General features: G+C 53.6%; 1 protein-coding gene across 1 annotated transcript; it reads left to right on the top strand.

Moving 5' to 3' along the window:
- The first annotated feature begins 17,132 nt into the window (after positions 1 to 17,132).
- Positions 17,133 to 70,274, top strand: FAM222A (family with sequence similarity 222 member A). Its single transcript, XM_032310471.1, has 3 exons — positions 17,133 to 17,230; positions 46,341 to 46,468; positions 67,682 to 70,274. Exons 2-3 carry the CDS (start codon positions 46,387 to 46,389, stop codon positions 68,959 to 68,961), a joined length of 1,362 nt encoding a protein of 453 aa, XP_032166362.1. The 5' UTR covers positions 17,133 to 17,230; positions 46,341 to 46,386; the 3' UTR covers positions 68,962 to 70,274.
- The last annotated feature ends 232 nt before the right edge of the window (positions 70,275 to 70,506 follow it).

The following is a 70,506-nucleotide window of genomic DNA, read 5'->3' as shown; positions in this document are numbered from 1 at the left end:
CTCCTCGCATACCTGTTCACTTCCCTGCCCACGTGGCCCCGCCTTCAGTGCTCTGGTTTCCCACAGTGCTCTGGTTTCCCCTCTCCCGGCTCCCTTACCGTACGCACTTGACCCCCTGCCCTGCACTTACCCACAGCCACGGTGTTGCCTTTCCCTCACAGATGGAAGAACAATATTCCTCCTCTATGAGCTTTAAAATCTATTAAGTCAAGGTGATGGCAGTGAGGCCAGCCCCATGGAGGGTCATGGCCAGCCACCTCCTCCACCAGCTGAGGCCGGAACTTGGGTCTGGGAGAAAGCTGTGCAGAGAGCCAGACAGAGGGCCTTCGCTGAGGATTCTCTTCATTGGGGCCCCAGCTTTGCCTTCTCTGAGTCTGGAGAAGGAAGCCAGGGCCGGTTCCTTCCAGGGCTACCAAGCATCCCCCATGCTCCTGCAAATGACCTTGTTTAATCCCCATACTCTCTTATCTGGTATGAGGTCCCCCACTTTGGAAATAGGGCAAGGGCAGCTCAGAGAGGACGAGGGCTTGGCTGAGATCACACAGCTCAGAGCAGGGACAGGCTGGGATTTCACCTCCTTGCCAGCTCACTACCAAGGTGCTTGGAGGTCCTAAAAGATCCAGAGAGAGAAGGAGAGAGAAATGTCCTAAACACATTCAGGCCACTGGGAATGTTTGAATGGACCCAGGCCAGGTCATCCGGTTCCTCCTTTAGGGAACCAGGCAGGGAGCAGGGAAAAACACTGCTTCTTCTCTAGACTGGCTACTTGGGTCCCTCTCTCCATCACCCCCCCTACAGTGAACTAGCCTAAACCATTCCAGCTGTCACCTGACTAAAGAGAAGGGAAGAAAGAAATGAGGGGCCCTCTCGAGCAGGCAGGGGAGAAGGTCCCACCCCAGGGCTAGGAGGCCTCATTGAGAGTTGTTCTTTCTACCCCACCTGCCTATTAACATTCCCTGTACCCCTCCCTCCTAATAAGCCAGTAGTAATAATCCATTTTTTTAAACCCCCACAGTCCCTACTTCTGGGCTCAAGAATGCAAGATAGCAGCCTCTGACTGTCCATAAACGTGAGAGACAGATGTTGCCAACATCTGGAGATCAGGAAGGCTCAGTCCTGACTGGAACTGGGAACAGTGCCCAGTTGGGTGGAGTGCTCCGGGGGGAGGGGACCTCCTACCTGTCAGTCATCCAGACATGGGGGCCACTTCCACCCCAAAGGAGGGCCCCCAGGCCCTGGCCAGGGCTCCCAGGCTGAGAGACCCTTTGGAGGGAAAGCTGGGCGGGTGCTGACTGCAGGGAGGGGACTTCAAAGGCTCCCTAATCCCTGGTGACATTTGCAGACACAGGAGTTTGCTTTTTTTATGCTGCGGATCAAAGCCCAGAGCTTTATAAATAACCCTCATAAAAGCCAAGGAGCTTGTAAAGTTAAACAGTAAGTCACAAACAGTGTGAGCATTCAGGGGCAAGATGGAGGCTGCGGGAGTTGGGCCCCTACCCCTGCCTTGCCACCGGCTGGCCACGCACCTCTGCCCTGTAGGAGGCAAGGCCCCACTGAAGGTCAGGAGGGGCTTGGGTTGGATTTGGAGTTTCTACCTCAGCCTCTGCCAGTGCCCCCAGTTGGCATCCTAGAGCTGGCCATTCAGTCATTAAATCATTCCTTCCTTCAGTCCATCAGTCAGTCAATCAACAAATGTTTCCTGATCATTTCCAGACAAGACTCCTGGCCAAGGAGCATAAACTTGGACATTCCTGGGATTCTAATCATGGCACTGTTACTTCCAAGCTGGGTGCCTTCCCAAAACACCACCTCGACTTCTTGAGCCTCACTTTCCCTATCTATAAAATGGAGGTACATTTTGAACCCATCCTAAGAGTTGGGAGGCCTTGGTGGGCTCAAAACCTTTCCTGGGCGATTATTATTGCTAATCAGACTGCAATAATCCTAGTCAGTGGTCTCCACAAGGAGCTGCATTGCTTTGTCTGGTTCCCACTCCCCCCAAATTAACCCCCCTTCTGCTCTCGTACCCCAGTTGGGATGGGGGTTTTGATATATGTTTTCTCTGATGTCAGAGGGGCCACAGAACCATCACTCAAAGCGAGGCTGTTTCCAGAGGTGGGGTGGGGTATAAGTTCAAGTCCAGGGTCCAGTACTTCTCAGCTGTATGTTTGGGGGCCTCTGTTCTCCCTCCCTGAGTCTCCATTTCCTGAATTGTCAAACAGGGTGGGGTGGGGCAGTGGGAAGGATCCCATGAGGGCAGAAAGAGCCAGTGCCCGGCACATAGTAGGTGTTCAGGAAATGAATGTGGATAGTTGCAGCTCTTCTCCCAGTGGCAATTTCCATGTGGAGAGCAGAACCTCCGTGTAGAAGAGGAAGGAGGGATGGGATTGGCAGATGGTCAGGGTCCCTTGAGCTGATGCCTGGGCGCTCCCTCGGGTGAGGAGGTACAGCTATGGAACAGAATATGCCTGCAGGCATCCCCCTGCCCGATCCCAGTGTCCTCTCTAAGTATGAACCGCAGCTTCAGGATGCCAAGTCCATTTCCTAGATGAGGACCTTTTGGCCCCAGGAGGTGAAAGCATTTGCCTGGGGTCCCCAGCTCAGTTGTGCCAAGACTGGAATTTGAACCCAGACCCTGCATGATTCCAGTCTTTTCTTTGCTCCCAAGCTGTACCAAGGTACCCAAGCGGAACAGCCCAAAGCTGGCTTCCCTCCAGCAGCATCTAGCCAGCGCGGCCGTTCTGGAGAAAACCAGTGAACTCCCAGAGCAAAGAACCTGGCTTTACACCCGTGGGGCCTCTGAGACAGGGATCCACACTGTGGCCACCCCAGCTGTCGGCTTCCTGATTCGCTGCGAAGAGGGATGACGGTTGACCCAGAAGAGGGGGGCGTGTGTTTTACTCTGTTCAGGCTGCTGTTAGCCAAATACGCAGAGTTTCAGGGGCTTATAAACTACAGAAACTTGTTTCTCACAGTTTTGGAGTCTTGATGTCTGACGTCAGGGAACCAGCACAGTTGGGCAACGGTCCTCTTTCGGGTTGCAGACTTCCTCATTATGTCCTCCTGTGGCTAAAGGGATTAGGGGAGCTCTTGGGCCTTTTTTCTGAGGGCACAGATCTCATTCCTGAGAGCTCTCTCCTCAGGACCTTGTCATCTCCCAAAGGCCCCACCTCCCATTACTACCATGACCTTGGGCATCAGGTTTTTAATGTATGAATTTTAGGGGGACACATTCAAGACCACAGAGGCATACCAGTGAATCCTATTAATTGGTTCCATCATTCACTCATTTAGAGAGTGAGTCAGTCACTAAACAAATGTTTACTGGCACCCACCGGGCGCCAGGACCCACGCTGGGCACCAGGGCTGCAGTATAAACCAGATAATTGGGGTCCCTGCCCTCGCCCCAGAACCGACTGCAAGGAAGCAGGTGACACAGTTCGATGTGATCAAGGGGAGACCAGGGAGTACATACGTGAAACTCCTCCCATATGTGGAGGAAGAGCGATAAGAGAGATTCCTGGTGGAGGGGACAGTTGGGCGGGACCCAAACAATGAAAAGTTAGAGAAGGGCATTTTAGGAACAGCCTGAAAAAAAGTGAGAAGGAACAGGGTATAGACACAGAAGTGACCACCCCCCAAAACTCCTTTGTTCTGTTTCAAGATCAGAATCCTTGGAGCAGCAGGGTGCTGCTCACACCTATCATGCCCCCATGCCCCTCCCCAGGTAGGTAGTATTCCCTTTATGGTGCCTGAGGCCAGGGAGGCTCAGAGAGGTTGAGTATCTTGCCTAAGGCCACACAGCAAAGATGCTTTGGCTCTGGAGCAAAATGGATGGATGTGGCCATCAGGAAACCTTGTATCAGGAGCCCTCCCACAGCCTCCAGGGTTTACAGCCTGTGCCCCACCCAGCAAGTCACCTGTCTGCTGAGTCTCAATTTCCTCATCTACAAAACAAGACCCAGGTGCACGCTCCCCTCTCCCCACACCTGTACAGCCACATCTCTCACTGACCTCGTTAAGGCAGTTGGCCTGAAAGCAGCTGTCCCTGGCGGAAGCCCGGCCACAAAACCCGTCCCAACTAGGCCAGCCACAACGGGATCCCCCTGTGGGCATTTGGCCTAATTGGCATCGCCCCCCCCACCCCACCCCCGGGAGGTGTGCCAGCTTTGCTGTGATCATTTTACACACCCGGGAAACACTTGCCTGGAGCACCTCTGAGCCAGCCCCAGGACTCAGCTCATCTGTGGCCGGAATACGAGCTACACACCCCCGATGGGGCTTCTCTCCTTGCCAGGCCTACACTGGGTGCCCCCCGCAGATGCCTTCACTTGATTCCCAAAACACCCAGCAAGGTCAGTACCTCTGTCCCCACCTTCTGGAAGAGTCCAGGGCAAAGCAGGGGTGGGGACCATCCACAGAGCCCTCACCATGCTGGATGCAGACCTTGGGGCGTCCCTGGTGTTCCAGACCCTGCCCCCCCCCAACCCTGCTGAAAAATGAGGATGACAAGAGCCATCTCGTGGGTCAGGCACTGGCTACTGGCCTCGGTTTTCTCATCTGTAAAATGGTGTGAACCTGGCTTGTCAGGTTAGTGTAATAATCACCAGGTAATAACAAGAGTGAACAATAACTGAGTACCTACTGTGTGTTGGATACTTCTTAAGGGCTTTGAGTGTATTAACTCTTAACCTTCACAGCAATCACAGGAAGTAGTTCCCACTGTTATCCCCATTTTATGGTTGAGCAAACACAGGCATCAAGAGGTTAAGAAACTCATCCAAACACACATAAAGACCTTAACACAGGAGGCCAAATCAATAAAGGCAAGCTTTTATTTCTGTTCCAATCCCTTGAGCACCCAAAGAACCCCTGTCCACACTCCCTATCCTTTCTCTATCTTCTGCCTCCTTCTAGATAGCAACAGAGGGGGGCATTTATGGGATCATCTAGGGGACCACATTGCAGATTCTTTTACCTTGACTCAAGTTAGACAGCAGAAGGAATTTCTGAGTCATGGGGGCTGCAAGGAGAAGAGTGTGTTCCTCACTGTCAAGGCCAAGAGATGCCAAGGTAAAAATGGGAACCAAGACAACAATAGGGACAGGTGGCTCTTCCAATTTCCTTCCAGCCCTGGGACCCCAGAAGCAGGACAGTGGTGGGGCATGCATAGTGTTGTCTCTCTTGGCTGTTTCTTTCTGAGGATGGGGATGCCAGGTTATGGTCTGGCACTGGGGGTGGAGAAGGTCCTCGGTGACAGGATCCTGGGACTGGTGAGAACACCCCTTCCTCCCCGACGCACGCCACCCCCCAGAGCAGCTGGGCAACATTGCGGCTGTCTGCGGGCTCATTTATCATTTCGAGGGGGGCATTGCTGCCGTGAGGTCCCCCGGGACTGCTCTGCCACGGCCCCATCTGATTGAAATCCAGGCCCAGTGCACACTGGGACCAGGGAAGTGGCTGCCCAGAAGCTGAAATAAATAATACCACAGGCAGGAGGCACAAATCTGCCGCTAATTACGGCATATCCTGATTAAATGGGGTGCATGAATAAATATTCCAGCTTGGACGATGAATCAGCCAGGATGACCGCCATACCAGCCCTATTCTGAGCCTCTCTTGTTCTGCTGATTCCCCACAGGGGCAGATGAAGACGGAGTCTTGGCCGCACTTGCCATGTGGCTCAGGATCCATTACCACCTGCCCCCAACTTGGCCTCGATTTCCTTATCCATCCAGTGGCGTGTCAATGATCACCCCTCAACCAAGCCCATGGGTCTGGAGGGAGAATCTGAAAGGGCATGTAGGGTGACTGAGTTTCGACAGAGCAAAGGAGGCAGTGATTAGAGAGAGGAGAGAACAAAGAATTCGGGGCTAGGCAGTCTTCGGTTTGAATCCCAGTTCTGGGACCATCCCGGTGCCTCCATTCCCCTGTCTGTAAATTAGGCAGATGTGACCAGCCACGTACTCTGAGCCACACCTAGCACACAGCATAAGCAGGAGCTGGTTGAGGAAAAAGAACACCACATACTCGGGTCCTGGCAGTTACTGTCATTAACTCTGGAGGTCCCCAGAAGACCCAGCTTCAGGGAAGGTCCACACTCTTCACACCCACTTAGAGGCCCTGCCTAGAGACTTTTGTGCCTGTCCTCACAGATGCCACCTACTCATTTCCGAGAGGCAGAGCGGTAATAGAATTGGGGGCCCAGGGGAGGGGTGGAGGAGGGAGAATCATCCTGGAAAAGTTTAAATCAATTAACTCCCTTCCAGAAAACAGGCTGAGAAATGTAATGGAGAAATAATGACTTTTCTCCACAGGATTAAATGACATAGACCAGGGCCCAGTGAGGAATCAGGAAGGCGGGCACAGGAACCATGTCTGTGATTGTTTGTGTGGCCCTGAGCAAGTCTTATTTTCTTCTCTGAGCCTTAGTTTCCCCATCTGTACAAGGGGAGGGCTTGAGAATGGCTAATAGAAGGCATGCCTCTCATCAGTCTCCCCATCCTTGCCCATGGCAGGCATTGCTAATCTATTGTGGTATTGTTCTCACTGAGCCTGGAGAGGCTGGTAAAGCCAGTCCAAACCAGAGCTCTAGGCATTCCCCCAGATGGGTCAGAGTTGGCATTTGGACACCAGGCTAGGTTTAGACTGTCAGCAAGGTCTCCCCTAGCACTAGGCTGATATTCACCAATAGTCCAATAGTGTTATTATTGCTGTAATAGACCAGAGTCTCTCTCTCTCTCTCTCTTTCTCTCTCTGTATACATATATATGTTTATATGTATATAATATATATTACATATATTATATAAAATATATTTTATATATAAATATAAATTTATATAAATATATAATAAATACAAATATATTTTATATAAATATATCTTACATTTTATATATTTATAAAATATACATTTTATATATATATGTATTTTTTTTAAGTAGGCTCCACGCCCATGTGGTCGAACTCACAACCACAGGATCAAGAGGCGCACATTCTGCTGACTGAGCCAGCCAGGTGACCCTATGCTTTCATATGCTAACTCATTGAAACCTCACAACCATCAGATAAAGAAGTTACTGTTAATACTATGCTTCTTTTACAGAGGAGAAAACCAAGGTCCAGAGAAGGGAAGTGATTTGGCCCAAGGTCACACAGCTACTATGTGGAGTTAAAATTTGAATCCATGGGCACCTGGGTGGCTCAGTGGGTTAAAGCCTCTGCCTTCAGCTCAGGTCATGATCCCAGGGTCCTGGGATCGAGCCCTGCATCGGGCTCTCTGCTCCTCAAGAGCCTGCTTCCTCCTCTCTCTCTGCCTGCCTCTCTGCCTACTTGTAATTTCTGTCTGTCAAATAAATAAATAAAATCTTAAAAAAAAAAAAAAAAAAGATTTGAATCCATGCCCATGATTCCTGGAAACAGTCCATATGGGCAAGGTTGACACTTCTCTTCTGATCGGCAGCCTGGGGAGGAGGGTCACCATTTCTCTGCACCGAGCTCTGTACCCCCTGCATCACAGGCTCTCTGTTTGGACTTACAACTATCCTCATTCTCTAGAGGGGGAACTGATGCTCTGAGGGCTGATGGGACCTGCCCAGGGACATGTGACTGATCATTCGCTAGGGCAGGGTGAGGCTGTACTGTTCATTGCCTTGCTGCCCTTCTCCCTGCAGGAATGGTGCCCATTTATCCTGGAATTCCAGTGCCCCGCCTAAGCCTGGCATGCTGTAATAGTAGAATGAATGAATGAATGAATGAATGAATGAATGAATGAATATGACAGCTGGTACTAGAAGAGTTCCGGGATTAGGGTATACCCCACTCCTTCCATTATTAGCCCTCAAACCCCCAAGCTGACTCCCTGGCCCTTACTGACCCACCTGCCCCTCGCTGGCTGAACTCTCACCTCTGCCCATGGCCCCAGATGACCCTGGGAGCTTCTGGTCAGGGCCCAAATCCATCATTCCTGAGTGGTCTGTCCCAGCCCTGACTCTCCCCATCCATCTCACCACAGCTAGAGAGAAGGGGGTGGTGCAGGGATCGAAGGGGAGGATTCCAATCCAGGAAACTCTTGGCCCCACTGAAGTCTTCTTCAGTGTCCCCCTCCATTACCTCCCAAGTGGTCACTCCCCACCTGCAGAACACTTAGGTCAAATACCTAGGACCCCAACATAGAACATAGCCAAAGGCAGAGGGCTCTAGCTGGAGGGTACAGGATATGAAGGAGTCCTGTCCAGAGTGCCACACCTGCCCTCTTTGCCTCCAAGCAGTCCCCAGGGTTGGAATCCCCATAGAATTTCCAGAAAGCCTTGGAGAATGATGTCCTGGGGACCAAAAGACCTGGGTGTGAATTTCTACACAGCCACCGGCTAACTGTGCAATCTGGTATAAGTCTCTTCCCGCTCTGAACCTGATTTCCCCATCAATCACCCCAGAGGATTGAACTCAGTGGCTTTCAGGCTTCTATTGTCGGAACAGTGGAAACCTTTCCTTGAATGAAAATCACACGCAGAACTCCAATATGAAAAAGAGAAGAAATGGACCGAGCTCTAGTTGAAGTGAGTGAGGCAGAGGATGATAGCGGGGACCCTGGGGCTCTCCCTTTTCCAGCTTCCTCTGCCCTCCCCCACCATAACCAGTGGTCCCTGACACATCTTCCTAAAGCCCTAAGGTTCCTAGGAAAATTTTGAAACTATCGGAATAGATATTTTTTTTAATCATTTTATGATGAAACATTTCGAACATACAGCAAAGTTGAAAGATGTTTACCACAAACACTTCAATATCCACTACCTGGATTCTTCCATTCATGCACTTGCTTTATTAAATAAGGGTCCCCCTCTCAGCTCTGTAACATTTCATGGCTTGGAGAGGACTGTGCTGGTGTGTTTGTATTGGGGGCGGCAGGGAGAGGGGGGCAGTGTTCCTAGTCCCTTTTGGGAAGTCCTGTGAGTTTGTAACAGCAACACTACCGCTGTAACAAACAAGCCCCTGACATCTTACTGGTGCAAATGAACAGATGTTTGTGCCATACCCAGTGTGGCAAGAAGCACTCCAAACCCATCCTAAACCATCCTAGCCATCCTGCTGTCTCTATGCTATCCCATGCCAGATAAAGAAGGCCTAGTCAGCTCTTGGGACAAGCTTAACTTTGTTCAACAAACACGCACAGATATCTTACTATAGACCTGGGCTTTGCACCGAGCACTGACCACGGAAAGATGAACAAGGATTGGCTCCTGCCCTTAAGAACATTCCAGTAAATGGGACAGATAACTCTTTCCTCTGGAACCCTCCCATTCCTGAGAGAAATTTCCATGAGAGCTTCCGTTCTCTGAGGGTGGGTAGATCTGACATTGGAATACTGGAGGAAGGACCTGATTTGATGACGCTTTACTGGTCACCTCTGCCTGCCCAGAACAGTGAGCTTATTTTGTTCTTCACTCTTGCAAAGGCACCTTTGCCATACTACATAAGGGAATGAATGCCCAGGCTCAGAGTGCTCAAGTGACTTGCCTAAGGTCACACAGCTAGCAGAGGAGCTGGGACTGGAGCTCAAATATCACTTCCTAGTTCCCTGGTTCTTTCTACCCCATTTACGTACCTGCTGGAATGCATAGTAGAAGAGAGACACAGCGGGTTAGCTTCCTGACACGGGCCCTAAGCGAGGGGCTTCACACGTGTCCCCTCATTTCTTCCTCTCTACCCCCATGAAGTTGGTGCTGTTACTCTTAGAAAACAGGAAGCCAAGGCTCAGAGAGGTCAAGTGACTTATCCCAGGTCACCCAGCCAGTTTGGTTTCATATCCTGATCTATTTGACCTGATTGGGGCACATCTTGACATATGGCTGGTTTTTTACGGTTAAACACAGGGACAATGGGATTGTCCTTTGTCTCAAGGAGGGCTCAAAAGGCAGAGATGCTTTTCCTATTAACAATGGGGTGAACTTATTTTAAGGCAACGGAATGGCATCTTTGAGCCATAGAATAGTTTATGAAACAGCTGCAGACAGCTTAACAGATCCCCTCCCTGCTGGATCCCAGCCAGAAAGGGGCTCTAGGGCCAGGGCGGAGGCACCTTTCTGGAGCTCTCTGGCCCTGAGCCAGGGGCTGGGGCCTCAGGAGAGAGCCCAAAGCGACTGGGCAGGAAGCAGAGACCTGGTGTATCGACAGCGACAGCACAGGGCCCAATCAATGCTATCTCCCCAGGCCATGCCTGGCCAGACATTGATTTCTGCGGCTGTTGTTAACTCCCTGTTTATGTAACGCCTGAACTTTGCACAACTGAACCGTTTCATGTGCAGAAGAGAGCCTGTTGCCATGAAAACCAGGCCGCGCGTGACAGCCGGGATGCAGCCGTATCCCTGTTTTATTGGCCTGCGCTGAATGTATTTTAACCTTGATAAGTCAATAACTTTTTATACAAAAGAAGAGCTGCTGGGCAGTCTTGGGAGGGCCTATTGGCCTTTCCAGGCTGAGGTGGGGTGGGGAGGCAGGATAGGCTGGGTTTAATCCTCTGGAAATCTCCCTGCCACCTAGAGCCTGGGAGAACCCGGCCCAGCGGGGCCAGAAGAGCAGAGATCGACCTTGTGGGGGGACATGGGGACCACCCCCACATCCAGTCACTGTTTCTTGCATGTTAAGGCCTTCAACTAAGTCAGAAAGCTATCACAAAGACCCATCAGGGTTCAGATCTCGGTGCCGCCCACCCAGGAGCTCCATGCCACCTCCAGCAAGGCCACTGATGCCAGCCTCAAGGTCCACATCCGTAACATGGGCCAGAGGTTCACTTTCATGGACTTGCTGCAAGGTTTACAGATCCCAGATGAGAAGCACCTGGGGTGGTGCCTGGTCCGTAGCGGGGCCTCACTAGATGCATATCCCGGTTACTGTGGCCTTTTTTTTTTTACACTAATCATCACTGATGACCTTTTGCAGAGCCCATACGATGCTTCTGGTCCTTCCTTGAAATAAGCAGGGTTAAGTAGTCCCAACTTTCAGTTGAGAAAACTGAGACCTAGGGAAGCTGCCTGGCTTGTCCCAAGGGGTCCCATGACAAGCTAGTGGTGCTGATTGAAGGAAAGAAATCCTGGACTCCCAGTCCAGTGCTCTTTCCAAACCCCCGACAGCCAACCCCAGACTCGGCTGACATCACTAACTGATGGCAGCACAGCACTCATTCCCTTCTGGGCCTGGTAAGGCCTCAGAATTCCCTTCGACTTGAGACTCAGATGAAACTGGATGCCCCAAGAGGACTCTGGGCTCAAGGCCCACCTCTGGTCCAAACTTACCGCATGATTTTGTGCAACTTCCTTCCCCTCTCTGGGCTTCCTGATCCCCAGGGGTGAAATAAGAGGGATTTAACAATTCCTAGATTCTCTTGGGTTTTCCTAGTGGAAGGGACCCCACCACCTTCTGGTGGCTATCCCAACTCCCCAGGCATCTTGAACCTTCTCCAATTCCATCCACAAATATCGACCCAGAACCTAGTGTGTGCAAGGTAGTGGCAGTACAGCACCAAAGATGATGCCCAGCAGTCCTCCCCACCCCCTGCAGAGCTGACCATGGAGACCAGGAGACAAAAAATAAACAAGTCAACCCACAAGTGCCCAGGGAGTTGCCGACAATAATAAGCACTGCAGAGGGAAAGCAAAGGAAGGGACTCTGGGGAGAATAACTGTAGATGGGGTGGTCAGGAAGGGCTTCTCAGAGGAGGTGACATTTGAGCTGAGACTAAGGTCGTGCAAAGAGCGGAAGGAAGAGTATTCCTGGTAGAGTTTAGGCAAAGGCCTCAGGGAAAGAGTTTGGCACCTGCCAGCGATCGAGAGGGGGTCAAATTGGCTAGAGGTAAGTGTGGCAGGGGCTGGTCCCTGAGGCTCTGTGGGCCTCCTCGTCCCCCATCTCCTGGGCTTCTGGCACCATCTCCCTGGGCCTGCCCTAGGGAGAGGTTCCAGGTACTGGGGGGCAGGGCTGGGTGAATAACAAGGTTACACGTGCTTCTTCTTTCCCCTTTTCTCCAGAAGGAGCATAAAGCGCTCTTTCTTTTCTGCTTATTAATAGCTCTGATTAAATTATCTCTGAAAAACCTACGTGGTATGCACCAATGGGGGCTCGGCTCCCTCCAGGCTCTGGCCTAGATAATGGCAACAAGGGCAGGTGAGGCAGGTGGGGGCTGGAGAGGGAGGCTAGGGCACGCCTGCTCCCCCAACCAGGACAAAAATCAGTCTCTGCCTCCCCACCTTCCTCCCCAGGCCAGCTCAGAATCTGACCATCTCCACTCTTGGGGCATTCATATCCCCCTCACTTGGGACACTAGGCCTTTGTGTTGGTGATTCTCTCTGCCAGGACCACTCTTCCCCTCATCCTTCCCCTTGGCTACCTTCTATTCATTTCTCACAGGGCTACTGATCAGCGTTTCCACCATCCCCAACCCACCAGCTGGGGCAGGTGGCTGCTCCAGGCTTTTCCTCCTCCTGTTACCTGAGATGATAACTGCTAGTTGTCTTATCTGTCCCCCCATGAAACTTGAGTCCCACAAGGTCAAGGACTGTGTTTGGATCACTGCTGAATCCCTAGTGGCTAGCACGGAGCAGGCACTTAGGAAATGCTGAAAGAATGAATGAATGAATGAATGAGCAGAGTTAAAGAGGAAATGGGCATGACTAACCTTACGTACATGGGAGGGTGGGAGCAAAAGTTTCAGGTTCCAGACCCCTTGAGGGTCTTGCCTATGTGACAATTAACCCCATTTCACAGATGGGGAAAATCAAGGCACAGAACAAATGAGTCACATGGCTGGAGTCAGGATTCAAACCCAGTTGGTCTGATTCCACCCCCTCCTCCTCTCCCTGCTTCTCCACTACAAAGAAAACCTGAGCCATATTTATTCACTGATTCAGAGATTAATTCAATAAAACTTAATATCGAGTGCTGACTGTATACCAGGCTTGTGGTAGGGCTAACACAGTTCAAATGCAGCCCCTGCCCTCTCAGAGTCCTCTGATTGGTGAGGAAGACTGTCCAATAAGTGGACCCTTATATGAAGGGGGAAGTGCCCCAGCCTGGAGGGCGGTAGTCAGGGAAAGCTTCCCGGAGGAAGTGGTACCCTAGCTAAAATCTGAAGGAGGAGCAAGAGTTGACTAACTGGGGGGAGTCAACTAGTTGAAATGGACAGAATGGGTAAAGGACTGGAAGTCAGAGAGACACCTGGGAAGATGTGCAGGCATTTCAGCAAGACAGGAACATAGGAGGTATACAGGGTCAGTGAGGACTGAGGTGTTCTCTGTCACCCAACCCCCTCAGGGCCTCTTGAACCCCTGGCCAGAGCCAACATTCAAGCGCTGGCCTGCCTAGTGGTTCCGTGGACCATGGCAAATCTATCTTGACACTGTCTCCATTTACATAATGCAGAGTTATTGCACATGACCACAGCAAGGGGAGGCTGGATCAAGGCTGGGAACTGGGCAGCCAGGGGGCATGGATAGGAAGGCCTGAACTCAGGAAGATGGGCACTGTATGAGTGTGGGAGGCTATATGTGAAGGCCTGCAGCTGAGCATCTCTGAGACCCTTCACCTGCCTGGACGGGTGTGAGAGGCACCTGCAAGATGGAGCTGTCCACCTGCGGAGCTACGTTCCAGCCTGTTCTGCCTGAAATTCCACCACTAGCTCATCATGGCCTCACAGACCTTTGGAGGTAGAGGGGACTTTGAGACCTTCTAAACCCCTGGCTGGACACTGGAACCACAGTTGAACCTTTGGAAGCCACTGAGTCAGGGAGGGGCGCCAGCTCGCAACAGCCTGATTGGTAGGGCTGGGTCATATGTCCCACACTCCATTTTACAACAGAGGAAACTGAGGTCCAAAGACGAGAGGAATCCTGCCTTCAAGGCCACACCCTGTCAATTAGTGGCTGACACAGGGTGCAATAAATCAAGATCAGGGGCTCGGGCATTTGGGACCTGGTTCTGTCATTGTGTGACCTTGTGCAAGTCACATGGCCTTCCTTGGCTGTAAGATGTGGACTGTAATTGAATAGACCTTCCAGGGGTGCTGTGAAGGTAAAAGGAGGTAGAAATACGTGATATAAACAGCACTGAGCATGTGCCCTGCACATAGTAGGTGTCCAAGCCAACTTATGATGGAAAAAGGCCCAAACTTAGGAAAATAGATGGTTTGGCCCCACAGTCTTCTTCTCCACTTCCCGCCCTTTCTTCACAGGGTTTTGGTTGTTACCGTGTTGTCCCTGCACCTGGCTTGAGTCCTGCCCCATATTCTCTCCACCTGTCCACACCCTGGGTCCACCCAGTGCGTTGCCCTAGCAACTTGCCCTGACGTCACTAACAGGTCTGGTGGCTGGCCCCTGGAGCAGTGAGAGAGGAAGCAGCCGGGGATGGGATCAAGTTCACAGGTAAATCCCCACCCCCACCCCAACTCCAAGAGGGTTGGGTGGGACAGCCCAGGAGAACTAGAGCAGGACCCTAAAACCAGGAGCTGCTGGGAATGGCACTTGTGGCAGCCGCTCGAGGGCCTGAAACAGGGCCAGCTCCTGCCCTAGATAAGACAGGGGGTGGCCTACTTGGTCAGCCCTGGAGCTCCCCCACGGGCGCCTCTCAGGCTGTGGATAGGGGGAGGTTGGCTGGCATAAAGTAGGCTAGCCAACCCGCGCCCGCCGCCCCCATCCCCACCAGCCTGTATAAGCAGCCCATCTCACTGGGTACACTCACAAGGGTCTTCAAAGCCTTCCAGGTCTAGATGACTACAGTTGGCATTTACTGTGCACTTACTGTGTTCTGAATCCGTTCCAGCAATAACTTTTTGTCCACACAACAACCCCCTCCGATAGGCATTATGATACACAGACACGAGACAAGGCACAAAGCCATGAAGGTACATGTCCAAAGCCAATAGCTAGCAAGGACAAGGATGGAATCCCACCCAAGTTCCATGGGATTCCATGGGGTCACATGGACATAGCTTGACCGTGCTCAGAAGAGTTCTGGCTGCGGCTTTGCATTACTGTAGGGATCCTGAAGTCTCTCCTGGAAAGCTGGCTCCCCAACTTGCTGTGGAATGGACACATGGCAACTGAGAGAACTATCCCTCCCAGGATTCAATTTCTCCAGCTATAAAATGGGACTGCTAAGCAAGCCACCCATGGGCTGTCAGACAGACTTGTTGAGAACCTATGAAACTGCTTAGAAAGTAAAAGGCAAAAAAAAAAAAAAAAAGGAAAGAAAGAAAGAAAGAAAAAGGCCAGGTGCAGTACAGTTTGATGGAGTCAAAATTTGGGTACCAGGTGATGCTGTGCCTCAGTTTCCCTGTTTGTTAAATGGAGGAGAATACCAGGACCTGCCGTCCATATCTGTGGTGTGGATACCATGAGGTGGACTTTGTGAAGAGCTCAGCACAGTGCCGGGGTATATAGTTCGTGGTGCATGATCTCAACTGTGATGCCAAAAATCGTTCAATGCCAAAAATATGCCTTGGGGCAAAGCACTCCGGACAGTGTCTCACTTCATATATCTTAGCCTCAATTTCCTCTATAAGCTGGGAGAATAGTACCTACCATATCGGTTTTCTCATCTGTAAAATAGAGGTGATAATACCTATCTTACCAGCTTGTGAACATTAGAGTACTTTGTTACATAAGTTCTAGTTTATTATCTTTAACAAATTCCTCATAGGATTGTTTTCAAAATTAAAAGAAACAATGCAGATAATGCTCTTACCAGAGTGTCTTGCCTCAAATATGTGCTCAATAAAAAATACCGGTTTTTCCAACTCGGGGTCCCGACAAAGGGAATACAAATACCAGCATGCTCTGCGCCCCAAGTCGGGGCCCCTCCGCCCGGCGTCTGCGTGCCGCATGCCGGGAGTTGCAGTCCTCGAGAGGCAGGTCCCGCCTCGCCCCAGCCTGGGGGAGGAGGTTGGAGAGCCGCCCTGCCGGCCTTTGAATTTTGCCGCGAAAAGCGCGCGTGGCGGCGCCCGGCCCCGCCCCCCGCAGGACGCGGCGCCGCGTCACCCTGGTAACCGCCTCTCGGCCGCCGCTGATTGGGCTCGACCTCAGGGGGCGGGCGGGGGGCGAGACGCCGCGACCGCTGCCGGCGCTCGCGCCTGTCAGTCGGGCCGGAGCGGAGCAACTGGCAGCACTGCTGAGCCGGCGGCTCTGCGGAGAGGCTGCGTGCTCTAGTCGAGGGAGGTGAAGAGCCGAGCCCGCTACCTGCGGGACGCGGCGTGCGGCACCTGGGCCTGAGGCGAGGCGAGGCGAGGCGAGGCGAGGCGAGGCGAGGCGAGGCGAAGCGAAGCGAAGCGAAGCGAAGCGCCGGCGCGCGTCAGGCGGCGCGAGGCTGAGCCCCGGGAGCCCCTGCGCGCCGCCAGGGGCCATGGGCGCGTGAGAGCCCGGCGCGCGCCGCCCCTGCTGCAGCTCGCGAGCTCGCACGCCCGGTGTACCGTGCTCTGGGCCGTTCCTACGTCCGCCCTGCGCCACCCGGACCGGTTATTTCGCGGCGCCGAGGCCCCCTGGGCTGCCATCCGAGCCTCCGCCGCCCGCTGCCGCTGCCGCCACTCTCCAGCTTCCCCTCCCCCCACACCCGGGGCTCGGAGTAGGAGGAGGAGGGGCCAGTACGTTCTCGTCGCCGCTCTTTGCAACCTGCGGGGGTCGGTGCATTGCCCGGCGAGGAACCGGGGCCGCTGCAGGTGGTGCAACCCCGGAGGAGACGACCCCCCTCACACCCCCAGGCGGACCGGGGCACTGCGAGCCTCTGGCGGGCGGTCGAGCGAGAGGAAGCAACAAAGACAGGCTGCAGCTGGGGCCGGCGAGAGGGGCCGTGGCCGCCGGGCTCCTGGCGCGAGCAGAGAGGGCGCCCCGGGAGCGGCGCGGGCAGAGCTGCAGCCCCGAGCGGGACCCCGAGGAGAGGCGCAGCGCCGCCCGCCGGACGTGGTGAGCACAGGCCCCGGCGAGGATGCGCCACCTGAGCGCCCGAACGGCCAAGGTCCTGGGCGGGTACGACCCACGCTGAGCGGAGAGACCGGCCACCCCTGACTTCGGACGGCGCGAGTCGGTGCCTGGATCACCCTCACGGACAGCGTCCCTTTGCACCCGGAGAAAGGTATCGGCCCCCAAGGGGGTCTCCCTCAGGCAGTCTCTGCCGCCTCTGCATGGCTGCGACCCGGCGAGCGAAGAGTCGTCGCCGCTGAGACCTGGTGCCCTTCAACGGCCTGGCTGATCTGGTGAGTTCCGCGGGGCGGGGTTCCGGGCTGGAGCCGGGGGCACTCCCTGGCGTCGGGGCGGCCGGATCAGAAATAAAGGGGCCCTGAGCTGTTGGGAATCCTGAAGCAGCGATGCTCCTTCTCTTGCCCCCGCCCTTTCCCGCTCACACACAACTTGTCTAGACCGGCCAAGCGGCCGGCATGGAGCTTGGGAGCCTGTTGGGGGACTTCACGGAGCCTCGGGTGAGGCGTATGCCAGAGAGGAAAGGTCACCCCACCCCTAAAGCCAACAGACAAAGGTAGTAGCTCCATCTTGCGAAAATTCCCAGGGAACTCCCGCGTCTTGGAGGGCCAAGGAGGAGGGTATCCAGGATGGAACCCTTGGGGTGCTCCCGAGCAGCCTCTTAGGTCCTCAGGGGACATCCGCTTAGCGGTGGTTGTGGAGTCCCAGCCATGCAGGTGGTTGCGTTTGAGGATTGTGCCCTCCAATGCTAGATCATAGCAGGGTCTCCCGTACAGCCCTCATTCCTCCAAAAATCTCACGGGGATGGTGGGTTTCCCAGTGGGGCCACAGCCTGACGTCACTGCCAGGCATCTGACCTCACTGGGGTTGCCGTAGCGACAGGACTTGCATTGACCTAGGGTCGGAGGGGGCGGGGTCATGGTAACCAGGGGCAGACTGGATGCCTTTGGGTAATGGGGGGATGAAGGCAGATCCTACCCCCGCCCCCAGCCTCAACTGCGGTCCTCTGACCTAAATCCCCAGCTCTTCATGAGGTGGGGGAGGGAAGCAGTGCCAGCTGTCCCTGCTGATGCTCCTCCCCCCAAGGACAGGTGTTCAGTTTTGCCCATATAGCCTGGCACTGCCTGGGGGCTCAGGACTGCCAAATAGAGCAACTTTGTGCTTTCAAAAGGGATGCTACAGAGAAGACTTCCTCGAACCCCATTATAAACCCAGCCAGCAGGTTGAAGTTCCCAGGGTCCCTAGAGAGACCCTGGAGACCTAGAGGTCCCCCCCAAAAGAGGCCACTTCCGCTCAGGAAAAAGGTGCAGGGAAGGTGCAGAGGAGCTGCTGCCTGCTACCCCTCAAGTCCAGGGGTTCCCCCTGCTGCACGACACCAAGGTGAAGGGCCTTGGCCAAGCCTGGACTCCTGTCTTCCCCGCTCTCCTTTTGCTGTTTAAGATGATTCTGACAAGCACAGTATGGTGCTCATTAAATGAATGGAGGGCAAGTCAGTCCCGTCAGTGCCAAGGTCTGAAAAAAGTGTGTCCCTGCCAGGGGCTAGCTTTGATGGGAGTCAGGCACTGGCCCTCTCTGCCGCACACTCCCCCGCCCCTCACAATGCCCTAGCCCTGGCCCTGTGCCTTGTGAAGGCCCAGAAAACCCCCAGCCAGTATCCTGCTGCTGGGTTCTTCGATTCGTCTTGAGTTCCTTCCAGCAATTGCTATTATTGTCGGATGTGGGTGAAAGTGGTGTGATCGCATTTGGAGGTAAAGGTTAGAGAACCGTGGTACTGCTTCGTTGTGGGGCGGGGTGAGAGCAGAGGGAAGTGTGTGTGGGGTCATTATGAGAGCCAGGCCCCAGTCTGGATGCAGGTAGCATTTTTTCTCTTCTACTCCCAGGCTCTCTAGCTAGATTAACAGGTCAATAAATATCAGTGGAGCTGCTTTGAGGGGCTTGGCAGGGAGATGATATTTCCAGCTGAAATGGTGTCATTAAACAGGCTTCCAAGGACAGAGCAACAGCAGATGGGGGCGGGGGGAGAAGTGGGAGAGGTGGGCAGAAGGGCTGTTTGCGCTGCCTCTCGAAGCTTCCCAGTTTAGAAACAAACCCGGAGTGTGCGCCAGAGCTCCACAAACACAGGCGGTTGGAGGTCCTCCTCGGAGTATTTACACTTCCGCAGCCAAAGCGGAGGGAAAGGCTGTCAGAATTGGGCAATTCCTTCTGTTCCCTTCCCTGGGCTTGGCAGTAGTACCCGGCGACGAGCAGGAGGGGATGCCAGCTTACCCGGCGTCTCCCCGCTTGCCAGGCACTGCATAGGGGGAGCTCAGTTACCACTCAGAGTGGCTCACACGTGGTGGCCCATTTTACAGATGAGGAAAACAGTCTCAGGTGCACAGCCCCGCAGTTCTGAAGTGCCTCGGCACCAGCACCAAAGTCCCCAGGTCTTCCCACCCTTCCCTGTGGGGAGAGGAAGCCTTACACCACTTGTTGGACAGGGTCCCCACAAGAGTGGTGAGCTGTCAGCTATAGAGGGAGTCTGGCCATGAAGAGGACTTCCCACACTGAAACCTGAGTTTGAATCCTTGCTTACAGGATACTCTTGAGCTGAGTAGTAACTTGTGTGCTGGCCTTGCGGACAGCCTGCTCTCCTCACCCCTGGCACCCCCTTTCTCCTGCACTGGGGGAAGTAAGGTGGGCCATGAAACCTGCCCATGGTTTCATGGGGAGGCATTGAGAGATATGCCCCTTCTAGCTCCCCACCGGGAGGGTTGAGACTGCACTCTGTCACCTCAGGGACCCTCCAGGTACACACTCCCCTGTTAGAGAAGTCAAGGATGTCGATGGGTCAACAGCAACATTGGTAGATGTGGCTCCTGACCAGTCTGAGGGTTGGCAAGGGCCCTCTGGGAGGGGTGCACTGGGACTCTTGGGACCAAACAGAATCCACCAGACAGAGTGCAGAGCATGTACTGGGCATTGGGTGTGGTCTATGAGTGCTAGGGTGTGCTGGATGAGGGGAAGCAGGGACCCTGGAGACTTAGGTGGGATGGGAGAGATCGAAGCAGGGGACAGGATCCAGTTAGGGCTCCTTAACAGGGATGGTAACCCTGACCAGTCTGGATGAGGGGAAGCAGGGACCCTGGAGACTTAGGTGGGATGGGAGAGATTGAAGCAGGGGACAGGATCCAGTTAGGGCTCTTTAACAGGGATGGTAACCCTGACCAGTCTCCTCTTTCAAGGTTAGCTCCCACTCACCCCAGTAATCCTTATCTCACTTGTCTAATTCCGCCTAAGCTCGTAAGTTCCCCCATCCCGTGTCTCTTCTGAGCCTCACAGTTGTTCTGGCCAGGGCCTGGGCTGGGTTGCTTAAACCCCATTGGTGGGCAGTGGCTCATGGTTAAGAGCCACGCGATGGAATGGGTCCACCCTTGTTGGCTGTGTGACCTTGGGTGAGCAGCTTTGCCTCTCTGAGCCTCATCCTCAGAACAATGCCTCGAATGACTCAGCCCAGAGCCAAAGATCAAAGACTGCAGGGTAGGCAGAGACCCTTACAGCCACCCTCCACTTGGTCTCCCACCCACCTACCCAGGGCACCCCACGTGGTGAGCACACGTGGCTCCCTCCTACCTGAGTTCCTACAGGGCTGGGCCCTGGCCAGCGCCCTCCTGCCGCCCCCCAAAACCTCTCCCGCCCCCCTCCATCTTCTAGTCCTTCACAAACCGGAGGAAGCAATAGGAGCAGCTCATATTCATGAACCGTAATTCAATCAGGCGGCGATTCCTCTGGGCTCGGGGCGGGGGTGAGAACGAGGAGGCGCGCACAAAAGGGCCGCTTTATTACCTCCCGCGGGCCGGGAATTGCTGCTCTCCCCCAGCAGCGGCCGGAGCCGCCTTTATTGTGTTAACCCATTTGCGTGTCAAGAGCTATTGTGCGCTTTCTCCTCCTGTGCCCGGCAAACTGCGGGCGGAGGGCTGCGCGCCGGGCCGGTCACCTCCGCGGGCACCGCCCACCGCCCTGATTGGTTGCTAAGTGATTTGCATCCAAGGTAATCACTTTTATCTCAGAAGGATGTCGACTATAATTATAAGCTACTGACATCTTTTGAAATCTGCCTAATGACTACTTTAGTCTGCACGCGCTGGGGGTGGGGAAGGGAATTCTGGAGGCTGGGGTGGGCGGGGAGGAGGCTGGTAGGGGGATGGATTCCTTACACCTGGACCACTGATTCGTTACTTGAGAAATACCGGAGTGCCTCCTTCGTGCCTCGAACAAAAGAGAGGTTCCGATCGGGCTTGCGGTTGCTCGTGTGGGCGGAGTTAGTACCATTTCAGAGATGGGGAAATAGAGGCCTGGAGGAATGAGCTACCAGCTCAGAGTCATATATGCAATAAGTGGTTGGAACTGCAGGTCTCTCTGTCCCCCCCCCCCCCAAATTCATGTGCTGGTCCCCGGATGAGGTGTAGACAGAAATAATAGCGGTGAGCCTTCCTGGGTTGGAGGTCACCTGTCTGGTACCTCCTGGGATGTATGTCATCGCCTTAAGGAATGCAGGCGCTGTTACTACATTTTACTGGGAAGGAAACAAGCACAGGGAGGTTAACTTCCCTGCCCAAGGTCACAGATCCAGGAAGGCGCACAAGCAAGAAGTCCGTTGGTGGCCAGAAGTGGCAGTGCGGAAGGCAACATGGCCAGTGAGAAGCCGATGAAAGAGTGAGCCTGGGGCTCCAGCTACCCGCCCCCCCCACCTCCTGGGTCCGCTTGGGATCAGGCATTGAGCTGGGCAAGGGCACCCTGCTGGCCACTGTCTGTGTGGCAGGGCTCTAAGCCATCAGATGGCCCACAGCCTCCATGGGGAGGAAGAGGAGCCTGCAGTTAACTCGAATTCTGGTCAGAGCCAGAGGAAGGGCTGGTGGATGGAAAAACTGCAGCTGGTCATGGAGGGCTTCCTTACAGAGGGGGCTTTTGCTCTTGGGCTTGAGGACTGGGTGGATATGCCCCATGTGGAGTAAATGATGATGATGTTGGCAGAGGGACTTTGAGATTCCAGGACATGACCGGGAAGGGCAGTGGGAGCTTATAATAGGGAAGAGGTAAAGGGAGAAAAACTAAAAGAGTGTGCTGGGCCTCAAGTACTGAGCTAAGTAAGTACTTGATGTGTCTAGGGAAGAACAACCTGAAGCCAGCAAATCTGGGTGCAGAGAGGTCAGTCTGGCAACCTTTGCAGGGCCTTCGGAGTTGCGCCTGAACCCTGGGTTCCTGCACTTTCACGGCTTTGTGCCCTCAGACAAGTCACTTTGCCTCTCTGGGCCTCACTTTTCTCATTCGTTCAAGGAAGTACTGGCAGTTTGCCCCCAGGCTTGTGGGTGGGATGCGTTTAAGTGTGCAGAGTTCCCGGGTGAGTCGGAGCCCTTCAGAAGTGGGTGGGCTCAGGCACAGGCCCCAACCAGTCACCCCAGCCCCACAGCAAACCAGCATCCCAGCCACAGCAGCTGTTTGGGGCCCTGGGAAGCCCCTGCCATTGTGCAGAGGGCACAGGGGACAAAGGCCTGGGAGGTCAGGGAGTAAGGCCAAGGCTGGCTTTGAACAGGCTCCTGGGGATGGGGACTTAATGATGCAGAACTTAATGACCCGGAGTCTGTGGGGAGGAGGGGCCTCCCTTGGAGGAAGAGGAGGAGGAGGGCAGTCCAGCAGCCAGCTGTCTGCTCCAGGATCCCCTGCCAAGGCAGGGGCAGCTTCCCCACAGGGGCCAGGTCTGAGCTTGGCATTGCGAGAGGTGGAGGGGCATAGCTTTCCAGCCTGCAGTCCCTGGGCCCTGAACTGGGAGCCTGGCCCTGTCCCTCAGCGTCTGTGTGACCTCCCTCTCCTCATCTGTTCCATGGGCCAGGGGTCCATGTCGGAGGGCAGCTGTGAGGCTTGGCAGGAGCCCATAGTGAGCGGGCAGTAAACAGGACCTGCTATTTTTACTCTTTATTCACCCGTTCATTCAGAGAGCTCACTGCTCTGTGCCAGGCTCCCTGCCAGGTGCTGGGGACGCAGAAGTGAGCATGCCCAGTTGCCTTAAAAGGTGGTGAGGCCTCAGACCCCCCATCACAGTGCAGCGGGTCGGTCACCACAGTACAAGAATTCACAGTGTGCAGGCACCATGCCAGGGGTAGGGGGACTGCAGTGGACAGGCTTCATATGGCCCCTGCCCTTCGGGGCTCCAGTTTCTCAAAGCAGGCTAGGAAATCAGAGGCAGAAGCCATTACTACCAGCTGGGAGAACCAGGGAGGGCTCCCTGGAGGAGGAGAAGGAGGAAGAGGAGGGATTTTCAATGGCCAGCCTTGGAGATTTCTGTCTAAACCCTTTTTGCCTATTATGGGGCTCACAGGACACTGCCAGCCTCTGCTGTGCCCCAGACTAAGCTTCCTGCTTTGACACTTTGTTCTCTCATTTAATCCTCCTATGATTGTGGGAAGGGTATTTTTATCCCTGTAGTGTAAATGAAGAAACTGAGGCTTAGCAAGGTAAAATGACAGCCCGGGGCACCCTGGCAGATCAGCAGAATCCCCTTGGCTATCCGTGCTAGCTTCTGCCTGTCTTCCTCCTGGGAAGGAAGGCAGGCGGAGAGTATCCTAGGATCCTAGGGCAGGGGCCTAGGGGACCCAGTTCTAGGCCAGCTGTTTTCCTTAGGAGATGCATGACCTTGAGCTCAAGTTACCTCCCATCCCAGCCCAGCCTCAGCTGTGTCCTCTGTAAAATGTCAAGGATGGCAAATCTGTGGCAGGCCTGGCTTGCCTTCTACCGCTGTGCCCTTGGCAGACATCGCCAATCAATTGCCGCCCTTTTCCCCTGCTGAGTTCTTCCCCTGACCTTGGGTTCTTTCCAGGGCTCTGGGTAGGCAGCTCCAATCAATCAGTGGGGCCTGTGAGCTGAAGCCTGCTTGCCTGCCTGGCCTTGATGAGCTCAGAGGTCTCTCCCGGCCCATCTCCATATGGTAGCAGAATGAGGGACACTGGGGGGTCTTCTCCGTGGATGTAGGTGGTTCTGCGGTCGAAGGAGCTGTTGAAGTGTAAGAGTCCCGTTACCTTCCTCCAGCTCCCGGAGAGACCTATGTCTGTGTGGCCCAGTGCATGCTCATTTCAAGTGCTCTGGGGGGATTCCTAAAGCATTCCACCTGCATAATAATAACAGCCTTTACTGAGCTCTTCCTGAGAGCTTGGTGCTTCACAAATACCCTCTCATTCATCATTCTGCAGAGCACTGCATTGTGCCTCTTGGCTCCTCTAGGAAGACATCTTAACCCATTTTAGAGATGAGGAAATTGAGGCTCAGAGCCATTAAACAGAATAGGGTAATGTACTTTGATGAGCAGCTATGCTGACATTCACACTCAGATCTCAAGGTCCACAGCCTAAAGCTGGCTCAAGTGTGGCAGGCAGCCAAGGCAGGCTTCCTGGAGGAGGTGTCGTTAAAGCCCTGGTAGGCTTCTGACAGGCAGAGCTGGTCCTTCTAAGAAAGGGGTGGAGCCCCTTCTGGGTGAAGCGAACAGCGTGAGAAGCAGCTCAGAGATAGGCAGGCAGGAGTGACCTACTGTGGGTTGAGGGTCCTATAATGTGGCTGGACATGGCTGGAATATGGAGACATGGGGGACTATGACAGGACTCAGGGCTGGTCTTGGCTTCTGGACTCCATGGTAGGGAACTGTGGCAGCTCTTTAGGCAGAGGAATGCTCCTGGCCCATCTCGGTATATTCATTCAGTGTTTCCTCAAACCCAGGGCGGGTTAGCTGGTGCTTGGGGCTACCTCTGGTCTACCGGAAGCTTTAGCCCGAAGCAGTGTTGAATGAATAAGCGAATGGATGCTCCCTGGGCTGACATGCTCCCGACTTCCCAGGAGGCCCAGCTGCGTGGAGGAGAGAGACCAGAGGCCTGGGGTGGTGGTGGAGTGAGGCAGCCAGCCAGGCCGATACCCGGGGCCCTGGCTTCACTGTCGGCACTCCACACCTTGCCACCCATCCCCACAGCCCCACCTCAGCCTCCCCCGGCGAGCTGTTCACGCCTGGTGGGCAGCCTGGACCCGGTGCTTGGGGGGATAAAAGATGAGGGTTCGTGACCATTTTTTAACTCCGTAAAGGGAGAGACGAGCTGCGGGCTGCAGGCCGGAGATATAATTAGTGCGCAGCGGTGGCGCTTTCTTGATTTAGCTTCTGAGAGAACAAGACAAGGATGTTATACCCAATTAGCAGTAACATCCAGTCGGAGCCTCAATAGGTGAGATAACAAGCTATTTTTATGACTTTTCTTTCCCAGCTTGGAAGGGGCGGGGGAAGGGGGTATCGGGGCCTTATTGCTTTTCATCGGGGAACAATTATTAGTGATCTCAGGATTTCCCAAAGCCAAATGATGCATTTTTGAACCCAAACAAGCAAGCATCCCTGGGCGGCAGCTGGGGGGGTAGGAAGGGGCAGGGTAGGCTGGCATTTTGAGGCCAAGAGTAGTAGAAGGTGTGCAGGCCCCTTGCCCTCATTCTAGAATCTTTCCGAAAAAGCTCCCAAAAGCAGAGCCTATTGCTTCGGCAAGGGCAGCCTGGGCCCCTGAGATATTCTCAGTGTCTGCCTTGATTTCCCTGCCTGCTTCCCAGAGACCTAGGGAGACTGGACCAGTTCCCCTGGGGACGAGGAAGGAGCCAGTTCTGCTGGCTCCTGGCAGTTCTTCCTGGCACCATCCTAGACATTTCTGCCAACTGGGCCAGTGGTTCTGGCTTCTCAGCCTCAAACCTGCCATTGCACTCTGCTTGCTGAACCCCCCCCCACACCCCCCGTGATGGCTCATACTGCCTCGACCACCCTCCTGCCTGTCCTCGTCCCAGACCCATGCTCTGGCAGGGCTGAGGGGTGATTAGCTCCTCTCTCTCCCCCTTCTTTACCCCCGCAGCCGGGGCACCCAGCACCGGCCAAGTCTCCACCGGGCTGGGAAACCCTGCCAAGCCCCACCCCAGCTGCCTGGCCACACTCCGAGTCCTGGCGAGGGCTGGGGGATACCCAGAGAGGGAGCTGGTGGGGCTGTCATGATACCCCATCAGCTTGGGCCCCACGCCCAGAGCAGGTTCCTGGGCCTCCGCCCATCCTGCAGAATCCAGCCCCACCCTGCCCTGAATCCCATCTCCCCGTCTGTGTGGAACCCCACACTCGAGGTTCAAACAACTGACAAATCCAGCCATGCAAAGTGGGAGTTTAATTGCAAACAGTTTTTATGGATCATGGGCCCATCTGTGCCACCATATGCAAAAGGGAAAAAAAAAATTCCCATTAAAAAAAAAAATTCTCCCTGCCCCACACCCCAAACTGACTCCAAATGGAGTGGTTGCCAAGGTTTTGGTGGCTGGAGCCAAGCACAGAGCAGGGATGCATCCGGGGGGCTTCCTGCTGAGTGGGCCTGGCAAAGTCAGGGGGCTGGTGGGGGGACAAGGGGGACTGCTGATCATCACTCAGTTTGCCTCTGCAAACTGTCAGCGTTTTGAATCCCCAGGGGTCTTCCACAGCTCCGGGCCTTTGCACATGCCGTGTAGCTATCCAAGGACCCGCTGTCCTTTCACAGCCACCTCACTGATGCTCTTTGGCTGGTCTCTACAGCAGGACTTGTCATGGAATGCGGCTCTGCCCCACATTGATGGAGATGTGGGAAAGAGTGGTGTTGTGGGGCCCACAGATGAGGGATACCCCCTTTTATTTCCAGCCCATCAGGATGGGGCTGTCCAGGCCCTACAGATTCCCTTCCTCTGGGTGGTCTGGGCCTCCTGCCAGCCTGGCTGGTACTTGAGCCCCCCACTTGTGGGGTCAGCCCTCCTCTGGCCCTCAGAAGGGGGGTGCTTCCACACAGGGCGCAAGTGGGCTGGCTGGTCATCAGGCAGGTCTGAGAGGACTCACCTCTGAGGCAGCTTGCCAGGGTTCGATGGCTGGGCCACCTCATCCCATCTGGGAGACTTCATTTCTCCCTCACTGTGCCTCAGTTGCTCCCTCTATAGAATGAGGAGAAGTCAGTAGGATAATGCATCCCAAGTGCATCCCAAACCGTCATAACTTGTCCTCAGGGGAGGGTCTTTGCATTTATTAGTGATGTCCTCCCAGGTTCTCTCTCTCTCTCTTTTTTTTTTTTTTTAAGATTTTATTTATTTGTCAGAGAGGGAATGAGCACGGGGCTAGGAGTGGGCAGAGGGAGAAGCAGGCTCCCCGCTGAGCAAGGATCCCAATGTGGGACTCAATCTCAGGACCCCGGGATCATGACCTGAGCCGAAGGTAGAGATGCTAAACTGACTGAACCACCCAGGTGACTTTTTCTTTTATTTTTCTTAAGATTTTATTTATTTGTGTAGAGAGAGAGAGCGCACATGTGCTTGAGTTGGGGGAGAGGCAGAGGGAGCGGGAGCGGGGAAATAGAGGATCTTGAACAGACTTTGCGCTGAGCACAGAGCCCGTTGTAGGGCTCGATCTCACAATCCTGAGATCATGACGTGAGTGGAAATCATGAGTCAGTTGCTCAACCAACTGAGCTACCCAGGTGCCCCTCCTCCCAGGTTCCTAAGCAGGACACTTGAGGTCTACTGAGTGGACATGTGAGCGGATGAGGTATTGGGAGGACTCTCCAGGAGGAAATGGGCCACAGGCTCTTGGCTGGCCAAAGATTCAGGGTTTTTGCACCCTTTCTGCTGGAGTCCAGGAACCAGTCTGTAGCCTGTGGGCATTCTGAACTCTGTTCTGCAGTTGAGGAAAATGGGCTCAGACCAAGGGGCTCCCCCAAGTTTGTGGAGCTGGGACCAGAACATGGAGGTGTGACTGGCTGACCAAGTCCCTGATGCTCATGTCCTAGGTGAAGGAGGATAGGCCTGGAGTGGGGGTGGGATTGGGCCAAGGTCATGTGGCAAAGACATAGCTGCCAGCGTCTGTGGGGTCCTTCCTACCCCATGTCATGAGATGAGGCACCTTAGGCCCCCCAGCCTCACAGCCAGGTCAGCCAAATCCCATGGCTCTTCCTCCTTCCCCTGCCCTCCCTCTGCCTCAGGTCTGTACCCAGGGATCACCATGCCTGGGGGTTCCCCCATCAGCTTCTGAGCTGGGGGCTCAGTGTGTGCCTGCACCCAGGCCCCACACAGGGGACCTGGTGCCCCAGGCCTGGTACTTGGCATAGCCCTCCCACAATAGGTAGCAGGGGAAAGTGGGACCCCTGGGCCCTGGGCAAGCACAGCCTGGTCAGACCTCTGGCGGGAGCCCAGGCCAGGCACCAGGCAGCCCATTCCCCGCCCGGCAGTGATCACCAGCTCCCGTTGTAATCATTAAAACTATTAGAAGGAAATGTTCGCTTGAAGCAAATGTCAGGCGCCGAGTTGTGCTTTGTAAACGCTCACAATTAATGCCAATCAGGCCCGGAAAAAAGCCGGCCCGGAATCCTGTCTGTTTCGTCTCATTTGTCAGCTGGTGCCGCTCCATGTTGCACATTTTCATACAATTGCTATAAACATAAAAGGGAAACTCGACAGTGTTCCTGGGCGCCCGGATGGTGTAAGCTGACTTAATTACTTGGTATTCCGCTGCTCACTTGGCTGCCCCGCGCGGGTCGGGGAAAGAGAAGGGGGACTTGGTGAGGCAGGGTGAGGGCTCCTGGGGGTCAGCCAGGGGGATGGGTCAGGCTCTAGGCTCTGCTCTCCTGTCCCACCCTCCACTGGTCTTGCAGCCCACCGGCCCACTGAGCCGAGGACGGCTATAAGATGGGGCAAAACTGCCAAAATGTGTTTGCAGCATCCTCTAGCAGAAAAGGGGGAGTCAGAGTCCAGCAGCCTTAGCCTCGCACCCTGAGTCCTGCTCCTGGAATGATCCATTGGGGTTATTGCCTCCTGCACACCAGGCATGTTTGGCTCTCCAGCTGGGCCTCAGTTTCCCCATCTGTGAATTAGAACTTATAGCTTGGTGATGAGGAGTTCAGGCTTGCTGGGACTGTGCCCCAGGCTGAGGATGCTGGGCATTCCACTGGATTGTTGCTTGGGCCCTGCCCTTGTCCCCAGCGGGGCCAGAGGAGTCTCACCGCCAGAAGTGGTGTGGGGATTTGGACCGGGCTCTCTGGCTCCAGAGCCTGTCGCCATTACGCCACCTGCCTGCACCCTGTCATCATGCCAGTAGGGTTGAAAGGAGGTGATGGATCTGAAAGTCCTAGTACACAGCCGGTGTTTTCATCAGGAGTGACTGTTGTCATCCACCCCCTGCAACGGGGCTCAGGCAGGCAGGGGTGCACCCGGCCTGAGGGTCAGCACCAAAATATGTGGGTCTTGAGGATGGAGGGGCCTACCACGGGTGCTGTGCCCCCTCCCACCCTGGGAGTTGGGCCCACCAGGCTCCCCACCCCCTCCTGTTGCCTCTAATCTGGCCCTGAGGTGCTGACTGTGTTAGGCCGTATATCACCTAACTGAGCCCTTAGTAGCCCTGAAAGTTGGTCATTGTCTCCATTGTACAGATGAGAAAATCAAGGTCCAGACCAATCTGAGATTACACAGCTATGGGCAGCTGGAGCCATGTTCAGGTTCTTCTCTCCGAAATCTTTTTCCCCTGCCTTCCTAGCTGCCTCCCCATTGTGGCCTGGATGTGAGGCCTTGCCACACACTAGGCACCCGCCCCAGGACCATTTTGAGCTCTCTCACTCCCTGCAGACGGGGTCTTCTAAGGCCAGGCTGGCTTGGCGGGGACACACCGGCCTTTGTATAGGCCCGGGTAGGCCGGGGCCAGGCAGGGCTGCCAGCAGAGTGAGGAGAGGGCGGTGCGGCCCAGCCGGCCAAGGATAAATGCTCAGAGCAGGGGAATAGAGGCCCCTTTGTGTGGTGCTCAGTGGGGGAGGGGATGCTGCCAGCTGCCACCCTGTGTGACCGGGGAGGCCTGACCCCTCTACAGAGGTCTGCCGCCACCCCCAGGGTACTGGCCAGGGATCCTGTCATCTTCCCAGCTGCCACCTTCCCCCATAATTTGCCTGCTCTTGTGTTCTAGAACCTCTGGCTGCCAGAGGAGCCAAGGGCAGTTGTTAACCTGGTTGCTGTAGGCCTACTGTGTGCACTCCAGCAACCCTGTGGGTAAAGGGCAGTAGTCCCATCACAGATGGAAGACAGAGACTTAGAGAGGACAGGGGACTCACCATAGTTCCAGCTGCTCTTGGGGCCAGTATTTGGCCCATTTTAATGCCTTTTCTTTCTGTGGAGTTGCCCTTTGTGCCCCACTGGTCTTGGGTCCCAGGACCTAGGGCTGTGACTTGAGGTGCCTGTCTCTGTTGCCTAGGTGGCTTTAGGAAGGCTGCCGGGTGCCTTTGTTCCCTGGGCAGGCACCAGGGCATCCATTCTGTCCCTCCGTCCTGGCCAGGCTCCGCGCTAACAGCTGTTGTATTAGTGGGATTGATGACAGGACCTTTTTTGAGGGCTGCCCTACCTGTTAAATTTCCTCTGAGTCTCAGTGTCCTTAGCTTAAAAATGGGAATGGAATAGAACCCCTGCGGAGGGCACTGGGAGACGTGCCAGGACACGGGTGAAGGGCTGAGCTCAGAGCCTGTACCTGCTCAGGCTGCACGACCATGGCCTGGGCCCCCTGTCACCCCTGCCCCCTCCTGGGAGAGACAAGAGGACAGGCTGAGGCAGTGTGCAGGGGCAGGCAGGTGGCGTAAGTCTTAGGAACATAAACACACTGCAGGGACTGTCTCATGGCGGGGAGGGGGTCCCTGCTGCAGTCCCATTTACAGAAAAGCAGACTGAGGCTTGGATAACTGAAGTGATTTGCCAAGGGTCCTGGGAACACAGGGAGGGTAGTTTCCCAGAAGGCCTAGCTCTTCGTCTCTTCTTGACCTCCACCCAGCCCACTGGGCAGCTGTCTGCTATAGACACTGACCAAGTCCCCTCCGTGCTATGGGAGGCCCAGAGCACTGACAGGCAGCCCCAAAGGCCATGTGGCTTCCCACGGCTTATCACAGCAACCTGGGACCTTTCGCACCCACCAGGCCATTCCCTCTTCTGTGCCTTTGTCAGCCCAAAGCTTCCGCAGAGACTGCCTTCATTGTTCCCCTTCCCAACACACACACACACACACACACACACACACCCCAACCCCCATCCCCCCTCAAGAAACATCAAACATGCCTCCCTTCTCTGTAGAATAAGTCCAGCTCCGCTCTCCCCTAGTAGTCTTCCATCCCGATGGGGCTTGGAGTCCCTGCACCCTGGGTCCCACACCCTGCCTCCTGCCACTGGCTCCCACGCCTTTTCATCTCTCCCAGCTCTTCTGCCATAGTGTGGCACATAGTAGGCTGTCAATGAAGTCCAAGATAGAGACACAGCCCTGGCCTCAGACCCCTGGTCCCTGCCCAGTGGAAGAAAGGGATACGAAACAGACCAGAGGCCAGGCTGCCTGTCCCAGGGTGGGATCAAGTGCAAGATACCCAGGGAGCAAGAAGCTCCCACCCTAGCCAACCCACCTCTCCAGAAGGGAGCCAACCAACCCTTCCACACCCTGACTCTGCTCCTGAAATCCCTGCAATCTTATCTCAGTCCTCCCAAGGCCAAGGTCAGGCAGGGGTTTCTCGGATGGAAAAAGAGCCTCGGGAAGGCAGATACTGGCTGAGACCACATAGCTCCTGAGGGCAGAGCCTTGGTCTCAGCGTCAGACAATGTGACCCCAAAGCCTGTGCCCTTCTCCAGGGTGGAACACTCAGGAGCCCACAGGGGCTGGCCAGGTGACGTGAAGAACAAAGCAGCTGCTGCAGGGCCTTATGGGAGTGTGGGCTCGGAGGCCCCAGAGCTGCCAGTTTTAGTTTGTTTGTTTTCAAGACCTGCCAGACAATGAGAATTTGGGGTGAAATTTTTGTTTTTCTTTCCTTTTTAATATTGGCAACCATGTCATTTTTTTTTTTTTTAACGACAGCAAACAGGGCAAAGAAAAGATTTGTGGGTGGGATTTTGCACCCTTTGGGGATATGATATTTTCTGGGCAGGGAGCAGTGGGCCCCAGGATGTCGTGCCCTTCTCCATCCCCAGCTAGCTAGAGCCCCCAGAACCCAGCTACAGCCCCATGCACCCCTCCAGACACCCCCAGATACCGCCTTCACTGCCAGAGGCAGGAGGCAGGGCCCAGAGCCCCGCGAGGGCACCACCCAAATAGCTATAATCAGCAGCCTCGCCAAGACTTCAAACTCACCCAATTATCCTGCGAGGGAAAAAAAACACAAAATGAAAACAAATTAACATGTTTGCATAGAAGCTGCTGCAGCAACAGACACAGCCGTGTGCGTGCACACGCCGGCGCGTGTCCCAGCAAGGCCCTGAGCTGCTGCCACCCCCTCCCCTGGGCCAGCACCCCTGCTCAAGCTGGGCCAGGCTGGGTCGGGTCAGTCTGTGGCCACTGCCCTGAGCCAAAATATGCCCTAGGCCCAGCAACCAGATTGTCCCCAAACCTGATGAGGCACTGTCTCGGTCCGCCAGCCTTCAGGTTTTTTTCTTTTTCTTTCTTTTTTTGTCCCCCCAATTTAATAAACGTGAAATTCACTGTGTGCCCAAATTCAACTTCATTGTCCTGTGCCCTTTCCTTCAAATGGGGAAATAAGCCCAGAGAGGTTAGTTGACCTGCCCGAGGATGCATAGTCACTTGAGTGGAAGAGCTGGGGTTTGAATCCAGACAGGCCACCTCCAGAGTCCTAACCATAATCACCACACCTCCTCTGTAGCTCCCCGTGGTCTGCGGGTGGTGAGCTGAGCCCTCAGCCTGGCTGTCAAGACCACCACCCCTGCCCCGTGTTCTCTTAGATGGAGGGGCCGTAGGTGGGGTAGTCATGATTGCGGAGCCAAACGGGTATGGGTTCCGATCCCTGTTCACCAGTCCTTTATTGGATGGCTTTGGGCAAGTGGCTCCACCTTGCTCTCTGCCTCAGTTTACCCTCCCAGAAGATTGGGAAAATAAGAGTCTCTACCTCAGGGGGTTTAGGAAGATTCACTGGGTGAACAACTATCTCTGGCATCTGCCTACATACAGGGTGGGGATCCCCCACCGGCTCATCTGGCTCTCTAAGCCCATTGGGTGCCTCTGTGCTCCATGTGGCTCCCGAAGGTGGGGCTCGGGCAAGGTTTTATTTTTTTATTTTTTAAAGTATTTTATTTATTTATTTGACAGACAGAGATCACAAGTAGGCAGAGAAGCAGGCAGAGAGAGAGAGGAGGAAGCATGCTCCCTGCTGAGCAGAGAGCCCGATGCGGGGCTCCATCCCAAGACCCTGGGATCATGACCTCAGCCGAAGGCAGAGGCTTTAACTCACTGGGCACATGTGGGGCTTGTCCCTGGGAGTTGAGGATAAATTGTGCTGGAGTTGGGGTTTAGGTCTTGGAGGCCAAGGGTCCCTAGGCCAAGGCCACACATACCTCCATGGTCCTGTCGCCCTGCTCTGTATGGCCATGGACAAATCCCTTCACCTCTTTGAAGCCACTTGCTGTCATTTCTGGCCCTTGACGGTGAAAGCTGAGGGCGGACGTTGCCAGCGCCATGGGCTGCCGAGGAGTGCGGGATTTCAAGGAGCTAGGAGGGCACCATGGAGAAAGTGACCACACTCCATGCAGACGTCATCCAGCTTAGTCCTCACCATGGCCAGGTGACAGAGCTGCTATTTCTAGCCCTGTTTTTCACATGGCGAAACTGAGGCCCTCAAGGGACCTGGCCACTTCCTCCAGCAGGGCCTGCTGGAAGTGCCAGAGTCCGGGTTCTGGGTTTGTGCCTTGGCCTTCCTGGATACTGCTGATAAGGGGCTAAAGCAGGCAGCACCTTCCAGCTTGGAGGATGAGGCCCAGTAGGATGCCATCGTGATGGTGGTGGTGGAAGGTACTCAGGGCGGCCCCTTTGGAATCAGCCTCTCAACCTGCAGTCATGCCCACTACTCAGGCCCAGGGTGGCGTCCAGGGGAGGTGACGCAGAGCCCCTCGCAGAAGTGGCCCATGGGACACTGGGTGCCCACTTAGAATCCCAGCCTTCTCTTGGCATGGCTCTGCCACGTGCTTCAGGGTACAGTAGACCTGCCTTCGCGTCCACATCTGACCGGTTGGCATGGGCCTCTCTGAGCCTCTACTTGCCTCTGGAGAATGGGAGGCATGGCTCTGCCTATACCTCAGGATGGGCTCCAGGCTGGGTGAAGCAGCCCCCTGCCCAGACCTCGTGAGGAAGGAGCCCTTCCCCACCCCCTTTCCAGAAACTTCCCAGCCCTGGAACCTTCTTGACATCCCCAAGGGTGGAGCTCCTGTTGCCACAGCCCACATCCCACTCACCCACCTGCATTGTCAAACACCCACACTTGGTTCTCCAGGGTCCCCTGTGTTCCAGGTGTGCGGAGGGGTTGATAGGACTGAAGAGGTTAGGTATGCTGTGCGGTGAAATGAGGGAAAAGTGCCAGGGGCCAGGGCAGGTGACTGGAGGGGGAGCTGTGAGAGCATGTGAGCCCTGGGCCACACAGTGGTCGAGGAGGAGAGGCCCAGTGCGTCCCTCGTTCAAAGGGATATACTGAGCATCTCCTGGGTTCCTGGCTTTGGTGTAACAAGAGCCTAGAGATGGGTTCCCAAGGCCCCAGGCTCCACCGTTTCCCAGCTGTGCATCTCTGGGCAAGCCACGGTCTCTCCCAGGACTCAGTCTTCTTGACAGGGCAGCGTAGAGTGTCACCGAAGTTGACATTCAGTACTACTAAGTGGTTGAGAGCCTAGGGGCTCTCGCACACGGGGGGTTCATCCCTCCCAACTCTTAGGGGGAGGGTAAGAGCTGGTTCCTGTGGCTGTCGGGGACCTATGTATGGCTGGGGGGTAGGGGGGTATAAGAAGGAGGAAGAAGGTGAAAGGCATCTTTTGGTATCTGGAAACAAGTCCAATGAAGAAAAATTCAGCCAGCATCCAGCTGCTCAGAGCTCAGCACTTGGTCTCATGCTGAGGACTTTGTTCCCAGGTATTGGGTATTTGGGCAATGTCTGATTTCGCCTTGTAGAAATGACCATCCTGTCAGGTGGGGCCTGTGTGAGTACCTAGGCGGCCAAGGCCAGGCCTGGCCCAGAGGAGGGGCCCACTCTGTGCTAAGCCTGTCATGGGCCCCACACCAATGGGCACATTCCGGCCTCAGCTTCCGGGAGCCACCTGTCCGCCTGCCTGCCCGCCCGGCAGCCCGTTGTCTGGCACGTAGGGGCTTGGAGCAGCCGTTGTTCCGCACACATCTGATCCTGTCTTCTCCACATCAGATCATTTTTAACCGTCACCAGGCAATCGGGCCCGTTGCTGATTCAATCTCGGCTTTGTGCTGTCACAGCTGTTTTTCCGCGCCAGGCTGATTTTGAAAGGAGGCCCATCTTCTAGGCCTGCTCTTTAGAAGCAGGAGGAGGGGGTGTCTGTGGGTGTGTGTGTGTTTGTGCATATCCGCCCCTCTCCCAGCAACCCCCCCCAACACACACACATGCAGGCCTCTGCCTTTCCTCACCGAGAGTAGAATTTGGAATGAGGTGCACAGACAAGGGCCCTGGGGCCCCACCCCCATCCCCTACCACCTGTGCGCCCCAGTGGACACACACAGCAGAGTCTGTGTTCTGGTAGATGAGACAGATGCTAAACTATTCATCAATAAGGTCATTTCGGAGTGGTAGTGACAAGGAAGGAACTACAGCCCGTGATGGGATAGTGGCTGGAGCAGTCAAGGAGGACCTCTTGGAGGAGGTGATGTTTGAGTTGAAGTGTGAATGAGGAGTTAGAGCTGGCATGGAGAGTGCCACCCCTTCTGAACTAAGATGTCCTGGAAGAGCAAAATCTACCCCAGCTTTCAAAGACTTAGTGTGGAAAAAAATATATCTCACGAGTCACTTTTAAATATTGATTATATGCTGAAGTGATACTATTTTGGATATATTAGACTACATAAGATATGTCAGTAGACGTGATTTCCCAAGGTGCCTGGTTGGCTTAGTCAGGAGAGCCTATGTCTCTTGACCTCAGTGCTATGAGTTCAAGCCCCACGTTGGGCTTTGAAAAAAACAAACAGAAGAGTAATTTCTCTTGTGGATACTAGAAAACTCGTAATTACATTATATTTCTACCTGAGAGCCCTGGGGCAGAATATTGAGGTGCAAAGGTCCTGAGATGAGACCAAGGTTGACCTGCTGGAAGGTAAGGGTAAGCAAAGGCAGAGCGACAGTGTGGGCACCAAGTGGGGAGGGGGTTCACACACAGCCATAGAGGATATTGTTAGAAATATCCTCTGTGGGAGCCAGCGGGGGAGTTTTGAGTGGAGAAGGAAGTGAGTTCCATTTCCTTCCACAGGCTGGGTGGAAGCCCAGCCTGGCCCCAGCAGGGTAGAGAATAGCATGAAGTGGCCCCAGGACCTTGGGATGTGATGAGGCACGTGATCAGAGCAGCAGTCTGTTGTGGAAGAGTTGCAGGAAGGACCTGCTGGAGGGCTGCCTGGACCACACTTGCTTTCTTTGCTGCTAGATTTCAAAGCTTCTGGGCTTTCTCCTGCCCCTGCCTCTCCCTCTACCTATCCCCACCTTCCCGGGCCACTGTCTCTTCACTGTCTCTTCCTGCTCCCTGTCACAGCCAAGAATTTAGAGTATGTCCAGCTCCTTGCCTCCAGAAGACCTGTGGTTGAAATCCCTTTCCAAAAAGTTACCTAAACACACACACACACAGAAGGGATGCACGATTACTGTAGAAAAACTAGAATTACGGGCACCTGGATGGCTTAGTGGGTTAAAGTCTCTGCCTTCGGCTCAGGTTATGATCTCAGGGTCCTGGGATCGAGCCCCGCATCGGGTTCTCTGCTCATCAGGGAGCCTGCTTCCCCTCTCTCTCTCTCTGCCTGCCTCTCTGCCTACTTGTGATCTCTGTCAAGTAAATAAATAAAATCTTTTAAAAAGAAAAGAAAAATTAGAAGTAGAAACACAAAGAAGAGTCAGTCTCCCTAGAGATAAACACAGCCCCGCTGCCAACCTGGGGCTGAGCTGGGATTTGAACCCAGGTGGTCTGACCCCAGCATCCCACTGCTAGGATCATGGTACCCTGCGGAGAGATGATGGGGGCTTAGAGATGCTCTGCCGCCACCCCCAGCCCAGCTCACAGGAAAGGACACCTGGCCCACAAACAAGCAGGGCTTGGCTCTGGGGAGTTAACATGTATATAAATACGTTGATAGTATTGTTCCCCTGTCCTGTTTTCCCACCCCGTCCCAAAGGCTCTACTCCTTTCTCTTCTAGCCTGATCCTCTGAAGCATCTGTTGATCCTTGGCTCCTGGCTCAGACCAGTCCTCCCCTCAGCCCATCCCCCAACCTGGGCTTCTCTCTCCTGGTGTCTTAAGCCTGCCTTCTTGCCCTGGGCCCAGTTTTCTTCCATTCCTCTCTGCCCTTGGGGTCTAAGTCTGGCCCAGGCTCACCTATTCTGCTGGGCTTCCCTGCCCCCTCTACCAACTACCTGCCTGTCCTGCGGCCTGGACAGCCCCCGTCCCCGGCCACTGTTTCCTCATGGGTGCACAGACCAGTGATCCTCTCTTTCTCTGTGTTGTGGGGTGGGCTAAATGAGGTGATGTCTGGAAAGTGCTGAACTCATGGGAACACTAAAAATAAAAACCAGCTCCTATTACTGCTCTGATTATTAGATTTTCTCATTCCCTGTTGCTGGGTTAACCCTGAACTGTAGGGTGTAAGGACCTGGGGGGTGCAGCGGGGGGATAGGTGGAGAGGATGGGTGGGAGCACCCAGTATCATTTTGGTCTCCACTTGTATGTTTCTCCTCCACAAAGGTTCTATGACCTCCAGCAAAAAAACTGGGTTGGGACATTTCTGCTGATCATCAGTATATTGATGCCCAGCTTCACCCCTTGGCTGGAAGGTGACAAGGGAGATCTGGCTGTCACTTAAGCCCAGGCCAGAACTAGGGGAAGAATGAATGACTTATACAATCGCACCATTCTGCCCACACTTCCTGTTTTGGGATCTGGCTCTCAGGGAGGGGAAGCTGGATGGGAGTGTCTGAGATTGGACTGCTGGGCTTCCCAAAGGCTCGCTTTCTTGAGCATGAGCCCTACCCCTAGTGCTCACCCCTCTCACTCCCTAGGTGCTCCTGGGTGGCCCTTGTTTCTGGGAGAGGGCTCACCAGGTCTGATGCCAGTGGCAGCTGCCACCTCACCCCATCGTGAGAGAGAGCAGTTTTCAACCCTCCTATGAGCCCTCCGTCCACCTAGCACCTTCTCTCAGCTCTTCCCTGCCTTGAGCCAGCAATTGTCCTCAGCAGGTGGATCTTGCTGCCCTGAACTTGGGCTCCCTGCCCCAATTCCCTCTGCCCTGGTGACCCTGCTTGGCCTTAACATAGATGGGCTGCTCTTAGTAATTCATCAAGAGGGCTTCTTCTCCCTCCTGGAGCTGCTTTAAGCTCTTCACATTCCCTGATTTTTTTCTACATCTTCGTAGGCTTGAGTGTGCCATCCTGTGCTTCAGACCCCTTCTCCCCACAACTTTACCTGGCTGTTTACCACCAACTGCTCGTGGTAATCATAAACTGTACTAATAACAGCTACCAATTGGGCAGGTACTTCGATGACCCTGGCACTTTATTAGTACAATTTGTGGTACAACCCCTTGTACAGCCTGTGGAATTAACCCCCTCTTTTTGAAGAGGAAACTGAGTCTCAGAGCGATGTGCCCTGCGTATCAGTTAAGAGATAAAAAAAGCTCAGACATGGGATCCAAAGACTGGAAGCTAGTGTTAATCCTCCTTATGAGGGCAGGGGTCTGTCCCTTGACAGTGACACCCCTAGGCTAGGTAGGCTGGCCCCACCTTGGCTACAACTTGTCTTCTTACCTTGTAATTGCCCCTGATGCCCCCTCCCCGCTGTCAGGGTCTGTCACTGCCTCAACCTCTCACACACAGTAGGTGCTTAATTTATCACATCTCCAGAGGCTGGAGTGCTGCTCAGGGAAGGTCCCCTCGCCACTGACGTAACTAGGCTCCCAAGTTCCACCCGGTCCCTTTTTCTGGGCACGTGCACAGGGAGCTGGCCATGGTGCTGAAGTGCTCTGGGGAACTGCCCACTGGGAACCTGTCTGTCACTGAGCCCTGCCTTGTACTTCTGGCCCCTTCTTCCTCCAGGAGATGGTTTTCTGGGGGCCCATTGTGCACAGTCACTGGTCACAGCACTGTGAACCCACAGAGGAGAAATCAGAGAGAGCCACACGGGAACTCCATTAGTTCGATTACTGATCAGACATTTATCAAGGACCATGTGTGTCTCTGAGAAGCCCTTGAGGGACCGAGCTTCAGTTGAAAGTCAAGGAGAATTTCATGGGGCGGGTAGAGATTCAGGAAGGGCTTGCTGGCAGGCAGAAGGAATTCCACAGGCAAAGGCCTGCAAGGATGGTGGTAAGAAGCTCATGCCCCCTTACCCAAGGGCCCCAGCTGTGGCTGCCTGCTCTCTGGCTTTTGTGATTATTGGTTCACTTTTTGGTGTCTCCTGCTGGCCCAGAACTACCCGCATGTCTGGCTCCAGTGTCCTGGCCAGAGCTGGGCCCAGAATGAATGGAGAGTTTTCTCCCAGGCTCAGGGTTGGCATCTATCTCTGTGTGGTGAACAGAGGGAGCCAGGTATGCCTTGTAGCCAGATTTGCATTTTAGAGAGACCTCTGGCCCCCTGGGGGGTAGGTATGGATATGGCAGTAGATGAGGCCTCCTGCTGAAGGGGGCAATGCCCCTCCATCCCAAGCTTTAAAAAAAGAGAGAGAGAGAGAGAATCCCATTCTGGTGCTGAGGCCCAAATGGCAGTGGGGAAATAATCACTTTTCACAGACCCCTTATCCACAGCTCAGCCCTGCACCAGTTTAATCAGGAGTGGCGGTGTGACTTGAAGATTCTTGGGCTTGAGAGATCAGGAGAGGGGTTAAAGAAAATTACCCTCGCCTCCTCCATGCTAATGTAATCTCTAACCAGATCTGCCTAGCCGCAGCTCAAATTGCTTTTTAGATTAACATTTAATTATTAACAGGGTCCCCTGGAAGGCCTCAGGCTCAGAACAGGGATGGGGGAGGGGGCTGCAGGAGGAGGATGGGGGTGGGCTTCTACTCTGGCTGCCTTGAAAGACAGGGTGGGTTGGGGGGTGGCCAGAGGGAGGGAATTGGAAGGAACAGGGGAGAGTGGGGTAAGGAAGGGAACAAGAAGAAGGGAGGGACAGCAGGAAAAAAGAAGGAAGGCAGCAGGACAGGGAGGCAGATGGAGTAAGGGAGAGGGAGAGAGGGAAGAGGAAGAAAGAGACAGTGGAGCCTCCTGTTGTGGGGGAGGGGCTGTGCACCCAGACTCCCTATGGTACAGCAGTCCTGGCCAGGTGCGGGTGATTTCCTGTCCCTCACTGTTTAGAAAGGAGGACTGCTCTCCCTGAGGCTTTGCGCTGGCCGGGCTTGTGGTGCTGGGGACTATCACAGAAAGTGTCTCAGGGCCACAGAGCAGGATCTGACTCCAGTTCTCCCAGGCTCCCAGCCCAGTGCTCATCCTCTGTCCTAGCCACTGGGCCTCTCATCACCACTTCAGATTGTTCCCCGCACTTGGGGGTCAGACTCTGTGGCCAGGGCAGGGGGAAGAACAAGTCTTCCTGTCCCTCCTGGAGGGATCAGGGTGAGAACTGTGTGTAGCTCCTCCCCCCTCCCCTGTGAAGGTTGTGGGGCCTTGAGGAATAGCATGGTCCTAGCCATGGACCCCAGTGCTTTATGTGAACTGCTGTATTTTTCCAGCTCCCTAACTCATCCCAACTCAAGCTTCTAAATTCCTCAAGCACAGGCTGCACCCATAACTCCCTCTGTGTGTCAACAGAGGCCCTAGCCTGCTGCCTTGCACATGGATTGTTTGAAAACCAAATCGTGAAACATCCCCTCATGTCCAAGCTGGAAGTGCCTCTCAGAAAATCCTCTGGGCTGTTCCCCATCAAGATTCAGTGAGGGAAACAGAGTCAGGGAGGGACTGAGACTTTCCCTAGGTCACTGAGCCAGTCAGAGCCCTGGTGTGGGCAGGTGCCACCCAGAGGCATCCAGGGCTGGCTCTCCCCAGTGAAATCATACTCCTACTGGACCTTGGGAAGGGCCTGGCATGACCTTCTGCTGCAAGCCACAGCCAGTCTTTGGCCTTGGGTAGAGCTAGCGAGGCCAGAGTCGGCAGCTCCAAGAGTGTGGAAGGACAGGCTCTGGAGGTGTAGCCCTGGCTTTCATGAGGTCACAGCCTCACCCTGCTGTGGAGCCCAAGCACATCTTCATACTCTGTGGCACTCTAGGGCCAGCACGGCCTGGCAAGGGGCAGACTGTGGACCTGCAGGATGCATGAGGGAGCATTCTGCCCACCTGCCACTTTTGGGAAATAGCAGCTGGAGGGAGAAGCTGGGAAAGTCCTTTTCTTTTCTTTTCTTTTAAGACTTTATTTGTTTTTTGAGAGACAGCGAGTCCAGGAGTAGGGGGAGGGGAAGAAGGAGAAGCAGACTCCCCACTGAGCAGGGAGCTGACAGGAGGCTCAATCCCAGGACCCTGGGACTCCAGGATCAGGACCTGAGCCCAAGGCAGACACTTAACTGACTGTGCCACCCACACGCCCAGGAAAGTTCATTTTCAGTAGATTGGATTTGGGAGAGGACAGTCAGTTCTTACTGGATGTTCTCTTTGGCAGGACATGCTTTTTTTTTTCTTTAAAGATTTTATTTATTAGTTGACCACACAAACAGGAGGAGTGGCAGGCAGAGGAAGAGGGAGAAGCAGGCCCCAGGGATTGGCAAGACGTTCTTACCGATTTTTGTACAGGGCTCATGGCACAGGGATGGCTCTCAAAGGATGCTCAGGGAGTGTTTGCTGCCTGAGTGAATGAGTGAGCGAGTGAATGGGTGGGTAAATGACAGCCACCTCAGAATGGTTCTCCCAGAAGCAGGGTCTGCGATTTATTCCTCTTGGTATTGTTCTGCCCAACACAGACCTCACACTCTGTGCTCTGTGAATGTTTATGGGATGAGTAAGCGGCCTCCTGGGAGCCCCTCCTTCTCCTTCCCCTCATCACCTCCCTCCCTGTGATCCTAGCCCCTGCTGGAGCAAAATCAAAGTAGATTTGGGCACTGGGAAGAAGCAGGCCTTAGCCTCCGCTCCTTCCTGTCCAGCTGCCGAGGAGCTGGGGCCTGTGGGCACCGCCCCCATCACGATGGAGCCAAATGTCGGGGCTGCATGTGTGTGAGGCTTAGGGTGCGGTCTCTGTTTGGGGTGACACCTAAAAGCTGTGTGACCTCGGGCAGATTACTTCCCTTCTCTGTGACCATTTCCTAATCTGTGAAATGGGGCTAACAACAGAACCCACAGAGGCTGCTAGGAAGTGGCAGTGAGGGGTAATGGACAGGAGGCATGTGGGAGGTGGCCCAGAGGGAACGTTTGGTAAATGGGCAGGGCTCTTATTAGTGCTAATGTGTATGGTTATTGGTGAGCTCCCCCTCCTGCTGGCTGGGGGCTTCCTGAGGTCCTCTGCAGCCAGACAGGCAGGGAGAGATGGCAAAAGGCAGGGAGGGCCAAAGGCCCCAATTCCCTGTTCTTTTTTTTTAAAGATTTTATTTATTTATTTGATAGACAGAGATTACAAGTAGGCAGAGAGGAGGGCAGAGAGAGAGAGGAGGAAGCAGGCTCCCTGGCTGAGCAGAGAGCCCGATGCGGGGCTTGATCCCAGGACCCTGGGATCACAACCTGAGCCGAAGGCAGAGGCTTTAACCCACTGAGCCACCCAGGTGCCCCTTCCCTGTTCTTTTAATAAAAATAAAGACAGCCTTTGGACACCCTCTGTGTATTGTTCTGCCGAGGCAAGTCACACAGACTCCATTCCTCCTCGGACTGGGAAAGTTCCTTCCTTTCTTTCCCCTCCCCTGTCACATTTCCTTTATCTAAATCCTCAGCCATGAAAGGGCATATCCCTGCGGCTGGGGGCGTTATCTGGTGGAGGGGACCTTTTCCTAGAGGTGCCTCTGAGATAAGACGTCTTATCAGCCCCCACGTCAGGAATGATGCCAAAGCATTCTAATCATTGAGGCTTGCGACATTTTCTCCCTCCCTACCCCCCAGCCCCCCCTTTTTTTTTATTAAAGTCACAAAAGACCTTGGGCTTATAAACAGCCTGATTTGCAGATAGGGTTTCAAAATGAGCAGTGTTCCCAGGACAGTCCCTGGCGGGGGATGGGGGGGTGGAGGGGGGTGGCGGCGCGGGGGTGAGGGCACTGGTCATGAGGCAGGGTGGGGCCTCAGAGGAGCTGGTTTTCTGCAGATGGGATGATGCCAAGCAGGGAGGGGTGCAGGGTGGGTTCGAGGGAAGAACAGGAGTGTTTTAGGCGCCCGCCTCATTCCTGTCCCCAGCTTGCTGGGTGGCCTTGTGCAGGATGGTTGGCTTCTCTGGGCCTTGGTCACTTCATCTGACAATAACTGATTCATTGATTCAGCCAGTCATTCAACACCTATTTATTAAATGATTACTCTTTGCCAGGCACCAGGAGAAAGAGACAAATAAGACATGGTCCTTGCCCCTGAGAAACTCACAGTCCAGTGGAGAGAGACAGACATGAAAATTGGCAATTACAACTTGGTGTGATTAGGACTGTGGAGGGGGGGATGCCCAGGGGAGGGACAGCTGAACCAGAGTCTGAGTTAAAATGGACTGGGGTCGTGGTGCTCTGGGCAGAGGACCAGCACAGGCAAAGGTTTGGAGGTGTGGGGCAGCCAGTTGGAGGGAGGGCTAAGAGAGCTGGCCAGGGCGGGTGGTGTGGGGGGATAGGCAAAGAATGTTGGGCCTGACTCTGTCCTGTTGTAGCTGGTTGGGGTGCTGTGGGAACTGGTGGTAACCTGCTCATCACCATGCTGGGCTGGTTCCTGTCCCCTCCCACGGTGACCCCCGACCTGCCCCAGCAGCAAGGCACAGGGTTCCTGGGAAAAGGAGCAGTGAACTGGGATTAGAGGCACAGAGAGAAAAACTCCTTGCCTTCCAGTAGAGATGGTCTCTCGGGCTGCGGGGCCTCCAGAAGCAAGGCTGAGGTGATCCAGGCTGTTTGTACTGAGCTGAGTGGATGCTGTCCCTTCCAGGGGATCCTCTATCGCCCCCTGAGCTGGTGATCTCTCGGCTTCCTGAACTGCTTAGGCATCCATCATCAGAGCATTCTGAAAACCAGAGCCCCACAGAGAGGGCAACTGATGGGGTCCAGAGAGGCCCCAGATTAGGCAGCCTGCCCCTTATCCCCAACAACTACAGCCCCAAGCCTGCCCTGTTCAGCTGCAAAGTGTGTGTGACCTATGGGGTTGCAGGGGCGGACCTGGACAGGGGCTGGGCTTCTTGGGCCCCTGGCACACAGTGAAAGGATCTGCAGGGGGAGGGGGGCCTGCTGGGCATGGTGAGGTGGGTAATGACCTGGGAGGGATAAGGGAGCCTCTACTTACAAGAGGAGGGTAGTAGCTCCCCTGGGGTCCCATGGCTGGCCCTGGCAGGGGTCTGTAGGTCCCAGGTTTCTAGCCCAGCCGGGGTGGGGTGTGCTGCCCATTGGTAAGGGAGCAGGCTCATCTAGCCACTGCCTGCTGGGTAGCCCTGGGCGGGGTTCTGCCTCTCAGGCTTGGGTTTCCCCATCTGTGGATGGAGAGGACTTTCACATTCAGGAGGATGGCAGTGGGCGCCCACCTTGGGAGAGGAATGGAATGCACATGAACGGCGTCCTGCGGGCACATCCCTGGCTGTCCTAGTGGGGCAGTGTGAGTGTGTGGCTCTGTCCTAGAGGGCCCGGGTCCCCTGTCCCCCAGGAGCGGTGCCTCCTTCCCGCTGTCAAGGGCTTTCATCCCTGCAATAAACCCCACTTCATTTCCTTTTTAAACTGTATAATTTCTGCCTGATTGTAATGGCATATTTTAAAATTACCAGAAATCAAAGCCGGGAAGTGGATACTGCAGCTCTGCCTGCCTTAAGGCTGGCGACTGGGGGGTAGGGAGGGGGATGCAAACCACCTCCCCTCCCCCACCCACCCCCTACATTTTTTCTTTTTCTTTCTTTCTTTCTTTCTTTTTTTTTTTTTTTTTTTGAGACAGTAATAGGAGAAAATTGGTTTTGAAACTGAATAAAAGTCCCTTTCAGAGTAAATCATTTCTTTCAGGGTACCTTTGCTGAAAGTAAAATAGAGCATAATGAAAGGTGGTTACGTGATTGTCTTTCATTTACCGAGAGGCCAGGACAGACAGGAGGCTGCAACCGTCTCGGGGAAATTCAAGATTGGAATAATTGCTCCGTAACAAGGAGCTTGTTGTGAAATTAGTATCTTAAGAAAGTAGTGAAAAAAGGCTTTTCCTCATGAATACTTCATTATTAGAAGAAAGCAGCAGAATTTAAGGGCTCCAGACACCTGTTTAGTATTAAATAACTCCCTTTCTTCCCCCTTAAACACCGCCCCCCCACCCCTGTCTTTCTTCCTTTTTTTAAGAACTGGCAGGAGGATTCAGCTGGCCCAGCTTGGCTGCTCAGGACACCAGTGGGGGTGGGGTGAGGTCAGGAGGTGGGGGGGGCAGGGTCAGCTCAGTGAATGTCAGGGGTGTCGGGCCGCTGGCTCCTAACTGGGACAAGAAGAAAGGAGGGGTTTTGCAGAGAAACCCACCCCTCCCTCTCCATGGCCTCCAGGGCAGGCCCCACCTGGCCTGTGTTCACCCTGCCCGTCAGGGCCTCTGCGTTCTGGGAACCCTGGTGGCCCCAGAGGACCTGCGCTCAGGCTCAGCACCCGTCAGGGTTGGAGACCATACGTTCTCCCGGGAATGCTGTCCTGGACGTTTCCCCTGGGGGTGCTGTGAGAATGCCCCAGGACTCTTCGTACACTGGAACACCCAGGTGCCCACCGGTAATTCCCGGGCAACACCCCACCCTGGGCCCCCGTGTCATTTCCAGAGGTGACCATGTGGGGTCTTTGCTTTCCATGAGCTCAAAACTGAAAAGCAGGGACAGACCCACTCCCAGGTGCGGACAAGAGGGCCACAGGCCACCCCTGGCTGGAAGGGCAACCTGCTGAGGAAACAGGGAGGGGATGAGGATCTGGCGGCATCAGGGAAGCCCCTTGGAGGAGGTGACCCACTGGTCTGTTCTACACGACCCCCCACACGGCATGCCCCCTGCAACATGATGGAAATCCACCACCCAAGATGTGGGTTCTTTTCCTTTCTTTCCTTTGATGCCTCCAGGCCTCAGCGTCCTCCTCTGTCAGATAAGGGAAAAGGGGCATCTGCTTTGAAAGTCTCAGATGTTCTGCTGGGTAGTGGGGAGGCTGCTGGAAGCAACTGCCGGCGGGGGGACATGGGAGGCGGGCACGGAGCAGCCCGAGTGACAAGCATCTCATCTCCCTCCTCACAGGGACCCTGCTGCACAGTGTGCCCCACCACGGGCCCCCAGCTCAGCCATGCTGGCCTGTCTCCAGAGGACCCAGAACCCACCGGGCCAGCACCTGGCCTGCCCGAGCAAGAGCCTGGATCTGCGCAAGTGTGAGTGCACAGCCTCCCCAGCCTCTGTCTCTGTCCCCTTCTTCTGCCCTGAGTCCATGGTCGGAGGTGGGGGGAGAGTGCTCTTTCCCGGATGCACCCAGCTCTTCCCACCTCAGGGCTCTGTGGGGCAGATCCCAGCAGGAATCGTCCACCCACCACCACCCTGTCCAGAGCTCTCCGTGTTCTAGGCCTTGGCCTGTGCTGCACCCCCTCCCCAACAATGGCACCCACCTTTTGGCTGGGTGGGTGACTCCTGCACGGTGTGACCACCTCCCCAGGAGCCCCCTGCCTGGGACCCCACAATGCCCTGTGTCTGTCTCACTCACCATGATTTTCTGGTGCTGTTGGGAGAGAGGAGGACGATGCAGAAGCACATAGTCCTGAGTGGGATCCCAGTGCAGGGCCTGATTTGCTTTGTGATCTTGGGCACATCTTTCCCCGCTCTGGGTCTTGGTTTTCAGTGTGTCAAATTACGGAGCTGGACAAGGTGATCTCCAAGGGGCTGTCTTCCTTGACCCTCTAGGACAGGAAGACCAAACTCTGTGATCCAATTTTTTTTAGCCCTCATAGGGTCTTTTTTTTTTTTTTTAATTTGAAGTCCTTGGGAACATTTGAAAACAGGAAAATTTGCGTAATAACCTGGATTTCTGATGTCTCTTGGGAAAAAAAAAAATCAGAGGATCTGGTAACATAGGCCCGGGTTCCTGAACTATAGCTCTCAGTTAGAAATGAACAATTATTGTCTCTTCAAAGGGGACAGCTCTGGGGACAGCTAGGTGGTCAGTTAAGCGTCCGACTCTTGAATTCAGCTCAGGTCATGATCTCAGGGTTGTGAGACTGAGCCCCATGTCCAGCTCCACACTGGGCGTGTTGGAGTCTGCTTAAGATTCATTCCCCACCCCCCACCCTCCCTGCTCATGCACATGTGCTGTCACTCTCTTTTTAAATATAGGGGGACAGCTGTCTCCCTGTTGGTTCTGTCCTGTAGCCCAGGATTGATTGCCATTCATCATTGTGCTTATGCTGTGCCTCTTTTTCCTTTCTTAATAGGTGTTTATCTTTTTTTTTTTTTTTAGATTTTACTTATTTGAGTATTTTTACTTATTTTAGTATTTTACTTAAGTATTTTTTTATTTGAGTATTTTAATTTTTTTAAGTGTTTTTTTTTTAGATTTTACTTATTTGAGAGAGAGAGAGAGTACAAACAGGTGGAGGGGAAAGGGAGAAACAGACTCACTGCTGAGCAGGGAGCCTGACCCAGGGCTCAATCCCAGGACCCTGGGATCGTGACCTGAGCCAAAGACAGCCACTTAACGACTGAGCCACCCCCGTGGGGCACCGCCTGCCTTTGTAATTTTGATAGATGTAGTCTGACTGACATCTGACAAGATGACTCTGGGTGAGATAGCCTGTTTGCCCACCCCCTCAACATCACAGCATGGTATCACACTTCTAGGCTTGGTCACCTCATCAGTGAAAGTAGGATCACAGTGCAGTTTTAAATTAAGTTTAACATGAGTGAGGATGAGTATCTTTTCATGTTGGAGCCATTTGTTTTATCTTTGAACTTATTCATCTCCTTAGTCCATTTTTTCAATTGGGTAGTTTTTGTCTTCATTGAATTACAGGAGCTCTTTGTATATGATGGAATTAGACCTCTGTCTGTCTTCTGAATTACATATGGTTTCCCAACTCACCATTTGTCTTTGATTCTGCCATTTGTCTTTGTGAAGTGAAATCAGTATTTCCTTTTAGGGCCTGTGGATTTTGGGTCATGGATTTTAGAATGTCTCCTTCCTCATGCTGAGATTTTTTTTTTTTTTTTTTGGTTCCCCAGGGTTTCTTCTAGTTTTTTTTTTTAAATACAGAGCATAGGGACGCCTGGGTGGCTCAGTGGGTTAAGCCGCTGCCTTCGGCTCAGGTCATGATTCCAGGGTCCTGGGATCGAGTCCCACATCGGGCTCTCTGCTCAGCAGGGGGCCTGCTTCCCTTCCTCTCTCTCTGCCTGCCTCTCTGCCTACTTGTGATTTCTCTCTGTCAAATAAATAAATAAAATCTTAAAAAATAAAATAAAATAAAATAAAATAAAATACAGAGCATAGGGGTGCTGGGTGGCTCAGTTGTTGGATGTCTGCCTTTAGCTCAGGTCATGACCCTGGGGCCTGGGATCAAGCTCTGCACCAGGCTCCCTGCTTGATAGGAAGCCTGCTTCTCCCTTGCCCACTCCCCCTGCTTCTGTTCCCTCTCTTGCTGTGTCTCTCTCTGTCAAATAAATAAAATTTTAAAAAATCAAAATAAATAAATACATGGTATAAAATGTAAGGTATAGATCCAAGCATACTCAAGTCATTAGGGCAATGACTAATTGTTACAGAGAATTTTAACAAATTTACTGAAATAGAATTCACATGCCATAAAACCTACCCATGTGATTTATACAATCAATGGGTTTTTTGCAACCATCACCCCAGTCAATTTTGGAAAATTCTTATCACCTGAGGAAGAAACTCTTATCCACCAGCAGTCACTCCCCGACCCCTCATTCCCCTTCTTCTTTCCTAAGAAGGGAACCCTATAGCATGTGGTCTTTTGCAACTGACTTCTTTTACTTAGTGGCATGTTTTCAAGGTTCATTTGCATTGTAGCATGTACACAACACCTTTTACTATGTGGTGGTGCTTGTTGTTCCTTGTTGGTTCCCTACCCTAAATTTCTAGAAGTGGAAATTGGCTATTTATTTTTCTGACTGAGCTATAGAATCAACTCATCTGGGTAAGAACAAAAGTCCTATTTTATTTTTATTTTTTCTGGGATCACGTGGAAATTTATAATTCAGGAAGAATTTTTTTTTTTATGTCGATGCCTTCCAGGGCCATGAGAAACCCTTGGTTTGTTCCAACTTTTTTGGGTCCCTAGAAATGTTTTAATATTTGCTTCACCTAGATCCGTGCACATTTTAAAAGTTTTAATTCTGGATAGTTACCCCTTTTTTGGCTAGTCTTTGCTTCCTGAAATGGAGGTTATTTACATAAAGGCTATTAACTCCTGCCCCTTTACTGAATTCTTTTATTGTTTGTAATGGTTTTTCCATTTGATTTCTTAGATTTTCCAGTAACTCTGTTTTATCGTGTGCATGTACTTCGGAGGTTTTATATCTTAATTTCTTTGTCTTAATAGTGTTGGCTGTGATTCTTGCAACAGTGAAAAATAATGGTGCTGATAATGGACATGCTTGCTTCATTCCTGACTTTAATGAGCAGCTTTTAGGATGTCCCTATCATGCAAAATATGCTGATTTCAGGGACACATGTTTTATCAGGTTAAATAAGTGTCCTTGTATTCCTGTTTTATTAAGAATTTTAAAAAAATTAAGAATGGAAGCTGCATCTTACCAAATCCCTTTTCAGTGTCTGTGAAGACTATTGTAGGTTATTTCCCTTTAATCTTTTAATAGGAATAATAACAGCAGTCCCTTAACATCAAACTATCCTTGCATTCCTGGTCAAATCCCACTCGGTCATGGTGAATATTTCAGTATATTGCTGGATTGGCTTGGCTGCCTAGGGGTTTTGCTAGAAAATTTCATCTGTGAAGTTAGTCTTCAGTTTTTTGGAACACATTTTTGTTAGGTTTCGCAATCACTGTTAGGCTTGCCTTGTAAAGAAAATGGAGGTTTCCCTCCTTTCTCTATGCAGTTGTGACAGTTTAAGTAGAAGTAGATTATTTGTTCTTTAAAGATTAGTTGATCCTCCATGAAACAGGCTGGGCAAGTGCCTTTCTTTGGGGTGGGAGAGTAGCTCTTTGATTCTTCTGTAATGATTGGTCTTCTGTAATAATTGATCAGTTATCATTGTTCTGCTTCTTGAATGAGTTTGGTAAATTATGTCTGTCTAGAAAAGTATTCATTTTATCCAGTTGTTAAATTTACTTTCATGACGTTGAACAAATTAATTTACTGTTCTTTTAAATGATGATTTCACCCTTTTTCTTGAGTATTTTGTGCTTTCCTCCCCCACCCCATCCCCATTTTTCTTGATTAGGTTAGCTAAGAGGTCACCAACCTCCCCTCCCCAAAGATCTATCTTTAGGATTTATTTATTAGTAATTACCCTTTTCTGGCTTCTAATTCACTAATTTATGTTTTTATTAAGGGCTTCTTTTGTACTTTTCTTCTTAAAAAATGAGCTAGAAGCTTAATTCTTGCTACTGATAAATAAGAAAAAAGGAATTAAGGCTATGAATTCTCTGAGCACTGCTTTAGTTGTACCCTACAGGTAGAAGGTTTGTTTGTTTGTTTAAGATTTATTTATTTATTTATTTGACAGAGAGAGAGAGAGAGAAATCATAAGTAGGCAGAGAGGCAGACAGAGATGGGGAAGCAAGCTTCATGCTGGGCAGAAAGTTTGATGTGGGACTCTGTCCCAGGACCCTGAGATCATGACCTGAACCAAAGGCAGAGGCTTAACCCACTGAGCCACCCAAGTGCCCTAATAGAAGGCATTTTTATCATTATTTTTTAAATCTCTTATAATTTGGTTTTAATTTCTTCTTTGATCTAAGGCTCATTTGAATTCCACCTGTCCATTCTGGTAGTAGGTGTTTTGTAATTAATTATTTCCAGTTATAATGCATTATGATCAGAGAATGTTGTCCATGATTTCCACTTTTTTGGATTTAAATTTTTCTTTGTGATGTAATCAGTTTTTGTGAGTTTTACGACTTTTCAAATGGGGCTTGAAAAGAAGTGTGGCTATTTTGGGGATTCAGAGCTTGGTGTATATCAATTATGTCTCCCCCATTAATTATGTTGGTTATGTCTTCTGTATCCTTGCTTACCTGTCATGGATGGAGAAATGAATTAGAAATGAATAAATGAATTACTCATGTGTTCCTAGTCTGTTTCTTCTTGCAGCACCTACAGGTGTAGCATTCTGCATGGTGATGCAATATCCTTTAAGACATACAGATAGTAATCTTGTAACTCTTTGTAGTGAACTGCATCTTTCTTTGCCATATTTAATACAATGGTAACTTCTGCTTTTTTAATTCACATTTTCCTTGAAACTTTACCAGTCCTTTCCTTTCAGCCTTTCTGAATTACTTGGTTTAGACGTGATTCATATACCGTAGAGTTGGATTAAGCTTTGTGAGACAATCTGAACGGCTTTTTAAAAATTTTTGAATGTTTTAAGCCCTTTACACTTATTGATATGACAGGTGTCTGATCTATTTTGTGCTTTATTTTAATTGCTTTGAAAAGTCTTATCTCGGGGTGCCTGGGTGGCTCCCTTGGTTAAGCACCTGCTCAACTCAGGTCATGATTTGAGATTGAGCCCTATGTCAGGCTCCCTGCTCACTGGGGAGTCTGCTTCTCTTGCTCAGTCTCTCTCTCTCAAATAAAATCTTTTTTAAAAAAGTCTTTCTCTATGTGATCTGTGCTTTTTGTGTACCTACTGATCATACAGAAGGTTGTTCTTGTTCTAGTGCTGTAACTTCAAGTAATACCCTGATATCTATTTCTTCGGAACAGTATCTATTACTGTTCCTAAAATGAACAAAATTATGAAATCGATATATTTCCTTTTTTTCTCAACATTTTCTTAGAGCTCACTTCTTCATATTAAGCCTCCATTACCTGACATCAGTTTCTTTTTTAAGATTGACTTATTCATTTTAGAGAGCAAGCACAAGCAGGAGGGGCAGAGGGAGCAGAAAAGAGAATCTCAAGTAGATTTCTACACAGAGCCCAACACAGGGCTCAACACACAGCACGATCTCATGATCCTGAGTTCACGACCTGAGCCAAAACCAAGAGTTGGACACTTAACCAAGCCTATACCACCCAGGTGGCCTTACCTGACAATCAGTTTGAAATACTGTTTGGGGCATTTGGCTGGCTCAGTCTTTAGAGCATATGATTCTTGATCTCAGTGTTGTGTGTTCGAGCCCCACATTGGGTGTAGAAATTACTGAAAAAAAAAATCTTAAAAATATATATCTTTTGATCCTAACTGTTAAATATGAGGATATCTATGTGCTTCTGCCATTCCTCTCTTTCCCCTTCCCAACCTTCTGTTATTAGTGATACCATTACACTGTTCCCAGGATTTGTAATGTTGGTCACAGTCCCACAGTTAATTTCAGTCTGTCTCCTAGAGAAATAGGATCACTGCTCACCACCAGTTCTTGTGCCTTAGTTTCCCATCACCCAAAGCTAGTCCGTGGGTATATGGCTTGCCTCAAGTGAACAGCACTCCAGGAGTTCCTGCAAGTTCAGAAAGGTATATCTTGTCAACCTTCTGCTTGAATGAGTGAAAAATTCTCCTTGGGTCACTTGTTTCCTTGAGGATCTTTGCAGACCATACCGTGTTCTCCCTCTACTGTCAGATGTTGTCATGGAGAAGTTGAAGCCTGATTTTTCCTTCTTGCATTTCACTTAGATCTTTCCATGTCTTTCATGTTATTACTTTCAGTAGCATGTGCCTTGGGGTTGACCGTTGAGAGTGTTTTTTTCCCAGAACACAGTACCATGCCTTTTTGACAGGGATCTCCCAGGCTTGTATTATTTTGGTTTCCTTCTTTGGAGACTCTAGTTAAGCAAAGATTGTCTGTCTTTTGCCTATCTTCCTGATGTACCCTTTTTACTTTGCTCACTTTTTTTTTTAACTTTTTGTTTTCCTTATACATTCCATGTTCCCCTTTTGCTTTTACAAGTTTTTCCCTCTACTCTTGTATATCTGCCTTGTGTTTTTGTTTTATAGAAACAATTGTTTACAAAGTTTTTTTTCCCCTCACAGTGAAATATTGGGCTATAATCTTTGTCTCATTTGTGGCTACATTTTCTGATGGGAAGTGGGATTTATTTATTTATTTATTTATTTATTTTGCCAGCTGTGACACAGGCTTTGCCTGTCTCATTTTCCTTTTGATTAAGTACCATCCTGGTTCAATTTTATTACTTGCCTCTGGAGTTTTTCTCAGCCCAGCTATTTCCCTCCAGTGGCCTCAGAGATAAACCGGTTCCTACAAGTACGGCTTATTAGTGGGATTTCTTATTTAGCCCTACCTTCTTTGCTTTTCAGAACCACATGGGCCTAGGGAAGGTTGATAACCAGCTGCTGCATTCCTAGTTTCTCTGCAAAAAAGAGGGTTTAGATTTTGTTTAGACTCATACAGGATGTATTTGTCACAGTTGGGAAGTATATGCTGCCGGTTCTTTCTGAAATGCACAGCTATGGCACTCTTTCTGTTTCGTCCCTCAACTTCCCACTGGATCGCTGTTGCTTTCGGGCAGCCTCTCCATTGTTGTTTAGGGGTTTAACGGTCTCCTAATTTTGCCAAAAAATGGAACTTGTGTTTTGTTCCATGTTGCTTTGGGGGTATTTGTAGGAAGAGAAGGTATTATATCAACATTTCTCAAAATTGAGCTCACTCTTCTGCTGGTGTTCTTCCAGAGAGAGGGGTATAGAGAAATATTTGTCTGCCTTATCAAAAACCGAACAAGGACAGATAATTTGGTGGTGGGGGGGGCTTTGGTTTCAAGGAATATGTTTTTCATGAACGGTCCCCTTCATTCCTTTATATGACCTTCAGAGAGAACATATTCTCTTTTATTAAATTAAGTACTTCACTGAATAGATTGTCCATGGTGCCCAGTTCAGAAAGCAGAAGAATTTAAAATGAAAAATAACTCACCTCAGAGGAAACCAATGTTGGCAGTTTCTTAAATACCCTCCTGAAAAATACACATTCAGGAAGAACAATAAATACCTTTCGTATAAACATTTATATCCGTCCCCCCTTCTCAATTCCTTGCCTTTTTTCATGACTCATATGTCCTGGCAGTTATTCACCACGTGATAGAAAGAATATCCTCATTCTTTTTAACAGCTGCGTTGTATTCCATTATTTGGATAAAGAATAACATTTTAAACCATCCCTCTGTTGATGGGCATTTAGGTGGTTTCCAGTCTCTTGCTATTCAGAACAGGGCTGTAATGGAATGGATCTTTGTACATGTATGTGTATTTGTTTAAAAATAAAAAGGTCTTCCCCACGTGGACTTACTGGCTCAGAGGATCTGTGTGTTTTAACCTTTGATTGCTCTTGTGCATGTGGCTGGAGGCAGGGGCTGGGCGGGACGACCCAGGCTGGGCGTGATGCCCTGGACTTGTCCTTCCTTCCTGCTCCAAGGCTTGAATGAAGGGACGTCCTGCTTCTCCAGCTCGCTCAGACCCTTTGACATTTTTGCACTGATTGGAAAAGACAGTGACTCTGCCTTTAATTGAAGAGCACAGGAAAGAGGGAGGCAGGAAGGGAGATAAGCAAATTGCATTGGGTGCCCTGCTGCCGGTCAGGGCCTAGACACTTGGCAGAGTGAGGCTCCTGCCCTTTCCTCCTGGGCATAACTGTGGGGCAGTTGTGCCTGTGGCCTTGGGGAAGAGCTGAGATGGGAAGGGCTCTCCCTGAGCTTTGTGACTGGACCATAGGCTTGGCTGCATTTCTTACCACAGGAGAAAGGTCTCAACTGGGCAATGGGTATTGTCCTTGGCCAAGTTGGTCGGCTTCTTAGGGCCATTGTTCTCCCTTTTGTAAAGAAGGGGTCAAGTCAGGTGGACCTAAGAAGCCATCCAGCTCTTCCCACCAGTGACAATAATGTCAAAAGCCTGGTCAAGGGAGGACATGGCCCGGTCTGAGATGCCCTCCCTCCATTCTTTAGAAAATGGAATCAGAGCAGCCTGCACAAGGCTGCACAAGGCATGGCAACCACATATGCCCAGAACATGGCCAGCAAACCAGAAATGGCCGCAATTTCCCTCTCTGGCTCCTGAGGTCAGGCAAGTAGAGGAGACAGGCATGGGGGTGGCCCTGTGTCCAGGAGCCTGGGCAGCTGGAACAGGTGACTAGAGAAAGTGACCTGGAGAGAAAAAAGAAGGAAAAAAAGGTGTATGTGTGTGTGTGTACAGTGGGCAGGGGAGTCCATTTCCCCTCCCCTACTTCAGGCCTGAGTTCTTGGTTACTCCCAACTGGCCAGAGTCCCTGGGTCCCCAATAGGACCTGCCCACACCTGGGACAGAAGTGTTTTTCTCAGCTGCTCGGGACCTTCCCTGATAATAAATATTTGACTTTCTCATCATGGTGTTGATCCATAAACTTGGAGTGCGCACTGCTCTAAATACGGGCTGAGGAGAGAGCCCCAGAGAGGCACCATGGGAGCATGGGGGTGACATTCCAGGACCTGCCACCCAGGAAGGAAAGACCTGAGGCAGCTTCCCCAGGACCCTGACGTGAGCCGCCATCCTTGCTCTGCCAGGCCTTGGGTGAGAGGCACAGCCTCTCCGTGCCTCATACTGCCCTCCTGAGCATGAGCCTCCAGGGCAAAGGTGTGGAGACAGAGCTGGTCTGGAGGGTCAGATCCTAGCTGTGCCCTGAGTGGGGTATGTGTGTGAAGTCTTGGACAAGTGAGTGAGTGGCCGTCTTGGGGCCTATTAACTCGATTGTGATGTGAGGATTAAAAACATCAGAGAACCCCTAGGGCCTGGTGGCAGACTCAAACACTTCACCTGTCCCACCTTCCCACAGTGAGTGGGAGCGCCCCTCCCGGCGCTCACAAAAGGACAAAAGGCTTCCAGCCCACTCTCTCATCTTCATGGGAGGAAGGGCTTGCTAACCCAGGAGGAGCAGGGAGAGGCACTTCTCCCCCACTCCCACCCCTCACCCACCAACCTTGACCCCGGAAGGCTGGACCCGTGGCCCCACAAGCATTCCTGCAGGTGCAGCTGCTTCCACTGACACTAATAAAATATGGAAGAAACGAAGCGATTTAAAATTCCAATAAAATTAAAGACAAACCTCTGGTAGCAGATTCAATTATGTAGCTGTCGCTGAGTGCAGCCTCGGGACAGAAGGAAGGGCCAGTACCACCCCCGCCACAGGAACCATGCCTAGGAGAGGACAGAAGCTCAGAGATGAAGGGCTGTGAGAGGGCCAGACGGAGTCAGCCCCCTTTGTATGATTTAACAAAAATTAGCTCTAACCCTAGGAAGGGAGGCAGCTTCCTTCACTACAGAGCATCCAAGCACAACCCACCGCAAGCTGAGCTGAGGGTTGGTGAAATCAGAGCAAGACAAAGATCCAAATCCCTGCCTGTCCACATGGTGCAGAGGTCCTGGCCAGCTCTGTGAGACAGGGAAAATAAGTAACAAGCTACGAGGATTAGAAAGAAGTAAAACTAGCTGCATAGAAACCCCGGAAGAATTCAGCAAGATCGCAGCTATGAGGCCAACATCCAAATGCCATTGTGTTCCCCTACACACAGGAGCTGGCAAACATTTCCTGTAACTTTTCTGATATTTTCATCCCCCCAGGCCACACAGTCTCTATGGCAACTTACTCCGCTTGGCCACGTGGTAGCGCGGAAACTGCCGCAGATGCTTGGAAATGAATGGCATGGCTGTGTTCCAATAAAACTTTATTTACAATGGCAGGCAGCAGGCCAGGCTCTTCCAGCTAAAGAGCTGGAAATTACATTAAAAAAAAGATACTATCACTTTTTTTTTGGAAACAGCTTTCCGTGTATGGTAACATGTGCCACACGCTCTGTGCCTTCCAAGCATACTGGTGAATACCCTGTAGTGAGAATTCACAGTGCTGTGCTGCCATCACCACCATGAAGTTTCAGAACATTGCCTCATAGCCCCAAACAGAAACCCCACACCCATGAACCATCAGTCTGGACCATGCAACTCGCTAACCCTCTGTCTCCACATGTGCCTGTCTCAGACCTTTCCGATAAACGCAGTCGTACAATGTGTGGCCCTTTGTGTTTGGCTGTTTTCACTTCCTATGTTTTCGAGGTTCAGCCCCCAAGTAGCTCGTACCCATATGTCATTCCTCGTCATTACTGAGTAATCTTCCCTGGCGTGGCTACAGCATGTTTTCCTTACGTGTCTATAGATGGACGTGCAGGTTGCTCCACTTTTTGGGGCGATCGTGAGTATGCTGCCATGAATGTTCATGCATTCATGTGGGGATGTAGGTTTCCATGGGTCTTGTGGGTGAAACTGAGGAGAGTTGCGTCACTTGGGCACATGGCTGTTCTCTGTTGAACTCTTGAGGAACTGCCAGAAAGGTTTCCAGAGCAGCTGTGTTGTCGTGCGTGCCCACTGGCCACAGCTGAGGTGCCAGTTCTCCCCATCTTCACTGAAACTTACCCCCTGGCTTTCTGATCCCAGCCGTACCCCCTGAATGTGACATGGGATCTTGCTGTGGTGGTGACTTCAGGGGGGGGGGGGGTGCGGTTTCTGATGACTAATTCCAGTGCTTTATTGGTGATAGGTCTGTTCAGATTTTCTGTTTCTTCATAAGTCAGTCAGGTAGTTTGTATCTTTCTAGGAACCATCCATTTTAGCCATGTTATGGTATCATTAAAAAACTAAAATACATTGGTGGAAGAGATAAATGATCTTTGTGGAGAAAAAGTATATTCAGTGATGTTTTTTAAAGACCTAAATAAACGTAGATGTACGTCCTGCATGTGGACAGAGATTTCAGTAGAGGAAAAAATCACTCCAATCCTTACATCCTGACCATTTGTGTGTGTGTGTATGTGTAACTTGAAAAGCTGACTTTGAAGTTGATAGGAACAAAAGGCCAAGAACGGGCAACGCATGCCTGACAAAGAAATAGAAGGGTAGAGGACCAGGGTCGTACTGCTGTAGCTTAAGGCTGAGGTGGTGGGATCAGCATTGAGACAGAGGGAGCCAGGGCATGGAGTAGAATATCTAGATGTGGACCAATGTGCATGTGAGCTCAGTCTGGGACAAAGCAGGCCCTGCAGATCCCTGGGGATAGACACGCAGGGCTGGGACCCCTGCTTATCCATGTGGAATGAATGACATTGGAGCCTTACCTCACACCACACACACAATGAAGAAATCTAGATAGGCTAAAAATCTGGTACCAAGCAACGCAAAACCGTATCATTCTTTAAAGCAAATGACAGGGAACATTCACCAGGAAGGACTTGCAAATGGGAAGAGGGGATACAAGCATGAATAAAGCAAACAGGTTGGAACACATTAAAATAAAAAACTGCTGCTTGGCAAAATGCACCATAAAAAAGTCATCAAGATAGCCAAAGACAGGGAGGGTGTCTGCCGCACTTACAATGGACTGATATCCAGAACAGACAGCAGGGATGTGACTACAGAGAAAGCAGTGCCAAGGAGGATGGGAGGGGGCCGGGCCCTTGGGGAGCAAAGGGTGGATGAGTCAGATCCACGCGGTTGTGGATGGAGATGTGACAGGGGGAATGTGTGTGGCCACAAGGAGGGGAGATGAGGCTGCAGTTCCAAAGGGCACCGTGCAGGCAGCGGTTAGCAGGCTGAGCACAGGGGGACAGTGAGAAGTAGGCTCTCAGAGGCCAGGCAGGGAGCAGGGAAGGGAGACAGACACAGGTCAGTGGCAAGAAGGTCAGGCTGGGAAGGATTAAAGTCCCCCCAGCCCTGTCCACAGGGCCCCCCAGGCACTCCAGGGCATGGAAGCCATGGGTAGGTACACTTGTGAGCTTGTGAGCATCTCCTGGTCTCTGTGTACAGGCCGGCCCTCAATATCTGGGCACCTGTGACTCCACACGTGTCCCTGAGCATCTGGGTGTGTGTACATGTGAGCCTGTGTGCACGTGCACACACGTGGTTAGAGAACGAGAGTTCTCGCAGCGCCCAGTGATCACCGCCACCCTGCACTGCCTAGTCTGGTCCAAAAAGAGCTGGAAGGCAGGAAGCCAGCTTTTTCTGAGCACCCATGATGTACCAAGATTCAGACATGCATTCTCTTGTGGAATCCCCCCCGACCTGTCCTCTTAGGGTGGATGGAGGCCAGGAAGCTGCGGTCACCTCCCTAAGTTCAACCTGCTGGGGACTGGGGCACCTGGATTCAACCCCGGGTCAGCAGGCTAGGGGCAGGTCAGGGTTGTTGGTGGTCGTCCTCTTCCCTCCCCCAGCCCTCACAGTGTGGGCCAGAGGACAGCTGCATCAGCCCCGGCCCAGCCGCCTTCCTCACCACCCCCCATTCCTGGGCGGCCTCATTAGGGATTCTGCTGGTGCCACCAGCTAATTAGTGTCACGTTAATTGAGCATTCAGGAGGCTGCCACCTCCAAGGGCACAGTGTCTGCAGCAAAGGGGAATGCAGATGCGGACTACTCCACCCTGTGGGCTTGGGCCAGGCCCTCTGCTCAGGGACCCCTTGTGCCCTGAGGCGCCTGGGGACACCCCTCCCCCATTGCAGCAAGGTAGTACATGCCCTGGCTTAAGGGAAGAGGCAACAGGCAAAGAGAAACGAGAAAGAAATGACATTCGCTGAGTACCTACCGTGTGCCTGGCACGCCTGTAGTCCTCCCACTCCTCCCAGGAGTACAGAACTCCACCTTACAGTCAAAAACATCCAAGGTCCCCCAAGGGAACAACGTCTGTGGGAGTGTGTCCATGGCTCTGCAGGAGCCTGCCTTCAGCTGGACAGTACCTGGAGGCACTGGCATGGCTGTGGGAGGTGCCTGGTCCCACTGAGACCCCTGGAGCCTGGGAGCTGGCTTCTGCCCCCCTCCCCCGCTGCCCTGGACAACCCAACCCCCAAAACCACCAACATGCCTTCCTCCACTGCCCCTTGAGGAGCAGGCACCACAGGCCTTACAGGGCAGAGGGGCCCATGGACTTCAGCCCACTGTGATTTGTCCATCCTTCTCCCCCTAAAGATGAGAAACCAAGTGTCTCACAGCAAGTGATCACACCGCGGCCCGACCCCAGCCAGGGTCTGAGCTTCGCACCCGTGCCATCCTTCCTGCGGAGCCCCCGCCTGGCCACCCATGCTTCTCCCCTCCTCCAGGGGCTGCCGAGTCCCACTCTCCCGTCTCCCTGTAGCAACATTAAATCCCACTCAAAGGGCTGCTTTTAATTGGCTTAATATACTCGTTAATAACCACATCTCTTTAAGGCACCTGTAAAAGGCCCATAACATTAACGTAATGGCAGTGACGGCCCATCCGCACTGGCAGCCAGCCTCTTAAACTTCCTGACAGGACTTTAATGGGGGCCGTGGGGCAGGGAGGGCCCAACTCACAGGGTGGGGGCCATGGTTTCTGCACATGGAGTCTCAGTTCTGTCTGGCTCCTGCCCCTGCCACCTCCCATGGGCCTCAGAACGGGATGGGGGTGGGGGGAGTCAATGGACTCTGCGGACACCTGCTGGGACCCCACACATCTTCCCAGGGGTCAGGGTGGGGAGAAAGAGCCACGCTTGCCCTCAGTATTTTGCCCTGAAGACAACAGTTACAGCATGGGTGCCCTGGGGGCGGGGAGGGGTATGTGGAGCCCATCCCCACGGAGGCCGAAGCCAGCCACCCCAGCCGGGTATAAGCCCCACTCCTTCCTCTGTCCTCCCAGGGCAGAGTTCAGGTGCCTTCTGTGCACCAGGCAGCACATGGACTGTTCCACCCAACCCCAGATTCGCTTGGCTCTGCAGGAGCAGTTGCGGGGGGTGGAGGAGGGGAGGCGGACATGGAGGGTTTCCCACCAGGGTGTGGGACATAGACCAGGTGAGGTGGATGTCCAAGGACATGAGCACAGGGGGGCATCATCCTAGCTAGGCTCTAAAGGACCTGGGAGAATTTGGTTACTGCGGAGAAGCCTGTGGAGGGAGACACCCGTCCCGAGCCACGGTGTCCGTGATGCCTGGCGACAGAGAGCCTGGTCCCAGGGGACAGATGACAGAGCTCAGAACCTGGCTCACAGACCCTTTCTGTGCCACCCAAGCTCTCAAACTGGTGCTCCTTGGGCTACCTCCCAGCCAGCAGGCATACGGTTGGGCCTACATGGTGTCCGAACACAGTCTCAGGGGTGTGCATGCCTCTGGACCGGGCACAGCCTCCACGCCCGCCCCAGTCCCCGCCCCTCAGCCTGGGCCTCCTGGCTCCTGGCCTCTGGCCCCTGGCCCCTGGCCCATCCCCAGCCCCTCTGTCCTCCAGTAGTCAGCAATAACATGCGGCAGGAGGGGGCACTCATCTGCAGTCCACACTTGACACTCTGTTCCCTGAATGTCTCCCCTCCACCTTTGAAACCCAGGGCCACCTCCCAGGCTGTCGTGAGGATGTCCAAAGGGCAGGGCTGTAGGGAGCTGGCACTGTGCCTGGCCCAGGACAACACTCCACCGAGGATGGCTGTCAGTACGTGAGAGGGAGCCCAGGGACACTGTGGGTATGTCCAGGGCCCTGTGGGAAAAGAGGGCTGCAGAGAGAGGTTAGGGTCCCATGGCCAGGGCCTTGGATGCCAGCCTGAGCAGCTCAGACTTCACACACACACACACGCACACACGCACACACACACACATGGGGGCTCAATGGAGGGAGTTGTACAGAGATGCATCGGGGGGCCTGGAGGCTGTGGAAGGGACTTTAGTGAAGCCATCACCACCAGCAACCATAGCCCTCCCTGAGGATGTTCATAAAAACTCTCCCAAGACCAGCAGTAGTGTTCCATTTTACACAAGGGAAAACTGAGACCCAGAGAGGGGTAGCAGCCTGACTCACCCCACCCTTGCCTCCCCAGCCGCCCGCTCTAGGATGCCTTCTCAAAAGGCTCCCAGCTGCTCTTGGTGCTCCGCTCCCCTAGGGGGCGGGGGCCCAGGCTGGGAGCCAGGGAGGGCCTTGGGCAGCTCAAGGCCAAGAGTCGAGAAGGTGGCTTTGAAGCAGGCTGCTGTGACGCAGGCGACAAGGGCAGGGCCCTGGGAGAAAGGAGAGCTGCGCGCCTGTCCCCTACCCTCACACGACACCAGGGCCAGCCCCTGGGGACTACAGAAAAGCACAGAGAACTAAAATGCCCCCCTCCCAGGCAAGACCATGCCAGCCTCTAGGGCTTTTGTCTTTAAGTCTTGGCTTGGCGAGAGGGAAGGAGAGAGGCCCAGGGCTCGCAGGTACAGCCCCTCTGTTACCTCCTGTCTCCACAGACCTGTACTGTTGGTACACCTTTGCCCATTTCGTCAGAACCTTCTAGAACCCAAGTTTCAATGCCCAGCAAAGCACATTTCTACTGAGGACCTGCTGGGCACTCTGTCTCGTGGGGACAGTGAAGTTGCTCCCAGGACTTCTTTGTGAGGCCCCCTCTCCCTGCCCGATTTTCCACCCAGTAGCTGGAGGGGTCCCATCAAAACTCGAGGAAGATCCTGTCCCTCCTTTGGTCCCTGCCCTCCAACGCGGAGCAGGAGCCCAGGTCCTCACAGTGCCTGACCCTGTCCACTTTCTACGATCCTCCCCTGCTGACGCTGCTTCCCCAGGCATGCCTGGCCCATTCCCCTTGGCCTTGGCACTTGCTGTCCCCCTGCGAAGACAGCTTTTCTGTCAGAGAGCCATGTAGCTCACTCCCTCACTCTGCAGGCTTCCCTCAAAGGCCACTTTATCAGAGACGCCTTCGCTGATCACAGCATCCACACTAGGCATCCCTCTGTGGGGTCACTTTGCCCCCCAGGCCCCACTGTTTTGCTTACTGTGCTTGCATACCTACCTACCCCCGCGATTCAGTGACCTCTGACAGCCATCTGGTGCGCTTGGGAGAACAGGGCACAGTGGGAAGGGTGTGTATGCTCTGTGCTGCTGCTGGGAGCAGGGTGAGGGAGACCTGGGCTGGGTGCTGGAAGCTTCCGAGGGCTTGCTTCCTCCCACATCAGGTGGTAGATGCCAGCGGTCCACTCAAACACCCACACGTGGCCCGCCGTGGGGCCGGGGCTTCCCGGAGCACAGTGGCTGGGTTCCAGGGACAGACACCCCAACAGACCGGCACAGAGCCACCTTGGTGTCTGTGCGAAGCCACGCTGCCTGTTACCGCCCAGCCAGGAGGGCCACAGGGCGCCCCACCCCCCACGATCCCCACCCGCCCCGCCGGCACCCACTCCACCCACTCAGTGCAGAATCCAGTAGCTGAGTTCCTTCACATTCCAGGGAAGGACGATGGGCCTCCACTACTTGTGGGAGGAGTGCCAAAGGATTCATGGACAGGTTTTCAAGCTACCACGCCTGCTTTGTCCCTGTCCCTGGGGCCTGTGGCTGCCTGACAGGGTCTCAGGATTGTCGCCTCTGCGAGACTGTCAGCTCCGTGAGGGCGGGAACCTTGGTTTGCTCTGGCTGCTGCTGCTTCTCCAAGGCCCTGTGTGCTGCCTGCATAGACAAGGGCCCAGGAAGTGTCTGGATGTGGGGCTGGAAAGGGGCTTTGGAGAGGCAGCTTGCCATGGGTTGTCTCCTTAGCTTAGTCCCTCCTGGGACTTGTTTTTCCAAGTGTTGTGACTGGCAGCACAGAGGCCTCCAGGCTGGATGGGTCCATCTGGGCACAGCCTAGTCATCCAGTAAGACATTCCTGGAGACCTACTATGTATCCTATAGATGCTGGGGGACACGGTGGCAGAGAGGCCAGCTAGGGAGCCCGAGTCTTGGGGGGCAGGACAAGCCCAGGGCCACCGGGATCTGCTGCAGTGTCTGTGGTGACCACACCCAGGCACTAATGGGACCTCCAGGCTGGGGGGGTAGGGGTCCCCTAGTCCAGCTAGAGGTACCAGGGAAGGCAGGGAGGGAGCAGCACAAAGACAGGCCCTGGGGTCCCCCAGCAGGTCCCCTGTCTGCCACACATAAACCTATGAGTCCCTGACCCCATGGGGCTGTGCGGTGGTGCTGAACTTGTCACTGCCCATTCCCCCACGTCCGGCTCTCAGAGTGCTCAGGGGCTCCAGACAAGAGACGTCGAGAAAAGCTGTGGGCCCAGAGCCCAGCCTGTACTCAGTGCAGCCAAAGGGCACCCCCCACCCCCGTTGGCTCCCGCAAATACTGGAGGCCCCAACCCGCCCTGGGGGAGCCCTGCTGACCAGCGGGGCCCAGATGGGCCCCTCCTCTCAGCGAATGGGAACCAGTAACAGGCTGAACCCTTTTTACAAACCCCCTCTTCTTCTTCATCTTCTTCTTAAAGGTTTTAAACACCCAATTTATTCCATCCATTAGATAGATTTTGTAGATTTAATCATTTTCACAGTTGGTGGCTCATTGGATACTCAAGATAAACTCCAAATGAAAGTATAATGGTGAGGACAAATGAGTTTTCACACCACAATGGCAGAAACCTGCTTGGGAAGGGGGTTGAAGAGGAACAAAAATACATACAGATATAATTTTTTTCCCCAGCAGCCGCTTTTGCTGACTCTGGTAGGTTACCACAGTTAATTTCACCAGTTTTGTTCATCTGTAAAATTGCATAAAAGTGACATTTTTGTGCTCATTATAGCAACTGCTGATTTATGGCTGGTAAATGAAGAGCTGGTCCCTTTTTTGCGGGACTCTCCGAGCGGCGCTAAGTGCCCATGAAATTGCTTGTATAATGTAGTTTAAATCCAATCTCAGAGAAAGATTCCCCCGTTGGCCAAAGTGACATTTCCATTCTCCACACGGAGTTTATTTTAGGCCACTTAGGAGGGGGCTGCCCCAGGCAGGGTCAAGGATGGAAGCCAGTGGCTTGCCAGAGGTCAGTTCCACCTGCTGGCCCAGATTAGGACCAAGGGATGAAGGGGCACTGGCCCGGGCTCCTTGGGATGCTAAGGGCTGCCTACCTCTTCCCTACCTGCTGCCCTGCCCAGGTCAGACCGCATTCCTGCACCTCAGGGCAGAGGGGAATGACCTCTCTAACATGCATGCTTGGGCCTCCCTCTCCCGTGTCAAACCTCACCTGGCTGCCGATGGCCTGGGACAGGGTTTCTCCAATACTCTCTGTGCACAGAGGTGGTCCTGTGCACTGTAGGCTGTCCCGTGGCATCCCAGGCCACTACCCACTGGACCCCCATAGCTGGGGTGGCGGCTCCCACAACCCAAGTGTGAGGACCAAGTACATCCCCAGACTGGCTAATGTGCCCTCAGGGTAGGGTAGGGGAAGCCACTGCCCTACCCCATGCCCTCCCAGGCCACCTCTCTCTCCAGACTGTCGACTGTCGCCCTTGGCTTCTGCTTTCATTCTGAATTACAGTTCCCACTTGGGATAGGCTTCCTCGCCCCTGGACCTTTGCCTGTGCTGTTTTCTTTTGCCTGACATGTGTTTCTCTGCTCTCTCTTCACCCCTTTCAACATTGCCATAACTGGGATGCTCTTTCTTCTAGAAAGCCATCCTCCTTTCCGAAGCCGGCCTGAGTAAGCCCCACCCCCTGCACCCCAAAATGCCTGTGCCTTCCCATCGCAGCACATACCTTGCCGAGATTGGCTGTGAGCCCAACAAGGGGACCAGGGCTGAGGCTCTGGAAGGATGGGATGTGGGGTGAGGCCTTCCAACCGAGGGGGAGGAGGGCAGGTGATGGGGTCAACACTCCAACCAGCCACCATGCCAGGCCCACCTGTGGTCAGAAAGGGCAGCCTGAGCTGCTGCCCCTTCTTCCCCAGGAAGGCCCTTGTCCCAGGCAGATGGGAGGGTATTACCACTTCCACCTAGAGAGCAACTGCTTCTGCTGACGCACCCCACCATGCACAACTCATTGGAACTTGCAGCCACCCTGGGAGGCAGTGTCCCCAGGAACACCATGCCCATTTTACAGATGAGGAAACAGAGCCACAGTGTGGGGAAGCCTCATTCTCAAGTACCCAGGGGGTTCCAGGGGTGATCATGGGGCAGGAGGAAGGCAATGTGCTGTGGAGACCTTGAGGGGTCCCCTCGCCCAAGGGCCCAGAGAGGTCGCCCCCTTCTCAGCACCGACTGTGAGCCTCATACCCTCTGCTCAGCCCCTTGGCACAGCCCTTCCCCCAAGCCACCCTGCAAGAATGGCATAATTATGCCTGATGCCTATTCCACAGGTGGGGAAACTGAGGCTCAGCCAGACCATTTGCCCAGAGCCACAAAGCCCCACAACCAGACAGGATTCTACCCATCGCACCAGTTCTAAAGCCCAGGGTCTTCCCAACTATTTCTTGGGAGGCCCCTGCTCCTTTCCCCACCCACGGAGGGTCCTGGGCGATGCTGAGGAATATCTCAGGCCCAGGGAGGGGCTTTGGATGAGAGAAGGGGGTCTGCCCACCAGCAACCCACCTGCCGCATAGAAGGCGCCAGTTGTGCCACCAAGACTAGGACAGTCAGCCTGTCACACAAAGTGCACCCTTCAGCCCCATGCCGACTGCATGCAGAAAAGGCAGGGGTTACCCCACTGGCTTTGCAGTTGACAGGGAGGGGTTGGGCAGCTGGGGTGGGTAAACTCCCCCTCACCTGCCTGCTAATGGAGCAAAGGCTGGAAGCTGATGCAGCAGCTGCTGCCTGCACCATATCCCCCCGTTCTAGGCCTTGTGCTCCGCTCCTGGAGCAGCATGCTTAACCCTCCCACAGAGGGTGGCAGGTCATCATCACCCCATTTAACAGATGAGGAAAGGGAGGCACAGAGAGGATAATGAAGCAATAGGAGTAATACTCCCGGCGGTGTGGTATTAAGACAGGTGACACCGAGCATTACTGAGGCTGCAGAGCCCCCGGAATGTCTGTGCTCTATGGGGGAGTGGAGCCTGGGACAGTCTTCTGGGCAGACTGCAGGTATCTTCTCCTAGAGCTGCAGAGTCATCTGCCCCAAATCCCCCTGTTGGGCATAGTCCCAACAGAAGTCACAGGATAATGTGTACATGAGGACATATGGTGCTAAGTGTGTTGCCCCCAATGCCATCAACAGGAGCAAGGACGAGTACATTGTGATGGCTGCATCCCACACGAGGACCACAGGGCAGTGAGAACGCATGGACCATGCCACCTGGGCATATCCCACAAGCCACCCTAAGTGGCAGAGGCCTGTATGGGTGGGGACGCGTAGCAGGATTCCATCCCGCCTGACATTGCCATCAGAAGTCAGGACAGCTGTTCGCTTGGGCAGGGGCGCAGGGGACTCTGGGGAACTGGCCGTGTCCCATCGCTCGGCCGCAGGGGTGTTGCAGGAGTGCATTTGGTCTGTGCGAGTTCAGCTGACGACGTGCACTTTCCTTCCCGTACTTGACGCTAGATGTGCCGCTTTGGAGTATAGATGCAACAAGCTGGAGGAGCGAGGGGACGGGACGGATGGGGAACCGATGGAGGGAGGGGCAGAGTGAGCCCCGCTGCGGGTGGCGGGCTGTGGGCTCCCTGGGTCACAGAGGCGGCTCTCACGTGTGCTTTCCTCTCCCGCTTGTCCCCGCAGGCGAGACAGCGGCCAGCTCCATGCATTCGTCCCGCTACCCGAGCCCGGCCGAGCTGGACGCCTATGCGGAGAAGGTGGCCAACAGCCCACTGTCCATCAAGATCTTCCCCACCAACATCCGGGTGCCCCAGCACAAGCACCTCGGCCGCACCGTCAATGGCTATGACACCAGCGGCCAGCGCTACAGCCCCTACCCACAGCACACTGCTGGCTACCAGGGCCTGCTGGCCATTGTCAAGGCTGCTGTGTCCTCCTCCGGCGCCGCTGCGCCCGCCGGACCTGCCAAGAGCGTGCTCAAGAGTGCCGAGGGCAAGCGGACCAAGCTGTCGCCGGCTGCCGTGCAGGTGGGCATCGCGCCCTACCCAGCGCCCAGCACTCTAGGGCCCCTGGCCTACCCCAAGGCCCCCGAAACGCCTGCCCCGCCGCCCGGCCTGCCCGCGGCTGCTGCCACTGCCGCCTCCGTCATCCCCCTGCCTGGCCGCGGCCTGCCCTTGCCGCCTTCCAACCTGCCCTCCATCCACAGTATTCTGTACCAGCTCAACCAGCAGTGCCAGGCCCCGGGTGCCGCACCCCCCGCCTGCCAGGCTGTGGCTGGTCCCCACCCCAGCCCGGCCAAGCATGGCCCCGTGCCCAGCTTCCCCGGCATGGCCTATGCGGCCGCTGCTGGCCTGCCTGACTGCCGGAAGGGCGCCGAGCTGGGCCAGGGAAGCGCAGCGGCCTTGACATTGGCTGGGGCCACCAAGCCTGCAGGGTACGCAGATGGGGGCCTGGATTACCTGCTGTGGCCGCAGAAGCCACCCCCGCCACCGCCCCAGCCACTGCGGGCCTACAGTGGTGGCACGGTGGCCAGCAAGTCCCCGGAGGCTTGCGGGGGGCGGGTTTATGAGAGGGCCGGCGGGTCGCCCCTCAACTGCAGCCTGGGGCTGCCCACTGGCTTCACTGTGGGCCAGTACTTCGCCGCCCCCTGGAACAGCGTGCTGGTGACCCCCACCAGCGACTGCTACAACCCAGCGGCGGCTGTGGCGGTCACTGAGCTGGGGCTGGGGGCGGCCCGGGAGCTGGCAGGGCCCCCCGCGGAGGCACTCTCGGGCCTGCCCAGCAAGAGTGTGTGCAACACGGCAGTGCTGAGCAGCAGCCTGCAGTCGCTGGAGTATCTCATCAATGACATCCGGCCACCCTGCATCAAGGAGCAGATGCTGGGCAAGGGCTACGAGACCGTGGCCGTGCCCCGGCTGCTCGACCACCAGCATGCCCACATCCGCCTGCCCGTCTACAGATAAGGCCCACCCGGCAGCCACACGGACAGACGGACAGGGCGCCGAGTGGGGAGGCAGGCTGCGGAACAGGGTGGGTGGTGCACAGGGGCACCCAGCCTCATCCTGGGCCCAAGTGCCCATGGATGCCCACAGGGAAGCCAGGCAGGCTGCTGCCATGCAGCCGCCTGATGGGGAGGAGCACGGTCGCCAGACTCCCCAAGGCCCCTTCCTGCCACCAGCTGCCCTAGGACACGGGGAGGGCCCAGGGCAGCTGCTGACGTCCACCACTGCCTCCATCCAAGCCAGCAGAGGCAGGGAGACAGAAACCACTTCAAGACAGGAATGGTTCTTTCTGGCTTTCCCAGGAGAGGAGCTCAGGCCAGGGTGGGATACAGGAAGAAATGTGACAGTCTAGAGTCAGGGTGGGGTCAGAGCAGCCCCCCAGGGGTCAGACATCTCCCACCATGAGCTCCCCAGTCTCCTGGAAATGGAGCAAAGGAGGGGTATAGAAAGTCACAGGGCCTACAGTGTCCCCCACTGGCTAATCCAGGTGAAGACCATTCTAATATAGGCTCCAAGGATTACCAGCCCCCCCTGCTCCTCCTCCTCCGGGTTCTCCTTCTCCTACCATTCCTTCCCAACACAGAATTGTACCCCATTCCCACTCTCTCCAAACCCTGTACTACCACCTTCCCCCTTCTCTCCACATCTTACAGGGCTGCTGGGCACAGCTGTACAGGCTGTGCACTGCACAAGGGCACCTCGTCCAAGGAGACACCATTTGCATTCTAGACTTGTATATTTATTATGGCAATTTTCTGAATCTTGAGGAAGGGGCGCCATTTTCCCTATTCGCACAAAGGCACCACAGGAGCTAACAGTGGGCCTGCCATCTTAGACACCAGTCAGAGGGAACCTACCCTGCCTTCTGGGGTTTTCCTAGGAGCCAGCCAGGAGGCGACCTACTGGTTTTAGTTGGGAGACCCAATCCAACTCCCTTCCAGCAAGCTGCCCTCCAAAGCCGGCTGGGCACCATCAAGGGTTGGGGAGGGAGGCAGGCAGGGATCCCTCTCTACCCACCCCCCCAACCCTGGTTATATCCCCAAGGCCCGAATTCCCTGAGCCCTGGCCCCTCTGGCACTCCGGAATCGGTACTGTATCTCTCCAAGGCCTGTTCAAGCACTAAGTGCATTTACAAATCTCTTGAGAATGTTTTTTTTTTATACTAAAATTGACCATTATATTCTACTGTGAGAAGTGCAGTCTGCACTATATTGTTTTAAAAACGAAGAGAAAGAAAAAAGAAGGAAAACACAGATGGTGTCTCAGCTGTGGAATTGTTCTGTAGCTCCTGTTTTGTTCTTTCTGCCTTCCCTCCCTTAGGAGTAGAACGGGGCCATCTCCTCCCCAGCCGACCCAGCACAGAGCCCTGAGGAAGTGGGCCAGGGGTGCCCACTGCACCAGGCATTCCTTGGGTCATTTACTTTTCCAGCTCTTGAGAGGGGGATGCTGTCATGTACCCTGTTCACATGCCAGCACCCAGGCTAAAGGCCACTGGGCCAAGGCCAG

This window comes from Mustela erminea, chromosome 13 (genome assembly GCF_009829155.1).
Source record: "Mustela erminea isolate mMusErm1 chromosome 13, mMusErm1.Pri, whole genome shotgun sequence".
Lineage (NCBI taxonomy): Eukaryota > Metazoa > Chordata > Mammalia > Carnivora > Mustelidae > Mustela > Mustela erminea.
This window is presented reverse-complemented; position numbering and strand designations above follow the sequence as displayed.

Bases quoted from the DNA above. Each gene is read 5' to 3' on its own strand.
- FAM222A (XM_032310471.1), top strand. From the start codon at position 46,387: ATGCTGGCCTGTCTCCAGAGGACCCAGAACCCACCGGGCCAGCACCTG. The intron at 46,469-67,681 runs GTGAGTGCACAG...TTGTCCCCGCAG, and splicing joins GAGCCTGGATCTGCGCAAGT to GCGAGACAGCGGCCAGCTCC.